This window comes from Myxine glutinosa, chromosome 14 (assembly GCF_964187855.1).
Source record: "Myxine glutinosa chromosome 14, kmMyxGlut1.1, whole genome shotgun sequence".
NCBI lineage: Eukaryota > Metazoa > Chordata > Myxini > Myxiniformes > Myxinidae > Myxine > Myxine glutinosa.
This window is the reverse complement of record NC_136274.1, coordinates 77,247,947-77,315,734: the sequence shown is the minus strand read 5'-3', so window position 1 is coordinate 77,315,734 and position 67,788 is coordinate 77,247,947. Positions and strand designations below refer to the sequence as shown.

The 67,788-nt window shown below is 45.3% G+C and overlaps 1 protein-coding gene across 5 annotated transcripts; it reads right to left on the bottom strand.

Moving 5' to 3' along the window:
- Positions 1–8,250: 8,250 nt before the first annotated feature.
- LOC137439930 (uncharacterized) lies at positions 8,251–65,397 on the bottom strand. Of its 5 annotated transcripts, none has more exons than XM_068136190.2 (7): positions 65,218–65,397; positions 62,767–62,865; positions 49,149–49,362; positions 40,058–40,117; positions 39,278–39,508; positions 18,185–18,364; positions 8,251–9,063 (listed from the first exon to the last, which is right to left on the bottom strand). In XM_068136190.2, exons 2-7 carry the CDS (start codon positions 62,846–62,848, stop codon positions 8,817–8,819), a joined length of 1,014 nt encoding a protein of 337 aa, XP_067992291.1. In that variant the 5' UTR covers positions 62,849–62,865; positions 65,218–65,397; the 3' UTR covers positions 8,251–8,816. The 5 variants fall into 5 exon arrangements, with proteins under 5 accessions (XP_067992291.1, XP_067992290.1, XP_067992292.1 ...); XM_068136189.2 differs by having other exon boundaries at positions 40,040–40,117; positions 65,218–65,360; XM_078768324.1 differs by lacking the exon at positions 8,251–9,063 and adding an exon at positions 12,494–12,710 and having other exon boundaries at positions 65,218–65,394.
- Between the last annotated feature and the right edge of the window lie 2,391 nt (positions 65,398–67,788).

Below are 67,788 nucleotides of genomic sequence, written 5' to 3'. Positions count from 1 at the left end.
GATATTAACCCACTTGCACCCCCTAGCCCCTCCTCCCAAACATTATTAATTGTCAATATCATCATTTTAAACTCACTCTGTGCATTCAAAAACCCCAGATATGACCTTCCCTTCAGTGGTAAGAAGCAACCAAACCATAAGTCTCCCTCTGGGAAGTCTTCCTGAATGATGGTAATGACGGCATCCTTTTTCCAATTGAAAAAAAAAGCAAAACAAAAAAAACACCTTTCGAGGCCATTTTTCCCCGCAAAGCGGGGTTGGCCTATTTTGGGCACCGTGGTTGTTGTTGTTTTTGTTGGTCCCCTTTTTGAACAATGTTTTGCGGCCGGATGCCCTTCCTGCCGCCAACCCTGTTTGTCGCCTTTTACGACAAACAGGGAATTACCAGTGAACTGTTACTCAATTTGCCGACCTCGGAAGGATGACAGGCTGAGTCAACCCCCCTGGCGTTAATTCAGCAATCGACCATGATTCGAACCCAGGATTCTAGGATCCTAAGCTGGCACCCTAGTCGCTAGCCCAACACCAAGCTTCCAACCAAGGCACCAAGTTTTTCCAATTGAAGATGTCCGTTAAATCAATGACCAAGCCTGCCGTGTTTTCACTAGGTAAACCTGCAAGGTTCAAAGTCCACTCACTGGCAGCATGGTCAAAGGTTTGGGGAGAACGCAACTGTCTCCGAACCTTTGGGTCTTGCACTGGTCTAGAGTTTGCAGTACGGGGAGCAGCAAGCTATCAGCCTTTTGGGCGAGTTCAGAAAGTTCAACAACTCTCTTGTTGTGCAGAGGCACACCACTTTCTTGCAGGTACGTTTCCAAGTATTTTCGGCTTCTTTTAGAAGTTTTGTGTGCCATTTCAGGTAACAATCCTCATCTGACACACACGATATATGCCTGTACTTTATATTGCCCTGAACACCACCGTTTCCTCGGGTTTCTGCGCATGCACACCACGCATTCTGGGGGCAGGTTACGTCATTTTGAAAGTCATGTATTACACCCAAGTTTGCATCGAAAAGTACAAACTGGTACATTTTGTTAAGAAGTTAATCCTTATCCCTATTGCCTTTTCGACTTCCTCACTTTAAACTCCATCCACCATTTCTATCCCACCAGGTATTCAAACTTTCGTGGATCTTTTCATCTTCTTCAAGACCATATACATTTAACCACAGCTCGACATCATCTGCAAAAGTAAAAGCTTATTTGGCACTCTTACATCACCTTGAAGCCCTGAAGGGAAAGGTGAGAATAGATTGAGAAAATAGGAACGAAAATTTGTTCATTCGTTCTTCGATCACGTGTTTCACCCCCATTTCCATTTTCCCCGATAGTTTTCACTGCTCAATTTAAAAATGTTTAAACTTTCCCCTGAAGAACTGTATTCTGTCGTATATTACAACACCTTTTTCTTCTTCTTCTATAAAAGGATGCTTTCGACTTGCTCACCAAATCTATTCATTCCAAAAAAAAATTCCATCTCTTACAGTTCCTCTTTTCTACATCCCCAAAACTCTCCTGCACTCCACCCCTCCTTCAGCATCCTCAAACGTATTTTTGACTCGAAGGTCACAAGAAACTCATTTTGCAATAAATGTTCGTTTCCCATTAATCGTACACTTTCTAAAATCCAATCTGACCCCTCCCCTCCAAATCTTCCCCATCACCCCTTCCCTCCAAAACTTGCCCATCACCCCTCCCCTCCAAAACGTCCCCATCACCCCTCCCCTCCAAATCTACCCCCTTGCCCCTCCCCTCCAAATCTTCCCCATCACCCATCTCTTTCAAATATTCCCCCTTGCCGCTCCCCTCCAAATCTTCCCCATCACCCATCCCTTTCAAATCTTCCCCCTCCCCTCCAAATCTTCCCCATCACCCCTTCCCTCCAAAACTTCCCCATCACACCTCCCCTCCAAAAATTACCCTCTTGCTCCCCCCTCCAAATCTTCCCCATCACCCATCTCTTTCAAATATTCCCCCTTGCCCCTCCCCTCCAAATCTTCCCCATCACCCATCCCTTTCAAATCTTCCCCCTTGCCCCTCCCCTCCAAATCTTCCCCATCACCCCTTCCCTCCAAAACTTCCCCATCACCCCTCCCCTCCAAAACTTCCCCATCACCCCTCCCCTCCAAATCTACCCCGTTCCCCCTCCAAATCTTCCCCATCACACATCTCTTTCAAATCTTCCCCCTTGCCCCTCCCCTCCAAATCTTCCCCATCACCCATCCCTTTCAAATCTCCCCACTTGCCCCTTCCCTCCTAAACTCCCCCCACACCCCTCCCCTCCGAGACTCTCCTTCGCTCCTCCCCTCTCACCCCTCCTCCTCAAAGCGTCCTCCCCGCTTCTTCCCCCGTCCAACTTTCACCTTCATCTCCCCCAACCTTCGGCCTCGCTCTTCCCCCTCCTGAAATAACACGTCACTGTGCCTCACCCAATCACCATCAAACCATTTGTCCGCCCCATTCTTCCCTTTCTCCAAGCTATTCTGAAATCTGACACACCTTCAACAGCTCTCCCAACCACTTCCCCCTCTTCCACATCTTACCATACCCCTCCCCCCCCCCCCCCCGTTCTCTTTCCGATGCTCCCCCTTCCTTTTCATTAACGGTATGGACCTCAAACATCCAAGGCCTTCGCTCAAACTTGACTGATCTCTCCATACAGGTTGCTTCTGACAAATCAGCCGTGATCTGCTTAACAGAAACTTTCCTCCTTCATGATGTCTCTGATTCCTTGGTATCTCTCCCAGGTTACTCCTTCCTCCTCCGGTATGATAGACCTGAGCCTCGTCCTGGAGGTGGGGTTGCTATCTTTATTTAAAAAACTATCTTCCTCACTCGCCCTGCACTGCCCTCTATTCACCTCACCCCCAGGAATACCTTTGGCTACGGCTTCCCCTTCGCCCCCACCTTTTGTTCATATGTGTGTTGTACCGTCCACCAAACAGTGATGACTCCATCTACATCTCACTGTCTGATAATATGGACCAACTCCTATCAACCCATCCCAACTCTCTCTTCCTCATATGTGGTGATTTCAATTGTCACCATGCCAGTTGGCTGGGTGTGGGTACCTTTCTCACCAGCCATGGCTCTTCAGCAAAGGACTTCTGCGACTCACTGGGACTGACACAATCTGTCAATTTCCCGACCCGGATCTGTCAACGGAGCATCTTCTCTTCTGGACTTGGTTATGACCAACTTCCATGAAAATGTCTGCTGCTCTTCTTCTGCTCCAATCGGCTCATCTGATCATGTGCTTGTTAAAGTGGACATCTCTGACCATTCTCAGAGAGCCTCCTCAGCGTTGACAAGTCTGGCATTTCACTCAAGCCAACTGGCACGGTCTTCAAGCAGCCATCAATCATCTGGACTGGTCTCCCATCTCTACTGCCTCTGACATCAACTCAGCCTCGGAATTCTTCCAAAGTAAATTGCTCTCTCTCATGCACAGATTTATCCCATTTCGTCTTAAGTTGTCATACCCTTCCTCCCGTCCATGGTACACGGATTCTTGTGGTGAGGCTGTTGCCCAGCAACAACTTGCTTTCGTCTCCTGGAAAGGAAATCCAACGGCAGGAAATCTCATTTCCTTTCACAAAGCCCGAAATAAGTATGTGTCCACCCTCAGGAGAGCCAGGAAACAATATCTCTCCGTTCTCAAGACCGAACTCTCTTATGTCTCCCTCTTCCAAATCCTGGTGGCATCTGGTCAAATCTGTTTCTGGTGTTTGTTCCACCTCCATCCCCTCCCTCACCTCAAATGGCTACACGGCTGACTCCGCACGTGAAAAAGATGAATGCCTCAACTCTGTGTTTGCCTCTAAATCTTGTGTCCCAAACCCATCCCTCTCTGTACCACCATACCCAGTTGCTCTTGGACTCTGTGTCCTTTCCTCCTGACAAGGTGGAAAGGTTTCTGTCAACCCTCGACTCTGATTCTGCAACTGGACCTGACGGCATCAGCCCACGCGTCCTAAAATCCTGTTCTTCCGCTCTTTCACTCCCTCTCTCTGTTCTCTTCACCCTCTCTTTTGCTCAAGGTCATCTGCCATCTGCTTGGAAATCAGCCAACATCACCGCTTTACACAAAAAGGTGCAAAAACAGATCCTAGCAACTACAGACCAATCAGCCTTCACCCAATTATCAGCAAAGTCATGGAATCCATCATTGCTTCGGATATGAAATCTTTCCTCTTCTCCAATGGCTTGATCTCTGATCATCAATTTGGTTTCAGACCTGGTCACCCGACTCTGGACATGCTGCTTCTGCTTTCTCAACAATGGGTGGAAGTCCTCAATGCCAAACAGGAAATTAGAGCTATCTCCCTTGACATATCACGTGCCTTCAATACGGTCTGGCACCCCGCTCTGCTCACCAAACTCTCCTCCTTTGGTATCCATGGAAATCTCCACGCATGGCTGGTGGACTTCCTCTCTAGTCGTAGTCAACGTGTGGCCCTGAATGGGTTTCTCTCATCTCCTCTTCCTGTTCGGGATGGAGTTCCCCAAGGCAGTGTTCTGGGCCCTGTGCTTTTTCTGGTCTTCATCAATGATCTCTCTGACTCTCTTGAAAATCCTCTCTATCTCTTTGCTGATGACTCTACTCTCTGTCGCTCCATTCCTCATCCCTCAGATCGGCAGTCTGCAGCCTCCTCACTCTCTGCAGACCTGGACAAAATCACACACTTGTCAAACAAGTGGGACATGTCTTTCAATCCTGACAAATCTCACACTCTTACTATGTCTCTCTGAAAAGACCGACTGGACAACCCTCCCATCCACTTTCTGAATAACCCTTTTCAAGAAGTTCTGTCACTCAAGCTTTTGGGTCTCACTATCTGCCATGATCTTTCCTGGGAAAACCACAGTTCAAATCTGGCCTCCAAAGCCAGTCGCCGACTGGGCATCCTCCGTCGTGCGGTCCTTCCTTGGCACACCTGAGCTCCTCACCACATACAAGGCTTTCATCCGCAGCTCAATGGAATACTGCTCTCCCCTCTGGGCTGGTGCTCCTTCCTCACACCTTGCTCGTCTTCACGCTGTTGAAACCAAAGCGTTCAGAATCATTGGAATCTCCCGCGATGAAGCTAACTCCAAGGGCCTTTCACTCACTCACCGCAGGCAGGTTGGTGGTCTTTCCGTCTTCTACCGACTCCTCTCTGGCCTTGCCCCCCCAGCTCTCTCTGGGCTCTGTCCCCCAAATATTCCTGCAGGTCGCACAAGATCTGCCTGCAACCCTCTTATGGTTAAACTGCCAAAATCAAGACTCTCTGGTCACCTTCACTCCTTCATCCCTCTTCCCCCACCTCTGGAACAAACTCCCTCACTCTCTTCAATCCCACTCCACCCTCCAGGTCTTTAAAACAGCTGTTCACCACCATCTCTTATCTTCCCCCATCCAAAAGCTTGATCTTTTCTACCCCCGCTAATTTAACCCCAAATCCACTTCGTTGAAATACCAACTTCTGTCCTGGAAGTCCTTGGTGTCCTTGTGTTTTATACTTCTCCCCCCCCCCCCCCCCTTCCCGCACCTCCTCCCCCCAAGCCCTCTCCCTCCCACACATCTCCCTGCTCTCAAATGTCGTGTTTGTGTGCTTCCCCTTCTCTCCCCATCTTGTCTTCCGCTCCCTCTTTTTATATATTTTGTTTGTCTGTTTGATTTGTTTGTGAAATAAATGTTAGCCCTTCCACGAGCCTCGATTCTGTATCCAAAAAAAAAAGAAAAAAAAAAGATGGGAGGTGAGTAATCGGCCTGCATTTTAAAAGATTAAGAAGGGGAACAGGTTAGTTTAATAATCTATGAATCATGGAGGGTCAGTCGCCTGAAGGAGCATGGTAGTGAGACACAGAAGTCAAATGGTTGCTGTAAAAGGTTTAATCTCATGAACTTCTGGCTTCACCATCAACCATGCCCTCTCCTGGGCTGGCCAGGTCACAAAGCTGGCTTCCAAAGCCAGCCACAGAATGAATATCTCCATCATTCTTGGAAACGTACCTGTGAGAAAAATCAAAAACTACTTACAGCCAATAAGGACTTTGCCCACACTTCAAGTGAGTACTACTCTCCCTTCTGGGCATGGGCTCCATGATCACGTATACATCTCCGAGAATCTAAAGTTGTCAACATTATTGACATCCGGTAATTAGGCCGAAGCACAAGGTCGGTGGCCTCTGGTTTTTTTTTTGGTTTTTTTAGTCTCTCCTACTCACTTTACTTCCACTCAGAGGGGAGCCCTCCAACCCCACCCATGAACACCATGATGCACATGTTCTTCTCATAACCCCCACCCAGTTGAAACTCGAACCAGCAATAAAACATCAATCTGATGCTTCACAGGCAGAGCGTTGATTTAAGGACGACACCATTCTTCCCATTAAGCTGGCTTGGCTGTCTTGTTCACATTCATTGCAGGACATTGAAAGGTTCCATTGAAGACCCTACCTTAAAGAGCAGGAGTGTGCCAGCATCTTGGCCAAACACAATATTCTTGCCCTTATCTCCAAATGCCACTGAATCTGCAGAATAGCCGCTCCTCCATATACATCGCCACCCATGTAATGCATGAAAGGATGAATATTTACAACTGCAGTATTTTCTGTCATTGAGGACAGTGGACGATTTAACTGTGATAAAATCCAATTGGTACCATCACATCTTAATCCGGTTTTCAATCACCATTCTTACTTCAATTATGTTTTTGTGTTCTCCATATTTCATGTCATGGGCTGGCAATATAGCCTAAGACGTAGAGGTATGCACACTTGCCTTTGAGCGTTCTCCCCTCAGTATGAATCTCTGCCCAGCTATAAACCGTCGTCCCAGTGTTTCAAGAGGAACTGACATATTTCTCATGTCGTCCATATTTCTACATTAACTTTGATTCTTTGTACCATTGCCAGATTGCAGTCTACATTCACAGCCTTGAATTCCTATATTTTTAAAAGCACAAGTTTTTCAGTAACTGTTTTCCGTCTTGCTGCTGAAAGCAGAAACACAATCGTTGTTTCAGAGTTCTTCTGATATAAAGTTGGGTGGTGGGTGAAAAAAATCCCTTCAGTCCATCTAAGCATGTACCTGCGCAACCTTTCATATCGTTTAAAGGTTGGTGCAGTGGCAAGCCACGAGCGCTCTCTATCGGCAGGGCTCAGTGAGCATGACGAGTCATCTCCCTGTCATGAGGAAGTTTTAGGATAAACAAAGTTGCTAAGAAAACCAGAATGAGCAATCGTAAAGATCTGCCATATTATTATGGCAAAGGAGCCACTGATTAATTTACAAGTATAAATGTAGTGGAATGTTTGAAGCCAGACCACCACCTCCCAAACCAATATGCTCCAAGGGGAGCGGTAGACAAGAGAAATATGAGAAAAGCTCTGTTCAAGCCACCCTTGATGTTTACTTTAAGAAAATTGACCAGCACCAGGTCCATCCTCTCCAGCACCAGGTCCATCCTCTCCAGCACCAGGTCCATCCTCTCCAGCACCAGGTCCATCCTCTCCAGCACCAGGTCCATCCTCTCCAGCACCAGGTCCATCCTCTCCAGCACCAGGTCCATCCTCTCCAGCACCAGGTCCATCCTCTCCTGCACCAGGTCCATCCTCTCCAACACCAGGCCCATCATCTCGGAGAGATATATCAAGGTATGATTGTTTCAAGATTTGCAAGACATCAATTGGAATAAGTGTTAACTTTTAATCATTATCTTTTCTTTTCTATCTAAACAGTTTAAGAAATGTTTCTTTAATGTTTTTTATACCTATAGATGTTTTAGGTAAAATATATACTATATACCAAGACAAACATTTGACTAATTGACACTATATGTGAACCGTACGTAACTGTTCCGACTTACATACAAATTCGACTTGCAGACAGACTTAAAAACGGAACTCGTTTGTAACCCGGGGACTGCCTGCAGTTCAACTCCTGTCCTGCGTCTCAGAAAACTCCTCTCCTGTCCTGGCAGACAATTGACTGCAAAGGTGTGCAGGGAAGGAATGCCCATTTATAACGAGGGTGAGATTCTCCCTTAAAAGGTAGAAGAGCAATAATGGGAGGATACAGAAGCGATAAGAATGTGATGCCAAAATGCCAAAAGCACGATAAGAATGTGAAAAAGAGGAAATTCTGTCATGGTGTTTGTAAAAATTAAAAAATTCCACCAATGCCGTTCAACAAGATTTGTCAATGCAACATTCTGCCAATCAGAACATGTGGCAAATACACAAACTGATATAATTCAACCCCTCAGGTGTAAATACATGCATCTTTATTATCGTCTTATCACAAAAACCTGGGAACACAAAACACTGACTGGTAAACACAGTTGGATTTGGTTTTGTAAACAACAAAAAGTGAAGTGAAAAAATGAACAAAAATGACAAAAAGCAAAACAGAGTAAAGAATGGCGAGTTTTTACCAATGTGTCCATGTGAAGGGCAGGCAGGTGGGACACTGAAAACTCAGCGTAACTGAGTTATCCTGACCATGAGAAACCGAGGAGCGATAATTATAGTTACGACTCTCGTCCTCCGGACAAGACCTCTAAATGTTCAGCAGACCACAAGATTCTCAAGGTCCACTGCACGAAGCAAGACACTTTCTGAATGCCTCCCGATTCAACACTCAAATCAGCAAGCAAAATCTACCACCAAAGCCTGTCAAAGGAGATGCGTGGACACGACCTTGGAAAAAGAAAGTCCAAACACAGAAAAATGAATGAATTCAATGCTGGGAAAGGAGGGGTAAAATAGGGAGTAACAAAGGCCATCTGTCTGGCTTAGTAGTCCAAGACTGGGCAAACAAATAAAACATCACGATAGTTCCATTTCTTCCTCCACGTAGGAAAGACAAGGACTGGGAGCAATAGACATGGGCGTGCCCAAATCCACTGGATTCTTCTCCTGTATTTCCAAAGCTGGTGGAGTTTCAGAAACGGCGGTGGGTATTTTTTGAGAATTACAATCTGTAGTTGAAGTAAATTTGTCTATGTTGTCTTTGCAATGCTTCAAAATGCTTTCAGGTGGCTGCCAGACAACCAGTTCCATACAAGGCCGGTTCCTTTCAAAGCAAGACGTGAGAGGAGCATGGGAAAGATCATGAGACAAAATCAAAAAAATAAGCAGTGAAAAGCAGATACAACATTGCAAAATCATTAACATTTCCACACTTATACAAAATATGCAAAATTATATTTAAAGCTTTAATTGCGTTACTGATTTTAGGGACTTCATAAAAGACACAAAGAACAGGCATGAATAAATAATGGTAAAGTGTTAAATAAGGTGGTGTAAAAGACGCTGCAACAACGGTGGTAAACCAGGATTTTTTTCTCGAGCCTTTAAATCTTAATTTGAAGAACACAAATCGCCTTTTTCGCTTTTTCAAAACCCTTCCATTTAGCAGTAACTGGACAAAATCTAACGGCATTTTACATGATCTCGACCAATCAAATTTTCCGCTCGTAGACCCCGCCCCACCCATGTCCTTTTTTTTCTCTCTCAAGACTGCATGGGGTAAAAGGTGTTCCATGAACTCTCTAATTAATATGTACAGTCGACTCTCATGAAAATTAACTGTACAACATGGTCTGCCTGGACGGCCCTTTGTTACTCGTACTTGTTCTTCATTCTTGTCTTCACTCTCCACTCCATCAAATACTGCACATTCATTTATTATTCCTGCTCGCATTACTGCATGGTAAAATCCCTTCACTGAATGCACAATAAATTATTACCTGATCACCGACCCACCCCTACTTTTCTCGAATGCTATCTTCGTCTTCCCACCCCACCCAAACTTCTGTCTACCCATCCATCCCTCTGTCCCCCCCCCCCCCCCCATATTCACCCAGGAGTGTTCCAATAGTAAAAAAAACAAAAAACTGTTCTTCTACCGTCTATTCTTCCCTACAAAGCACCTGCCTGCATCATGGAAAATTGCCAACATTTCTTCAATTTATAAGAGTTTTGTCAAAACGAACCCTCTCATCTTTTAGTCAGGTTCACTATGTTAACAAATATAATTTCGTTCAAAACTTTGGGAGATTAGCAAACCTGTACATTTTTGGAATCATCAGAGCATGGAGAATCCGAAAATCAATGTTGGCATTTGCACAGACAGATTTTGGATTTTCAAAATGGCCGCCATAAAATACATATTTTGCGCTATTGTACACCGCTCCTTTCCTATGCCATCTCCAGGCATTGCAAATCGTCATTGCCGGGCACCAAAGGGGGCTCGGCAGTGACGCACGCTGAAAGAGAGTACTCAGTTTTCACTCTGGTTTCTTGTTTTCTTTCTTGTTTTGTTGCTTTCTTGTTTGTTTGTCCGGACGATATCTCAGCCATCCTTTGAGCTAGGAAGCTGAAATTTCGGCAAAATAGTGAGCAAGTCCTTTGTCAAAAACGTTTTTTTTTTTTTTGATTAATCAATAAATTGAGGAGTTATTTAATTATTAGCGATTAATTAAATACTTATTTAATTAATCAAATTTCCTTTCTCTTCTGACCATTAACTCAGGCACCTTTTGAGTTAGGAAGCTGATATTTGGACATGCCAATGACCAGGTGATTTGGCTGCAAACGATATTTTTGATTTATTAATTAATCAATTAATCGATTAATTATTTAATTATTCGATTAATGACAAAAAAATTTTTTTTTTTAAGTTACACATTCTGATGAAATAGTGGTAGTTTATGTGTTCTCTGACCAAATTGATTAATAATTTAATTTTTTTATGATTATTATTTATTTATTTTCATTATTAATCATTTATTTATTTTCTTTCTCATTTGGCCAATATCTCAGGCACCTTTTGAGCTGGGAAGCTAATATTTGGACATGAGTGACCAAGTGATGTGGCTATCAAGGATATTTTTGATTTATTGATTAATCATTTCATCTATTAATTATTTATTGATTAATCGATTAATTATTTATTGAGTAATCAATTAATTATTTAATTTTTTATAAATGACTTATTTAATTAAATTTCTAAAAGATACATCTTCAGATGAAGCACTAGTGGTTTAGTTATGCGATTAGCCAATTGATTATGAAAATATTTTGTGATAATCTTTTATTGATTTTAATTATACAATTAATCAATCAATTAGTGTACACCTCTCCCTCCCAATGCAGCCTCAATGAGCTGCACTGCGGTATTGCCGGGCGCCGGAGGCGCCCCGGCAATGCCGCGCTGCAGCATATTTAATTATTTGGCATGGGGCGGTGTACTTTGAATGTATGTGTACTTGTCTCAGCTTCTAGTCAACCTCGAAACTTAATGAAATATGCTAATCCTATGTTTTCTGGGTCAAGGAATCCAATAAAGGCCTCAAAATAGTGCTCAGGATTATAGAAAAGCAACAAACAAAGGTAATTGAAAACCATTGTCTTTATATTTGTGATATAACTATTACATATTACATGATATTGGAAGTCCTTTGAAGTTATAGGTATGGGAAGCAAGAAAGCAGCCTTGTTAGTATCAGATTGAACTATAAGTCCTATACACAGGATCTACTAGGTCTATACCGTTCAGGAATATGCTTTTACAGATCTTCATCACTGTCCTGAGTGTCATTTTCACAAAGGTGTCTACGCAAATGCCAACAGTAATTTTTGGATTCCTCATGCTCTGAATATTCCAAAAATGTATAGTTTTGCTAATCTCCAAAAATTTTGAACGAAAAAACAGTGAACCTGACTATTTAGGCCAGCAGACCCAAGGACTCCTCCAAAATTTTTAATCTGAAATATCTTCCGAGAAATACTATTTCTCGGAAATAACCTAACAGAGTTGGTCCCGGTTTTCTGCCGTATGTACGTCTGTTAACATTTGACTAAAATATATTCTCACAAACTACCTGACCGATATGGGCCACATTTGGTTCTATGCATAAGGACAGCAAGGTCTCATGGGGTTATGCTCTCGATTTGGATCCGCCGCTTTGAAAAGGGGGAAGGAGGGGTCGTTGCCCCAAATGTTGGTATTTCATACAAAAATCTTTTCAAAAAACTGACAACCAGATCCAGACCAAACTGGCCATGCAGCATCGTGACCATGCCCTAACTTTAAGTTATGCTCCCCATAGCCGTATCTCCTCGACAAAGGCGGCCACGGACCCCCTCCTCCAATCCCTATTCACTAAAACATTTTCCTCACAAAATACATGACCGATATGGACCAAATTTGGTACAATACGTTAGAACATCGAGGTCTCATCCAGGGTTGTGATCCCCATCCGGATCCGCCCCCGGTAAGAGGCTGGAAAGGGGGGTTTCACCTCAAATTCAGATTTTTTCTTTTTTAAATCTTCTCAGAAACAGTGGGTAAATAACAGTTAGTCCCTCATGGAACTATTTCTTTTAGAAGTTATTTAGCAGCAATAAGCGTCACTGCGCTGGCAGGATTTGAACAACAGGACGTATATACAGCAATACACTTCAGTATTATGGACGAGACGATACATCAGATGTTTTTTCCAAGTTGCAAAATGCTTTAACTTTATTCCCATTTGTCATAACTTCAGAATTGTGATTGCAAACAAACAGAATACGGAGAAACAATGTTAAGAAAGCATCAGCGATTCTTCTTCTTCAAACACAAAAACCATTACGGAGCAACTCGGTGACTGGTAATCATTCATTTTTCCTTCGTTTCATTTATTATTTTGCAGGTACATCAAGACATACTTGCCCCTGCAAGATTGCAAAAAAAAATTAACTGAATCATTATTGACTCGGTCCCCTGAGAAGAGCTATTCTTCTTCAAACTCAGAAAGCATTACGGAGAAGAGATTGCCAAAACCTCAAAAGAAACGATCATTCGGTTATTTCTCCGAAATAACCTCAGAGTGGGCCCCGTGGCTGGCTGTCCGTACGTACGCACATCAACATTTGACCAAAACATCTTCCCTTCACAAACTACCTGACCGATATGGACCAAATTTGGTACGATGCACCAGGACAAACGTCTCATGGGACTGTTTTTTTGTTTGTTTTTTTGTATACTGAATCGAGGCTCGTGAAAGAGCTGACATTTACTTCACAAACAAATCAACCAGACAAACAAAATATATAAAAAGAGGGAGCGGAAGACAAGAGAAGGGGAAGCACACAAACACTTGAGGGCACACAACATTTAAGAGCAGGGAGATGTGTGGGAGGGAGAGGGCTTGGGGGGAGGGGGGTGGCAGAAGTATCAACCACAAGGACACCAAGGACTTCCAGGACAGAAGTTGGTATTTCAAAAAAGTGGAATTGGGGTGAAATTAGCGGGGATAGAAAAGATCAATGTTTTGGATGGGGGAAGATAAGAGATGGTGGTGAACAGCTGTTTTAAAGACCTGGAGGGTGGAGTGGGATTGAAGAGAGTGAGGGAGTTTGTTCCAGAGGCGGGAGAAAAGAGGAATGAAGGAGTGAAGGTGAGCAGAGAGTCTTGATTTTGGCAGTTTAACCATAAGAGGGTTGCAGGCAGATCTTGTGCGACCTGTAGGAATATTTGCTGGACAGAGCCCAAAGAGAGCTGGGGGGGCAAGGCCAGAGAGGAGTCGGTAGAAGATGGAAAGACCACCAACCTGCCTGCGGTGAGTGAGTGAGAGTACTCTCCATCTGGATGTGCCCTCCTATAATGGGTGTGAAAGGGGCATTTTGCCCCAAATATTGGTATTTTAGTAAAAAAATCTTCTTCTCAGAAATGCCAGACAGATCCAGACAAACTCGCCACAAGGCATCGGGACAATACCTTAACCTTATGTTGTGCTCCTCATGGCCGTATCTCCCCTAGAAAGGGGGGCCACGGCCCACTCCACAAATCTCCCATTTTTCACCAAAACATCTTAACTACCTGAGCGATATTGACCAAATTTGGTGCACTGCTTGAGGACAGTAAGTTCTCATGGGGTTGTGATCCTCATCTGGATCCACCCATTCTAAGGGGCTGAAAGGGGTTTTTATTTGCACAAAATATTGGAATTTCATTCAAAAATCTTCTTCTCAAAAACCGAAAACCGGATCCAAACCAAACAAACAAAACTCCCCTGTAAGGGGCACAACACTAAAATGTGTTGTGCTCCCAAACTACCCGGCCGATTCAAACAAAATCTGACAGGATGCATCTCGACAGGTAGGTCTTCTTGGGTTGTGCTCCTCATCTGGATCTGCCGCCTCAAAGAAGGTCCTAAATTCGGATAATAATTTTTTAATCTTATCCTCCGAAACTTACCACTGAGAATTGGGAGGAGTGCACGAGATACGAGGAACCAGAGAGCACATAGAGACAAGGGGACATCAGCGATCGTTTCCTGGCCAGGCACGTGCCTAATAGTAATTGGTACCCGAGAAATGTATTCAAAATAAAAAAGAGAAGGGAGGGGAAGGGTGAGACTTTTTTTTCATTTTGATCTTCCTCTTAGTGTGAATGAATGAATGAATAATCGTTTTAAGGCCATTTTTCCCTGCGAGAGCGGGGGTTAGCCTTGCGGGCCCCATGACAATCATGGTTCCCTGTTTGAGCTAATGTTTTAGTATATTATTTGCAATGCAGCATTTAACTAGAATGACTTCCACGTCACGACGTCGACCGACATGCCTCCGCCCACATTATTACATCATTATAATACTTGTATCAAGTTTGATTTAAATCCATTCAGCTGTGCCCAAGTTAGCACATTTTTACCTGACATAACCTCTCACCTTTGACCTATTGACCCCAAAATTTAATCAGTTAATGTCTACATAATTATACATACCTGTACCAAGTTTTAATTTAAATCCCTTCAGCTGTTCACAAGTTCTCACATTTTCTTTGGTTTATCACACAGGGTTTTTGTACGCTGTCGAGTAGGCGAAAGGATGGTAACTCAGTCTGTGACACCAACTGTCAAACATGGAGGAGGAAGCGTGATGGTCTGGGGATCTTTTGCTGGATCCAGAGTCGGCGACTTGCACAGAGTGACTGGCACCCTGAACCAAAAGAGCTACGACAGCATTTTGCAGTGCCATGCAATACCCTGGTATACGCCGAGTTGGTCAGGGGTTCATCCTACAGCAAGATAATGACCCTAAACACATCTCCAGGCTATGTCAAAACTACCTTCAAGGAAAAGAACAAGACGGAAGGCTTCAAATCATGGAATGGCCAGCACAGTCTCCAGACTTAAATCCCATCGAGCTGGTTTGGGATGAACTGGACAGAAGGGTGAAAGCAAAGCAACCTACAAGTGCAACACATTTGTGGGAACTTCTGCAACCGTGTTGGGAAGAACTTCCCGAACAATATTTGATTTCCATTGCAGAAAGAATGCCACGAGTGTGTTTGGCGGTTATATCTGCAAAAGGTGGCGACTTTGCCGAGTCAAAAATATAAATTTAATTTTGTTCAACAAAATGACTATGATTTCTTTTTTTATCTCCAATTGTTTATTTGTTCCATGCTTAATTTCAGAGTACATCGAGACATTACACTGCAAAAATTTCAATAAAAACTGGAAAAATTGAGGTGTTCTAAAACTTTTGACCGGTAGTGTATGATGATGTAAAGATTAACCGATTATATTTTGGGTTCAAGAGGTCAAAGGCCAAAGGTCAGAGGTCATGTCAGATAAAAATGTGACTTGTGAACAGCTGAAGGGATTTAAATTAAAACTTGGTACAGGTATGTACAGTCACGTGAAAAAGTAAGTACACCCCATGTAAAGTTTTGACTTTTTCAACATATTTCAACATACAGCTATTTGATCTTTATTTCAACAATATTGATAGATAAAGGTGATATAATATAACAAATATCATGAAACATTTACATTTTGTAGTCCATTGTATAATTTAAATAAACATAAATGCAAATTCCACATGTGGAAAAAGTAAGTACACTCCTACATTTATCACGACTTCAAATACCTAAAATTAGAATCAGGTGCACCAGCTCAGGTGCAAATGATTAGAACATTGTTAGAGAGGATCTTGGAGGAACCTGTCTTATTTAAACCTCAAACATTCAGTTTGGTTTGCTCTTTGTTGTTGAAGTGTGCGGCATCACCATGCCGAGATTAAAAGAGCTCTCTGAGGCCTTCAGAAAGAAGGTTATAGATGCCGACGAGTCTGGGAAGGGATTTAAAAAGATCTCCAAACAATTTGAAATCAATCATTCGACTGTCCGGAAGATCATCTTCAAGTGGAGAAGATTCCAAACAGCTGCCAGCTTGTTCAGGCCAGGCCGTCCCAGCAAGTTCAGCCCGAGAGCACACCGCAAGATGCTGAAAGAAGTCTCTAAGAACCCCAGAATGTCATCAGAGGACCGACAGGTAGCTCTTGCCACTGTTGATGTCAAAGTGCACGAGTCTACCATTAGAAAGAGGCTGCACAAATTTGATCTACATGGGAGGTGTGCCAGGAGGAAACCTTTGCTGTGCAGAAAGAACATCAGGGCAAGACTAAAGTTTGCCAATGAACACCGAGGCAAAGACCAGCACTTCTGGAGCAATGTGCTCTGGACAGATGAGTCGAAGGTAGAGCTATTTGGCCACAGTACCAGAAGACATGTTTGGTGAAAACCAAAGACAGCATTTGACCACAAGAACCTGATACCAACTGTAAAGCATGGTGGTGGAAATATTATGTTTTGGGGCAGCTTTGCTGCATCAGGGCCTGGGCAGCTCACCATCATAGCATCCACGATGAATTCTTCATTGTACCAGAGGATGCTTGAGGATAATGTGAGGCCATCTGTCGGGAAGTTGAAGCTCAACCGAAGGTGGACCTTGCAACATGACAATGACCCTAAACATACCAGTAAATCCACCAAGGAATGGCTGAAAATAAAGAAATGGAGGGTTCTGGAATGGCCAAGACAAAGCCCGGATCTAAATCCCATCGAGATGTGGGGGGATTTGAAACGAGCTGTGCATGCAAGAAACCCCTCAAACATCGCACAGCTGAAAGAATTCTGCATGGAGGAGTGGGCAAAAATTTCTCCCAGTCGATGTCAGAGACGGGTAGACAGTTATAAGAAACGCCTACTTGAGGTTGTTTCTGCCAAAGGGGGCAATACCACCTATTAGAGCCAAGGGTGTACTTACTTTTTCCACATGCTAAATTTGCATTTATGTTTATTTAAATTATACAATGGACTAGAAAATGTAAATGTTTCATGATATTTGTTAAATTATATCACCTTTATCTATCAATATTGTTGACATGAAGATCAAATAGCTGTATGTTGAAATATGTTGAAAAAGTCAAAACTTAAATGGGGTGTACTTACTTTTTCACGTGACTGTATAATGATGTAAACATGAACCGATTCAATTTTGGGGTCAATACACCAAAGGTCAGAGGTTATGTCAGCTAAAAATGTGCCAACTTGAGCACAGCTGAATAGATTTAAATCAAACTTGATAAAAGTATTATAATGACATAATAATGTGGGCGGAGGCATATCACTCGACGTCGTGACGTCGAAGAGTGCCGTTCTAATTCTGGTTTATAATAGTTTTTACTTCTGGTAGGGAGCGTTGCTGCCATGAAAACGGCCGATAAGCTATTTCTCCACATAAACACATTGTTGAAGGAGGAAAAACCCCTTGGGGAGGGGCAATATTATTATTATTATTATGTAGTTTTGTAATAGCATTAATATTATGCTATTATCATAAGTGTTATTACATTTGGTCTTCAAAGAGGTTTTGGGAAAACGCCACGATAAAGCTATCTTAACATGGATACACACCTCAACATGCAACTCCCTTGGCGATGAAAACCCTCAGAGTGGGTGGGGTGAAGAAAGGGGGGGGGGGGGGGAAGTTAAATCGCTACATCCTCCATCATGTGACCCCTAATCTTCATGTCAAATTTGGTTGCGATTGGATAAATATCGACCGAATGCATCATGTATCGCGGTCAAAAATCGTCAGACAGACAGACAGACAGAGACAGAGACAGACAGAGACACCAAATTGTGGATTTTAGTATGACGATACTCCCCCCCACCCATCCCCAAACCCACCACTTAGGAAGCAAAAAATTCTGAGGTTACAGGTATTGGCTCTTTGTCGGAACAAGAGGCTCTTATTCCAATGAAAGTTTAATAGCCGAAGCATCAGTGTTACTTTGCTTGCCAGAGCGGTTAGCATACATTTATCTCATTATGCATGATCAAGTATTTAAATACTTACATTGCATGGATAACCTTTTGAGTGATTTCATCAGAGGATATGTGGTGAAGCTGGTCCTTCAAGGCATTTGATAGCATCACCACTGGCACATCAGCCATGTCATACAATCCCTCATCTACCAGGTTCTCCTTTGCTATTATACTTCCACAATCCTCATCTTCTTCATCCTCCTCTTCCAACCTGAAAGATTCCACATCACACAAACAAGGGCAAACATGATGAGTGATTGAACAAAGTATAATATTGTTACAGTTCTGTGAAAAGCCCCCTCTCCCCCACCCCATTTCCCCCCTCTCTCCTTCCGCCCACTTCAGGAGAACACACATCCACACAAGTTGGTACCTCAATTTAGTTATCGCATCAGTATTTGTATTCAGATAGTCCTCCCTTTTATGTAGTGGGAGAACTGATGTGCATATACGAGGGCGAGTGAGAGGTCTTCTTCTTCCTCCTTCCATTCCTTGTCCGCCCTCCATAATCTTCTTGCACCTCCACCCCCTATTATGTATCTTTATATGTATGTACATGTATGTGTATATGTATATGTACGTACAGTGCCTTTATAAACTCTACATCCTCTTTCAAAATTTCCACCTTTTCTTGCCTTACAGCCTGGAATGAAATTGCATTATATCAGACTTTTTCCACCCTTATTTATACATCGTAACCCACAACTTCAAAATGAAAAACAAATTCTACAAATTTCAGAAAATTAATTAAAAATACAAAACCAGAATATCTTGGTTGGATAAGTGGCCAGCCCTCTGAGTTAATACTTGGTGGAAGCACCGTTGACAGCAATTATAGCTGTGTCTGTTGGGATAGATGTTTACCAACATTACACCCCTTGATTCAGCAATATTTTCCCATTTTTCTGTAAAAACTGTTCAAGCTCAGTCAAGTTTTATGGGGAGCATTGATGGACAGCGATCTTCAAGTCATGCCACAGATTTTCGATTGGATTTAGGTTGGGGCTCTGACTGGGCCACTCATGGACATTTATCTTTTAGTTCTTCAGCCACTCCAGTGTAGCTTTGGCTGTGTGCTTTGGGTCGTTGTTATGCTGAAAGATCAACTTCCGTCTCAATTTGAACTTTCTTGCAGAGGACAGCATGTTTTCCTCTTGGATTTTTCTGTATTTTGCTCCATTCATTTTCCCTTCCATCCTGACAAATGCCCCAGTCCCTGCTGATGAGAAACATCCCCATAACATGATGCTGCCACCACCGTGCTTCACAGTAGGGATGGTGTTCTTTGGGTGATGTGCTGCGTTGGGTTTGCACCAAACGTAACGTTTTGCATTTTTGGCCAAAAAGTTCCATCTTGGTTTCATCAGATCACAAAACGTTTTGTCACATGGCTTCAGAATTTCCAGTGGTTTTTTGCATACCTCAAACGGGACGAACGGTGGGATTTTTTGAGTAATGGCTTCCTTCTTGCCAACCGACCGTACAGGTCAGACATGTGGAGTGCTTGGGATATTGTTCACATGCATACAGTGACCAGTCTTTGCCAAAAAAGCCTGTAGCTCTTTCAAAGTTGTCATTGGCCTCTCTGATCAGTCTCCTCCTTGCTTGGTCATCCAGTTTGGTGGGACGGCCCGATCTGCAGTGCATTCAGAAAGTATTGAGACCCCTTCACTTTTTTCACATTTTGTTATGTTGCAGCCTAATGCTGAAATCGTTTAAATTCATTTTTTCCCTCATCAATCTGCACTCAATACCCCATACTGACAAAGAGAAAACAGGATTTTAGAAAGTTTTGCAAATTTATTGAAAAGAAAAAACTGAAATATCACATTTACATAAGTATCACATTTACTTTCACAATCGTGTTTTTGTCGAGACTGTATCTATCTTTCGGTGTGTGTACCTATAGCGTACCTTTTGGAAAATTTTCGGTGCTAATTTTTCGTACATGTATACACAATCGTCGGTTAATGGTATCGAGTATTCTGCGGCCTAGTACTCGGAGGCTTAGACTACCGTACCGTCTCCGACCTTGTGGTTTTGTTTTTCTCTCAGCGATTCGTCCAATGCGCTGAAATTATTTTCGTTCTCTGTTTCGTACCAGTCGTTCACCCCGTACCTCCTTGTTTAATATCTGTACTCACAAAAAAAAAAAAAACCCCCAAAAAATATTTCCTTCCCAGGTCTTATTCGTTTATTTGTTGTTCTTTTTGTTCGTTCGTGATCACGCGGTTAGAAATGTATAATCTCTCCCCTGAACAACTATTTTCTCTCATATATTATAACACCCTTTTCTTCTTTTCCTACAAAAGGATGCTTTCGTCTTGCTCACCAAATCTATTCATTCCAAAAAATATATATTATACCATCTCTTACAGTTCCTCCTTTCTACATTCCCTAAACTATCCAGAACTCCACCCCTCCTCCAGTGTCCTCAAACGTATTTTTGACTCGAAGGTCTCAAACTCATTTTGCAAAAAATGTTCGTTTCCCATGAATCGTACACTTTTCAAAATCCAATCTCACCCCTCCCCTCCAAATCCTCCCCATCACCCATCCCTTTCAAATCTCCCCCCTTGCCCCTTCCCTCCCTCCTAAACTCCCCCCACACCCCTCCCCTCCGAGACTCTCCCTCGCTCCTCCCCTCCTAGACTCCCCTCTCACCCCTCCTCCTCAAAGCATCCTCCCTGATTCTTCCCCCTTCCAACTTTCACCTTCATCTCCCCAAACATTCTGCCTCGCTCTTCCCCCTCCTCAAATAACACCTCACTGTGCCTCACCCAATCTCCATCAAACCTTTTGTCCGCCCCATTCTTCCCTTTCTCCAAGCTATTCTGAAATCTCTGAAATCTCTGACACACCTTCAACAGCTCTCCCTACCTCTTCCTCCTCTTCCACATCTTACCCTACCCCCCCCCCCCCCGTTCTGGACCCGATGCTCCCCCTTCCTCTTCATTAACGCTATGGACCTCAAACATCCGGGGCCTTCGCTCAAACTTGACTGACCTCTCCATACAGGTTGCTTCTGACAAACCAGATGTGATCTGCTTAACAGAAACTTTCCTCCTTCATGATGTCTCTGACGCCTTGGTATCTCTCCCAGTTTACTCCCTCCTCCGGTATGATAGACCTGAGCCTCGTCCTGGAGGTGGGGTTGCTATCTTTATAAAAAACTCTTCCTCACTCGCCCTCCACTGCCCTCTCTCCACCTCACCCCCAGGAATACCTTTGGCTACGGCTTCCCCTTCGCTCCCACCTTTTGTTCATATGTGTGTTGTACCATCCACCAAACAGCGATGACTCCATCTACATCTCACTGTCTGATAATATGGACCAACTTCTATCTACCCATCCCAACTCTCTCTTCCTCATATGTGGTGATTTCAATTGTCACCATGCCAGTTGGCTGGGTGTGGGTACCTCTCTCACCAGCCATGGCTCTTCAGCAAAGGACTTCTGCGACTCACTGGGACTGACACAATCTGTCAATTTCCCGACCCGGATCTCAGTCAACGGAGCATCTTCTCTTCTGGATTTGGTTATGACAAACTTCCCTGAAAATGTGTGCTGCTCTTCTTCTGCTCCAATCGGCTCATCTGATCATGTGCTTGTCAAAATGGACATCTCTGACCATTCTCAGAGAGCCTCCTCAGCGTCGACGAGTCTGGCATTTCACTCAGGCCAACTGGCACGGTCTTCAAGCAGCCATCAATCATCTGGACTGGTCTCCCATCTCTACCGCCTCTGACATCAACTCATCCTGGGAATTCTTTCAAAGTAAATTGCTCTCTCTCATGCACAGATTTATACCATCTCGTCTTCAGTTGTCATACCCTTCCTCCCGTCCATGGTACACGGAATCTTGTGGTGAGGCTGTTGCCCTGAAACAACTTGCTTTCGTCTCCTGGAAAACAAATCCAACGGAAGGAAATCTCATTTTCTTTCACAAAGCCCGAAACAAGTGTGTCCACCCTCAGGAGAGCCAGGAAACAATATCTCACCATTCTCAAGACCGAACTCTCTTATCTGTCTCCCTCTTCCAAATCCTGGTGGCGTCTGGTCAAATCTGTTTCTGGTGTTTGTTCCCCCTCCATCCCCTCCCTCACCTCAAATGGCTTAACGGCTGACTCCGCACGTGAAAAAGCTGAATGCCTCAACTCTGTGTTTGCCTCTAAATCTTGTGTCCCAAACCCATCCCTCTCTGTACCCACCGTACCCAGTCGTACCCATTTCAGAATCATTGAAAGGACTCTGTGTCCTTTCCTCCTGACAAGGTGGAAAAGTTTCTGTCAACCCTCGACTCAGATTCTGCAACTGGTCCTGACGGCATCAGCCCACGGGTCCTAAAATCATGTTCTTCTGCTCTTTCACTCCCTCTTTCTGTTCTCTTCACCCTCTCTTTTGCTCAAGGTCATCTGCCATCTGCTTGGAAATCAGCCAACATCACCGCTTTGCACAAAAAAGGTGCAAAAACAGATCCCAGCAACTACAGACCAATCAGCCTTCTCCCAATTATCAGCAAAGTCATGGAATCCATCATTGCTTCGGATATGAAATCTTTCCTCTTCGCCAATGGCTTGATCTCTGATCATCAATTTGGTTTCAGACCTGGTCACTCTACTCTGGACATGCTGCTTCTGCTTTCTCAACAATGGATGGAGGTCCTCAACACCAAACAGGAAATTAGAGCCGTCTCCCTTGACATTTCACGTGCCTTCGATACAGTCTGGCACCCTGCTCTGCTCACCAAACTCTCCTCCTTTGGTATCCATGGAAATCTCCACGCATGGCTGGCGGACTTCCTCTCTGGTCGTAGTCAACGTGTGGCCCTGAATGGGTTTCTCTCATCTCCTCTTCCTGTTCAGGCTGGAGTTCGCCAAGGTAGTGTTCTGGGCCCTGTGCTTTTTCTGGTCTTCATCAATGATCTCTCTGACTCTCTTGAAAATCCTCTCTATCTCTTTGCTGACGACTCTACTCTCTGTCGCTCCATTCCTCATCCCTCAGATCGGCAGTCTGCAGCCTCCTCACTCTCTGCAGACCTGAACAAAATCACAGACTGGTCAAACAAGTGGAACATGTCTTTCAATCCTGACAAATCTCACACTCTTACAATGTCTCTCCAAAAGGACCGACTGGACAACCCTCCCATCTACTTTCTCAACAATCCTCTCCAAGAAGTTCTGTCGCTCAAGCTTTTGGGTCTCACTATCTGCCATGATCTTTCTTGGGAAAACCACATTTCCAAGCTGGCCTCCAAAGCCAGTCGCCGACTGGGCATCCTCCGTCGTGCGAAGTCCTTCCTTGGCACACCTGAGCTCCTCACCACATACAAGGCTTTCATCCGCAGCTCAATGGAATACTGTTCCCCCCTCCGGGCTGGTGCTCCTGCCTCACACCTTGCTCGGCTTCACGCTGTTGAGGCCAAAGCTTTCAGAATCATTGGAATCTCCTGCGATGTAGTCAACACCGAGGGCCTTTCACTCACTCACTGCAGGCAGGTTGGTGGTCTTTCTGTCTTCTACCGACTCCTCTCCGGCCTTGCTCCCCCAGCTCTCTCTGTGCTCTGTCCCCCCAATATTCCTTCAGGTCGCACAAGATCTGCCTGCAACCCTCTTATGGTTAAACTGCCAAAGTCTAGGCTCTCTGCTCACCTTCACTCTTTCATTCCCCTTTTCTCCCGCCTCTGGAACAAACTCCCCCACTCCCTTCAATCCCACTCCTCCCTCCAGGTCTTTAAAACAGCTGTTCACCACCATCTCTTATCTTCCCCCATCGAAAACCTTGATCTTTTCTACCCCCGGTAATTCACCCCAGAGTCCTTGCAGTGTTCATATGTTTTAATCCTCTCCCACCTCCCCCCCAAGTCCTCCCGATGTCCCTGCTCTCAAATGTTGTGTTTGTGTCCTTCCCCCTCTTCCCCCTCTTTTGTGTCCTTCCCCCTCTCTCCCCATCTTGTCTGCCGCTCCCCTTGTTTTTTGTGTTTTGTGTGTCGGTTTGTCTTTTTTTGTGATTAATGTTAGCTCTTTCACGAGCCTCGATCTTGTATACAAAAAAAAAAAAGAAAAAAATATATATATATTCAGACCCTTTACTATGACACTTGAAATTTAGCTCAGGTGCCTCCCATTTCTCTTGATCATCTTTGAGATGTTTCTACACCTTGATTGGAGTCCACCTGTGGTAAATTCAATTGATTGGACATGATTTGGAAAGGCACACACCTGTCTATAGAAGGTCTCACAGCTGATAATGCATATCAGAGCAAAAACCAAGCCATGAGGGCGAAGGAACTGCCTGCAGAGCTCAGAGACAGGATTGTGTCGAGGCACAGATTTGGGGAAGCCTACAAAAAAAATTCTGCTGCATTGAAGGTTCCCAAGAGCACAGTGGCCTCCATAATTAATAATAATAATAATAATGCATTTATTTTATATAGCGCTTTTCAGGAAGCCCAAAGACGCTTTGACAGAGTGCAAAACATAATGCATAGCAAAACATAAAAACAATTGCAAAAAAAGAAGAATCAATAGGGAAATATTCAAAGCACAAAGGAGGGAGAAGGAGAGGAGATAGTCAGAGGTTAGATGCTGTGGGTTAAATGTTGAATGCAGTGTTGAACAGGTGGGTCTTGAGTGATGTTTTGAATGTGGTGAGTGAGGAGGAGTCTCTGATGGTGTGAGGTAGCGAGTTCCAGAGGGTGGGAGCAGCGATGGAGAAGGCCCTGTCCCCCCAGGATCTAAATTTGGTCCGGATGGGGGGGGGGGGGGGGGTCAGGAGGTTGGTACCAGCAGAGCGGAGGTTGCGGGTGGGAGTGTGTCTGGGGAGGAGGTCAGCCAGGTAGGATGGGGCCAGGTTATGGAGGGCTTTGTAGGTCAAGAGGAGGATTTTGTACTGGATTCTCTGGGAGATGGGGAGCCAGTGAAGCTTGTAAAGGACGGGGGTGATGTGGTCACGGGTCCGGGAATGGAGTCCGGGAATGGAGTAGACGGGCAGCGGAGTTGTGTTTTTTATTTTATTTTATTTTATTTATTTATTTATTTATTTTTTTGTATACAAGATCGAGGCTCGTGAAAGAGCGAACATTAATCACGCAGAAAGACAAACAGCCACACAAAACAAATAACATCGGCAGCGGTAGACAAGATGGGGAGAGAGGGGGAAGGACACAAACACAACATTTGAGAGCAGGGACCGAGAGACATGGAGACATCGAGAGAACTGTGGGAGGGAGAGGGCTTTGGGGCGGAGGCATGGGAAGGGGGGGGGGGGGGGGATGGGAGAGGTATAAAACATATGGACACTGCCAAGACTTCCAGGAAAGAAGTTGGAATTTCAAACAAGGTGGATCTGGGGTGAATTAGTGGGGGTAGAAAAGATCAAGGTTTTGGATGGGGGAAGATAAGAGATGGTGGTGAACAGCTGTTTTGAAGACCTGGAGGGAGGAGTGTGATTGAAGTGAGTGTGGGAGTTTGTTCCAGAGGCGGGAGAAAAGAGGAATGAAAGAGTGAAGGTGAGCAGAGAGCCGAGATTTCGGCAGTTTAACCATCAGAGGGTGGCTGGCAGATCTTGTGCGACCTGTAGGAATATTTGGGGGACAGAGCACAGAGAGAGCTGGGGGAGCAAGGCCGGAGAGGAGTCGGTAGAAGACAGAAAGACCACCTACCTGCCTGCGGTGAGTGAGTGAAAGGCCCTCAGAGATAGCTTCATCGCGGGAGATTCCAATGATTCTGAAAGCTTTGGATTCAACAGCGTGAAGCCGAGCCAGGTGTGAGGCAGGAGCACCAGCCCATAGGGGAGAACAGTATTCCATTGAGCTGCGGATGAAAGCCTTGTATGTGGTGAGGAGCTCAGGTGTGCCTAGGAAGGACTTCGCACGACGGAGGATGCCCAGTCGGCGACTGGCTTTGGAGGCCAGCTTGGAAATGTGGTTTTCCCAAGAAAGATCATGGCAGATGGTGAGACCCAAAAGCTTGAGCGACAGAACTTCTTGGAGAGGATTGTTGAGAAAGTAGATGGGAGGGTTGTCCAGTCGATCTTTTCGGAGAGACATAGTAAGAGTGTGAGATTTGTCAGGATTGAAATACATGTTCCACATGTTTGACCAGTCTGATTTTGTCCAGGTCTTCAGAGAGTGAGGAGGCTGCTGACTGCCGATCTGAGGGAAGAGGAATGGAGCGGCAGAGAGTGGAGTCATCAGCAAAGAGATACAGAGGATTTTCCAGAGAGTCGGAGAGATCATTGATAAAGACCAGAAAAAGCACAGGGCCCAGCACACTGCCTTGGGGAACTCCAGCCTGAACGGGAAGGGGGAGATGAGAGAAATCCATTCAGGGCCACACGTTGACTACGACCAGAGAGGAAGTCCGCAAGCCATGCATGGAGATTTCCATGGATACCATAGGAGGAGAGTTTGGTGAGCAGAGCTGGGTGCCAGACCGTATCGAAGGCACGTGATATGTCAAGGGAGACAGCTCTGATTTCCTGTTTGGCATTGAGGACCTACATCCATTGTTGAGACAGCAGAAGCAGCATGTCCAGAGTAGAGTGACCTGGTCTGAAACCAAATTGATGATCAGAGATCAAGCCATTGGAGAAGAGGAAAGATTTCATATCCGAAGCAATGATGGATTCCATGACTTTGCTGATAATTGGGAGCAGGCTGATTGGTCTGTAGTTGCAAGGATCTGTTTTTGCACCTTTTTTGTGTAAAGCGGTAATGTTTGCTGATTTCCAGGATGCTGGCAGATGACCTTGAGCAAAGGATAGGGTGAAAAGAACAGAGAGAGGGTGAGATAGAGCGGCAGAGCAGGATTTTAGGACCCGTGGGCTGATGCCATCTGGTCCAGTTGCAGAATCAGAGTCGAGGTTTGACAAAAACTCCTCCACCTTGTCAGGAGAGAAGGTCACAGAGTCCAGGAGCAGTTTGGTTCGACTGGGAAAGGTGGGAACAGAGAGAGATGGGTTTGGGACTAAGGATTTTGAGGCAAACACAGAGTTGAGGCATTCGGCTTTGTCACGTGCGATGTCAACTGTGTGGCCATTTGAGGTAAGGGAGGGGATGGAGGGGGAACAAACACCAGAAACGGATTTGACCAGACGCCACCAGGATTTGGAGGAAGGAGACAGGTTTGAGAGTTCATTCTTGAGTGAGGAGAGATAGTGCTTCCTGGCACTCCTGAGGGTAGACACACACTTGTTCCGAGCTTGGTGGAAGGAACTGAGATTTCCTTCAGTTGGATTAGCCTTCCAAGAGGCAAAGGCAAGTTGTTTCAGGGCAACTGCCTCACCACAAGATTCAGTGTACCATGGACGGGAGGAAGGGTAAGACAACTGAAGGCGAGATGGGATAAATCTGTGCATGAGAGAGATCAGTTTGCTTTGGAAGAATTCCCAGGAAGAATTGATGTCAGAGGCAGTGGAGATGGGAGACCAATCCAGACGATTGATGGCTGCTTGAAGACCGTCCCAGTCGGCCTGAGTGAAATGCCAGACTCGTCGACGCTGAGGAGGCTCTCTGAGAATGGCCAGAGAGATGTCCACTTTGACAAGCACATGATCAGAAGAACCGATTGGAGCAGAAGAAGAGCAGCAGACATTAGCAGGGAAGTTAGTCATAACCAAGTCTAGAAGAGAAGATACTCCATTGGCTGAGATCTGGGTCGGGAAATTGACAGATTGTGTCAATCCCAGTGAGTCACAGAAGTCCTTTGCTGAGGTGCCATGACTGGTGAGAGAGGAACCCACACCCAACCAGGTGGCATGATGACAATTGAAGTCACCACATATGAGGAAGAGAGAGTTGGGATGAGTGGATAGAAGTTGGTCCATGTTGTCAGACAGTGAAATGTAGATGGAGTCATCACTGTTTGGGGGACGGTACAGAACACATATGAACAAAAGGTGGGAGCGGAGAGGAAGCCGTAGCCAGAGGTACTCCTGGGGGTGAGGAGGAGAGAGGGCAGTGCAAGGAGAGTGAGGAAGAGAGTTTTTGATAAAGATAGCCACCCCACCACCAGGCCGAGGCTCAGGTCTATCATACCGGAGGAGGGAGTAACCAGGAAGAGATATTAAGGAATCAGACATCTTGAAGGAGGAAAGTCTCTGTTAAACAGATCAAGTCTGGATTGTCAGAAGCAACCTGTATGGAGAGATCAGTCAGGTTTGAGCGAAGGCCCCGGATGTTTGAGGTCCATACCGTTAATGAAGAGAGAGGGGGAGCATCGGGTACAGGACAGGGGAGGGGAGGAGTAGGGTAAGATGAAGGATGAGAGGGGGAGGTAGGGAGAGCAGTTGTTAGTGTGTCAGCGATTGCAGAAGAGTTCCAAGAAAGGGAAGGATGAGGAGGATGAAAGGTTTGAAGGTGAAGGGATGAGGCACAGAGAGGGGTTGTTTGAGGGGGGGCAGAGGAAAGAAGAAGGTTGGGGGGGGGGGGGTGGAGGTATGAGATAGAAGGGAGACGAAGTGGGGAGGAGGCAGCTTTGAGGAGGAGGGGGGAGGAGGGAGAATTGGAGAGGAATGGTATGGGGGGAGATTTGAATGGGAGGGGTTGGGGGGGAGTTTTGAAGGGGAGGAGTGAGGGGGGAGTTTAGGAGGGGAAGGGCAAAGGGGGAGTTCAGGAGTGGAAGGGCAAGGGGGGAGTTCAGGAGTGGAGGGGTAGGGGGGGAGTTTAAGAGTGGCGGGGCAAGGGGGGAGTTTAGGAGTGTAGGTGCAAGGGGAGGGATTTGGATGGGAGGGGCAAGAGGGGAGTTTAGAAAGTGGATGATTAATGAAAGACGAACATTGAAAACAAATTGGGTTTGTTGTGATTTTCAAGTTAGCAATCCGGTTCAGAATGATGGAGGAGGGATGGAATGAATGTGAATTTAGACCATGTAGTGAGGGAGACGTATAAGATATTGAATTTCTTTTTTTTGAGGTGGAATGAGTTGGAGAGGAAATTGAGAAAAGCCTTTTAAATAGGAAGAAAAACAGCGTGTTGTAAAATACCACTGAGTAAGACACTGAAGGGGAAAGGTTATACATATTTAAATAATATTTAAACAGAACCGTGAACAATCTTACGTGCACAAAAATACCAACGGGGGGAGAGCCGAGGGACCACCACGAGTCACGTGAAGGGCAAACGGTGGATGGCAAGGAGTTCAAATGCTGGATGTCATCAGCGAAGCAGTGGAATTGGAGAGTTCTGAATGTATTGGAGTTTATTGGTGATTGTTGAGGGTGAACCATAAAGGAGGCTATTGCAGTAGTCCAGACGGGAAGTGATGAAGGCGTGGATGAGGGTTTCTGCAGCCACGGAGGAGAGGGATGGACGGAGACGGGCGATGTTTTTCAGGTGAAAGAGGGCTGTCTTTGTGATCTGTTTAGTGTATTTGTCGAAGGAGAGGGTTTGGTCAAAGATGATGCCAAGATTCCGGATGTGAGGGGAGGTGGATACTGGGAAACCGTCGATGTTGAGGGCAAAGTTATGGGTGGACTTGGTGAGCGTTTTTGGGCCAATGATGATTATTTCAGATTTATCACAGTTAAGTTTGAGGAAGTTGATTTGAAGCCAGGATTTTATTTCAGTGATGCAGTTTGTCAGGATAGAGTGGGTGGCGGTGGAGATGGACTTGGTGGAGATGAAAAGCTGGATGTCATCAGCGAAGCAGTGGAATTGGAGACCATGACGGCGGATTAAGTGACCGAGGGGGGACAGGTAAAGGATGAAGAGGGGGCCAATAACTGAACCTTGGGGGACACCTTGGGGGAGGGGAGCAGTGGGGGATTTGCAGTTATTGATGAAGATGAACTGACGTCTGTCAGAGAGGTATGATTTAATCCAAGAGAGGGCAGTGCCGGTAATGTTAAAGGTGGTTTCAAGTCGGGTGAGGAGGATGGTGTGATCGATGGTGTCAAAGGCGGCGCTGAGGTCGAGGAGGATGAGAATGTTGAGGTTGCCAGCGTCAGAGGAGAGGAGAAGGTCGTTTAGTGGGGCGGCTTAGCCCAAATATTCAAAAGAATTGTGCATTTTGTGATACAAGCACCAAATTTGGCACACTAGTAGACTATCATATTATGAAAAGATCTGGATATTGGGCCATCTCAGATTCAGAGATTTGATTTTTGCAAGATTTGCAGATTTTGCAAGCTGAGATTGCAACGCCAGGGACGGCCGACTCCTTCCTACGAGCTGCCCACGTCACCCGCACAAGAAGAGCTCATCAAATCACTGCAGCGGCACTGCACATCCTGCAACACCGTGCGTATGAACGCCACTGTATGACATATGCTGATGATGCAGAAGACCTGCCTGAGTTCGAAGACTGGTGTCACCAGAGAGGAGAAGACATTCCCAACTTTCAGTACTGGGAAACTGTGCTGGAACTAGAGATGTTGGTACTGGTCTACGTGCGTTCTCTGCGGCAGGCTTCATTCACGACGTACCTCGATGCCCTGACGGAACTGGTCCCATGGTTCCATGCCTTAGACCACACACACTATGCCAGGTGGGTCCCTGTTCACCTGAGGGACACGGTTGCACTCCCAATGAAGCACCCAGATGTAGCCAGAGAATTCAGGGCTGGCAACTTCACTGTACAGAAGACGAAGAAGGTGTTCTCTTCGATCCCAATCGAATCGAAATCTTGCAAAAATCAAATCTCTGAATCTGAGATGGCCCAATATCCAGATCTTTTCATAATATGATAGTCTACTAGTGTACCAAATTTGGTGCTTGTATCACAAAATGCACAACAGGTTTGCTATGCTGCTACACTAGTTGGTGATTTTGAGGAGAGCAGTTTCAGTACTGTGGTTGGAGCGGAAACCGGATTGGAATGTTTCATACAGGTTATTGGCAGAGAGGTGATGTTTGAGTTGAGTGGCTACAGCACGTTCCAAAACCTTTGACAGAAAGGGTAGGTTGGAGATGGGTCTGAAGTTATTAAGGGTGTCAGGGTTTAGTCCAGGTTTTTTCAGAATGGGGGTAACAGCAGCAATTTTGAGGGATGGTGGGACGATGCCTGGAGACAGGGAGGAGTTTATTGTTGCAATGATAAGTGGAGAGAGAGCAGGAAGGGAGGCCTTGACAAAGCTGGAGGGGATGGGGTCAAGAGTGCAGGTGGCAGTTTTCATTCCGATGAGGAGTTCAGAGAGGTCAGTAGGGGAGACTGGGGAGAATTGAGACAGGGGATGGCAGGATAAGGGGGGGCAGGTGGTTTGAGGGGGAGCGGGTGCGGCGGTGGTCAAGCTGTTGTACATGTTTTCAATTTTGCGTTGGAAGAATGAAAGGAAGGAGATGCAGTTGTCTATTGTGAATGACTGGGTGGTGGTGTTCAGGGGGCTGAGGAGTTTGTTTATTGTAGAGAAGAGTGCTTTTGGGTTTCCGGAGCCAGAGTGGATAATTTGAGAGTAGTAGGCGGAGCGGGCGTGGGAGAGGGCATCTTTATAGTGTTGTATGTGGTCCTTGTAGGCCTGGGAGTGAACTGTGAGACCTGTTTTATTGCGGAGTCTTTCAAGTTGGCGAGCACGAGTTTTCATCAGGCGGAGTTCAGGGGTAAACCAGGGAGCAGAATGGGTGAAAGAAACTGTTTTGGTTTTTATAGGCGCAAGTTGGTCAAGGCAGGAGGAGAGAGTGTGGTTGTAGTAGTCAGTGAGGTCAGAAGGGGTGTGGAGGTCAACGAAGGGAGAAGTGGACATTTTTTCAGAGAGGGTCGATGAGAATGAGGTAGGTGAAAGAGCGTTTAGCTTACGGAAGTTGATAGTGCGATAATGCCTTGGTGCTGGGGGTGGGGATGTTGATGGTCAGAGTGATGGCTAGGTGGTCAGAGAGAGTGAGGTCGGAGCCAGAGAGATGGTGCAAAATTAGTCCAGTAGAGCAGACAAGGTCCAAAATGTGACCACGGTTATGGGTAGGAAAGTTGACATGTTGAGTGAGGTTAAAGCAGGTGAGTAAATCAGTGAAGTCAGTGGTTAGTGTGGAGTCAGTGGAGTCCATGTGGATATTGAAATCACCAAGGAGGAGGATTGAGGGGGAGAGGGAACATAGCTGGGTCAGAAAGTAGGAGAAGTCAGACAGGAATGATGGGTGTGGTTTGGGAGGGCGGTAGACAACAGCCATGACTGACTGTGTGTGACCAGAGAGTTTAAAAGCCAGGTGTTCAAATGATGGAGCAGATGAGATGGAGATGAGGTTGGTCTTGATGTCTTGTCGGTGAATAACGGCAATTCCACCACCTCGGCCCTCCGAGCGTGGTTTATTGATGTAAGAATATCCATTGGGTGTGGTGAGGTTGAGCATGTAGTAGTCCAGTGGTTGTTGCCAGGTCTCAGTGAGACAGAGAAAGTCCAGTTTATTTTCCAGGATGTAGTCGTTCAGGATGAGGCATTTGTTGTTGAGGGACCGGGTATTGAACAGGGTGAGCTTGATGTTGTTTTGTACGGCGGGTATGAATCCAGGTGATTTGGCCAGGGTTCGCAGACAGGAGGTGCGATTTTGTGCGTTGTTGTGACCAGGTGTGTTGGGACGATGAGTGGGAGTGCGCTGAGCCGACCAGAGGATGGGGATGGAGTGACCTGATTGTAAATAAACAAACTTACGACCGGAGCCACGGTGAATGTACCTGGGTCGACGCAGGAGTCCATTCGATTTGATTGCAGAGATGCATGATGGGGTGGAGCGGGTTTTAAGCAGGAGAAGCCTTGCGGCGGAGTACCGCAGAGCCATGCCAGCAGGAGCGAAGGGACGAGCACGAGGCCAAGGGTGAGGAGGCGAAACAATCGTCACAACCCACGGGAGTGGGCCCGAGGAAACAGCGAAGGAGCCGAGCAGGTGAAGCCAGGAGCAGAGCCGGGACCATGCAGAGGGCAGACAGGAGCGAAGAGACGAGCACGAGGCCAAGGTTGAGGAGGCAAAGCGGCAAATGCAGCGGCAAACGACCGCCGCCGCTAATCAAGATCACGGCGGCAAACTGCCACCACCGCCGCTGCAAACAATGGGCACAACCCACGAGAGTGAGCCCGAGGAAACAGCGAAGGAGCCGAGCAGGTGAAGCCAGGAGCAGCAGAGCAGAGCCGGGACCGTGCAGAGGGCAGACTCAATGGCCAAAAATCCGCCACGACCACCAGGAAAGCAAGATACGGACAATGGTCCAGTCAGAGAAGCGGCGAGCAAGTGACGCCAGCGTCCTCTCACGACCGGACCGGAAACGGAATCCAATTTAATTAATTTAATTAAAACATTTAATTCTTAAATGGAAGAAGTTTGGAACAACCAGGACTCTTCCTAGAGCTGGCCGCCTGGCCAAACTGAGCAATCGGGGGAGAAGGGCCTTGGTAAGAGAGGTGACCAAGAACCCGATGGCCACTCTGGCTAAGGTCCAGAGATCCTGTGTGGAGATGGGAGAAACTTCCAGAAGGACAACCATCACTGCAACACTCCACCGATCTGGGCTTTATGGTAGAGTGGCCAGACGGAAGCCTCTCCTCAGTGAAAGACACGAAAGCCCACAGAATCTTGTGTCTCACAGTCTGAGAGTCCTTTAGGTGCGTTTTTGCAAACTCCAAGTGGGCTTTCATGTGCCTTTCACTGAGGAAAGGCTTCCGTCTGGCCACTCTGCCATAAAGCCCAGATCGGTGGAGTGTTGCAGTGATGGTTGTCCTTCTGGAAGTTTCTCCCATCTCCACACAGGATCTCTGGAGCTCAGGCAGAGTGACCATCGGGTTCTTGTTTACCTCTCTTACCAAGGCCCTTCTCCACCGATTGCTCAGTTTGGCCGGGCGGCTAGCTCTTGGAAGAGTCCTGGTTGTTCCAAACTTCTTCCATTTAAGAATCATGGAGGCCACTGTGCTCTTGGGAACCTTTCTGAATGCACTGTAAATATGCAAAAAGATATCTTCTACGAGCCACAAACTTGACCTGCTTCTGCAGCCTCTGCTGTGTGTTTCAGGTTTTCATGGCTTTCACGGCCGCAAATTTTAGCCGCACTATAATCGAGAGCTTTGCATGATGTTCTACTAGCTGCGTAAACAAGTCAACCCTGAAAATTATAAAATGTCTATGCTTCATTAAATCTGTTATTGAAATTAGCAGATCGGCTCAATACGGCATCATCCGATAACATCCCCCACAAAAATGTGCAGAGTATTCACCCCTCCCGCAGCTACCCACAATGCTCGCATTCCCACATATACAGACTGTGTCTTGTGTCTCGATAATTCTTCTCCTCCCATTGCTTTGACCTGCATTTTTGACTCTCGCTCTGCTCATCATTCAATCATGGCTCCCAAGTGCAAGATCAGTGCCGGAGATGCATCAACTACCAAGAGGCAGAAGAAGGTGATGGGCTTGAGCCAGAAAGTGGAGCTGCTCAACCAGATTTCCAGAGGAGAGAGTGTGGCCTCTGTGGGCAAGCATTACAGCGTCAATGAATCCACCTTTCGCTACATATGGAAGGAGAAGGCGATTCATGAGAGTTTCAGCGAGCGTTGCATTGAGTACGAAGGTGGTCACCCATGTCTGGAATGTCCACATGGAAACAATGTAGAAGACTCTCAGCATATGGATCGAGGACAACACGCAGATGAGGGATTTCATGCTGAAACCCATGGTGCTGAAACGTTCCCTAAACCCGCTCACCAAGGACGAGTTGGAGGCCATTCCAAAGGTTTCCGAGGAGGAGGAGGTGGGCAGTGATGAAGAAGAGGTGCCGAGGTCCAACCTCAGTCCAGTTCCTGGGCGAGGTGCTGCAGGACATGCGGGCGATTGCCGACAGGGTGCAAGACGCTGACCCAGTCGTGGAGGGACCTCAAGTTCAAGAGGGGCTTACATGATGTACTGCTCTCGTACAAAGAGCTACATCAAAATGTTGGGCAATCTGTCAGGCAACTCCCCATTACTCATTTCTTCAGCCCTGCTCCCTCCACCTCAAAACCATCAACACCCTCTCCTGCCATCCTCTCAGCATCCTCACCAGAGTCTCCACCAGCATCCTCACCTTCTCCTCCCTCTCCCTTAGTGCACGATTTTGCAGCACCGTCATCGGGTTGCCCTCAAAGTCGAGGAATTCATGGGATTTTAATTCATCATCACCATCACCATCACCATTTGAAAGTCACGTGCGTTTGTAAAATAAAAAATTTAAACGGTACATGATGGTGTTGTGTTTTTTTTTAGTTTCACGGTGCGGGTATGGTTAAGCTTGTTAAGCACTTTTATTAAACTGTGAGCGCATTCCTTCAATAAATTGGAAATTATACCTGGTGCTGTCGTTTTTTTTTTTATATACGCATCTTATGTGAAACTGTAATCATGTGCATTTGCGGTAGCAAACATTTTACACTTTAAAGAAAAATTTCCTCTCTGAATCAAGAACCACCGGGAACCCAAACCCCACCCCCCCCCCCCCCCCCCACCCCACCTTCTAACTATAATGCGGTAAGAAGCCCACTTGCACTCTCAGGTCAAGGCTGAGTATGGCTTTTGGATGCGTTTTTGCAGAAACACCTTATGCCCCCTTTACTGTAACCAGGCTAAACTGATCTGACCCAACAACCTTGGCTGAAAAAGACATATTTGCTAATGCTGTTGAAGTACAAAAGTGTTACAGATAGATAGTTTTATTGCCATATGTATTATCCATGAATATCACAGAACGACATTGGAATTCATTGAATACAAGTAGAAAAGTTCCCAGACAGTTGAGAGAAGGTCAAAAGCATGAATTTTTGAATTTTGTATTGCATCAATACAGAAGTTGTATTGCTTAAATCAAATTACATGAAGCAACAGCACAAACACAATGACCCAACAGATAAGTATACCAGGTCAACTGATCTGCTTGAACTTTGGTGAGGCATCCTCAGGATCAGATTAGATCTGATATTTTCCTGCAAGCAAAAGACATGCCCCAATGGCATCTGCCTTGTGGAATTCAAAATAAAGATAATGGTCCTCTTTGATTTTTACCTTTTCTCCAGTTCAGTTCAGTTGAGCTCCCTCTGCCCTCAGAATGCACGTATTCTTCGAGTAACCCCTTTCTGGTTTGACTCCAAAATCCAACTTACTGCACACTTTTCATTCCTCTTTGTGAAATCGCTGTCATGAGGCTGTTCAATATCAATCTTCCCTCCAGAATTTCAAGCTATCAATGCACAACAATCTCGTCATTCCCCCATCCCTTCCAAACATCTTTTCCACCCCTATGTACCTGACCAAACCCAACTCTTTTGACTTGCAAGTTACTGTGTTCCCTCCCTCTTTCCTGTTCGGTCATTCCCTTGCTTGTATTCAAATATGATCCCACTGCCACGTTGTCTGTCCATTGCCTTTTTACACTGTAATCATGCTCTCCCATGAGCCTCGACCTTGCATATGAAAAGGCCCTCATGAGTCTTTGAACTCAATGCCAATTAGGTCTCATACCCATGATAGTACCTGAAAGCCAGAACTAAACCAGCATGGTCAGTGCAGACTAATAATGACGATATCCAAAGAGGGTGAAACCAGGTCAATTGGCCCAATTATTGGTCACTATCAAATGTTGTGGTTTTTGCATGCAGTCTGTGGCCGCTGGTTGCATCACCTTCTGGAAGCGCGGGTGTGTCGCTGATGCCAGTATTACCAGTAAGCTTGTCCTCTTTTTGCCGACCTTCGAAGGATAATAGGTCGAGTCAAATGACCTGGTGCTATTTCAACGGCATGACGGGGGCTCAAACTCAACACCCTAAGACAGTGAGTGGTTCCCAAACTTTTTTCTCCATGACCCAAAATTTCAAATCACATTTGCCTCGAGATCGAAATGGTACTGGTACCTATAATAAAATTTTTGGAGAAACGCTTTCGATGTGAAAAAAAACCCCTCAAGAAACTAGGGTTTTGAAGGGGGTTCTTCAAGTTTGGGTTAAGACCGGGAATTTGGGAACTTAAAATCTTAAACCAGCCACCCACCTGAACCGTTAAGCAAACACCAGGGTTATACTGTCAAATGAAAGACCAAATACTGCATTGGAGTCATCAGACGGAACCTGAATAAGCAAAGAGTAAAGATAGAGTCAACAAGGAGGAAACCGGATATAATTCAGGTTTCAGCTGCTATTTCTCCATCCTAAAACCCACCAGGCATGACACAAGTGAGCCATACAAAAAAATATATTTTGTAAGAATTTACCTTTCCCCAGATAGATAGATACAACAAACAACAACAGGCATTTTTAAGGCCATTTTCCCTGCTAGAGTGGGGGTTAGCCTTGCCGGCCCCATGACAATCTTCTCCATTTTGCCCTATTTTCTGCATCTCCCCTTGTTAACCCCCTTGCCCGCATTTCTTCTTCGACCATCTGTAGCCAAGTCTTTCTCGGTCTTCCCCGTCCTCTACTTCTTCTACATTCATTTCCATCACTCTTCTCAACCACTTTCATCCTTCCTCAACACATGACCAAACCATCTCAACCTGTTTCTCTTCACAGCATCCATCACAGGCTCTATTCCCGTCATCTTTTGCAATTCATCATTTGTCTTCCTCTCTCTCAACGATACTCCGCACATCCACCAAACCATTCGCATTTCCACCCTTTCCAGCCTTCGTTGCTGCTCTACGTTCATTACCCATGTCTCGCTCCCATAAATCATAATGCTTCTCACACATGCAGCATACACCTTTCCCTTCAGCTTCAACGACACTCCCCTCCTCATCAGCACGCCACTCAGTTCCCGAAACTTCTTCCATGCACATCTCACTCTAGCAACCGTTGCTGAGTTTGATCCACCTTCTCCATTCAGCATGTCTCTTAGCCCAGATCGATAGATAAAGAGAAATAAAGAGTTAAAAAGTATAAAAGATGTTTGTGCTGATGCTTTGTAGAATGTATCTTAAGCTATTTGTTCTGAAATGGCAGAGGACCTTTGTGTCAGAATGAATCTTTGAATAACAGCACTGCTCATTCATTCATTTCCTGTGCAGCCTGTGGCTTCCGCTTTGCATCATTGCTGAGGGCACAGCTGTGCTGCTGATGCAGTGTCCCCTGAAGATCATGGCAGGAATTTGGAATTTGGCCAGGTGCCAGTGATAGCATGGATATTCTTAGCGGACACATTGGGATCATAAACGTCCACCAACAAATTAATACCAGCAGATGGGACACCTAGTTTAACGACAATCCGAGGGGCGGCACCCACTGATGAATCACCCTGCCTGTGAAATACCAGGATGACAGTTCATAGCTGGGCCAAGAGTCCAACCCAAGCTAGACAGCTAGGAGGAAAGGGTGTGCTTCTCAAGACCATCCTGCCAACCCAACAGCAGAACACCTTCCCTACAATTAAACATGGAGGAGGTTCAGTGATGTTTTGGGGTTGCTGTGCTGCCTCTGTCACTGGGTACCTTGAATGTGTGCACGGCATTATGAAATCAGGAGATTACCAAGACATTTTGGAGCGCAATGTTCAACCCAGTGTCAGAAAGCTGGGTCTCCGTCGAAGGTCATGGGTCTTGCAGCAGGACAATGACCCCAAACACACTTCAAAAAGCACCCAGGAATGATTCAAGACAAAACGCTGGACTGTTCTGAAGTGGTCAGCAATGAGTCCACTTCTAAATCCCATTGGACACCTGTGGGGAGATTTGAAAACAGAAGTTGGGAGAAGGCATCCTTTAAATGTGGGAGAACTGGAGTAGTTTGCACAAGAAGAGTGGGACGAACTACCAGTAGAGAGGTGTCGGAAGCTTATTCATGACTATAGGAAGCGCTTGACTGCAGTTATTTTGTCCAAAGACTGTGCTACCAAATATTAAGTCGAGGGTGTCAATAATTTTGTCAATGCCATTTCTTTTTATTTTCTGATTTAAAATGATATATCAAGTTCTGAATCAAAAACAACGTTTCTGTAATATTAATAGTGAAATAAAGAATTGGAGACAAAACACTTTTGTCAATTTCAACTTATTTTTCGAGAAAATTTTGAGTTATTTGAAAAAGGTGCAAGGGTGCCAATATTTTTGGCCACGACTGTACATACATACATGTAGAGAATTGTGTTATTTAATATAGTTGGTGTAAGATAGGATGCGACACAAATAAGGCAAATACTGTATGTCAAAGTAGTTCACATGAATACATTTCTTTTTATTCGCCGAGAGATGTTCACCTGCCCTCGAGTTCTCGGAAGCGACGGTATGCTTCTTCCCACTGACGATACTTGCAGATGCCTTCTCGAGAAAGGTGGCGTGGGGGACTTCCTACAGGAGGTGTAGTAGTTGGTGGTGGTGTGCAGTCAGGGAAACCGGTTGACCCATATGCATGGTCGTTGTCCAGGCTCAAACTATGGAGCTTGCATGCCATGGCGTCCTCTGACAAGAACTGTTTGCTGTGCGGAGCACTGGTGGGGTGTGTGTGAGGTGGAAGGGAAGGGCAGGGAGGGGAGGGGAGGGGAGAGGGGGGGTTAATACACACACACACACACACACACACACACACACACACACACACACACACACACACACACACACACACACACACACACACACACACACACACACACACACACACAGAGTTTGCATGTAAAGTTGTTTATAGAAACTTTGATAAAAGCAAAATGGCATCACTTGGGTTGGCTCGTTTCGGCTTTCCATTCGAACAGATGGCACGAGGCATAATATTTGGAATTTAGGTTAAATTCCCCATATCTTATATGCATTTGTCAATTACCTACCAAGTCCTTACAATTTACATTAAAGTGTACCAATGTGTACTACATGTCTTTATCTTGCACTCAATTTACATACCAGATCAACCCCGAAGACACTTAGATAAATGCGTTTATATATATATATATATATATATATATATATATATATATATATATATATATATATATATATATATATATATATATATATTTGTAACATACTCCATATACTCCACATACTCCTCTTCAGATGGTTTTCTCCTCTTCCGCCGAAGAATGCTGGACCCTTTGCAAGACAGCCTGAAAAAAATAAAAGAATAAAGTCAAGGAGAATTGTAGAAATTATGGTGGAGGAAAGCAGCTCATAAACCCCATCCCACACCCCCCACCCCCAAAAACAAACAATTACCAGGCTGTTTCAGGACTTACATTGTTCAAATATCTGGCCCATTCATTATGAGTAGAGAAATGTTGTCAAAAAGACAAATGATGTCTGAGCACTTTCCAGACACAGTGAGGACAATCAGAGATTCAAATCTCATGCAACTGGTCCGTTGTTTACCGTTTCCTTTGTAATTGGTGTAACCACCTTTAGAGGCCATTTTTTGTAATTGGTGTAAAAGTATCCAAATGTCTCCCAATGCACTTGTCCTTCAAGTGATAAGTGTACAAGCTACTCCAAAAGCCTTCGACCACTGTCAAAATGAAAAACCCTGAATGCAGACACAAGCATCAATTAAGACATGGCTTGATTTTTGTGTGCTGTATTTAAAAAATGCGACTCATTTTACTCGCCCTGGTAATCTGAACAGCTTACATCATACAAATGGTCAAACTGGATGTACAGGCCGGCGCACAAAACAATATTTTCTTTTCTTTGCAGGTTGTTAAGCAGAAATTGTTCATGCCACACATTGCATCGTATATCAAGAGTATTTTGTGGGGGAAGGGAGGGGAAATACCATTTAGTACATTTTGGACATGGTGACTAAAGATCATTTATCAACAGGAATAAAGAGTCGGATGGTGTTACTATTCACCAGGACGAAGGGTGGTTGATGGATGTTAAATCCATTCATTTATTTAGTATGCAGCCAGTGGCTGCTGGTTGCATCATTACTGACAGCACCGCTGTGCTGCTGATGAAGTACCCTGGGGGTTAGGGCAGTAATTTGGCCAGGGTTCCGGTGATAGCTCGCCTCCTCTTTGTGAAGGACGCCGTGGTATCTTTAATGTCCACCAACTAATGCTGGCGGCAGAAAGGAATGGCACACACATTGATGAATCATTCTGCCTGTGAAACACCGGGATGACAGTTTATAGTCAGGCTGAGATTCAAATCCAGCTTGAAGGTGAATGTGTGCATCTCTCGGCCATCCTACGAGTGGATGCTAAATATCCCAGGGTCTTGAGTGGCGAGTACACAAGTTATCACCGGCAACCTGACTACTTATCCTCTCCGTTCCGATGTGACACAAGGCTGCTATGACCTTTTGCTATTTATCTCTATCCTTAGCTACATTCTGTGCCTCGCACCATGATATACCCATCTCACCCAACTCAGCTACCACAGTAATACGCCAAGTTGTTTTTGGCCTGCCTGGTTTACTCTTTCCTGATGGTGTCCATCTCAAAGAAACCTTGGGGATTCGGTCAGCGGACATTCCAAGCAAATGGCCAAGCTATAGGAGACGGCGACACTTGATTTCAAGGGCAATGATGTGGCATCCAGTTCTTTCATACTAGTCTTGGTTGGATACCTTATTGGGCCAGAAGATGCAGCAGATTTTGCAACGCATCCATTGTGGAAGGACTCCACCTTTCTCATTTCTGACTTGATTACTCGCCAAAAACTCAGAGCCATATGGAAGAACAGACTCTACCTTGCTGTTATAAAGTCTTGCCTCTGTCTTCAGGTTGTACTGCTTACACTTCCAGATATAATGAAGTCGAGTGAATGCATTATAAGCTTGGCAGAGTCTTGCCTTGATATCATCCTTGGCTCCATTGACTTTGCAAATGAGACGGCCTAGGTATTGTTTTGTTGGTGGGGTAGTGATATGTAGAGTCAGGTAGATTTGTGTAGGTATCATGCTCCAACTGTCGTCAAGAAGAAGAACCACCACCATGTAATAAGTAAAGGACCTGTTTGGCCCGGATGTCGAATTAAGGCGCATCTTCGTTCCCATTACAAGGAATGGGGCATGTTAACTGGTTATAGGGATTATGTTAATTCCCTTGTTCATCAAACCTCAGTAATTTACATCCTTTGTCTCTTATGGCAGCGCACCATAGACAGTAGTGCAGGAAATGACCATCTATCTATAATTCCAGTAATCTCTGTGTGTATGTTTGTATGTTTGTATGTTTGTATGTATGTATGTATGTTTGTCTGTGACCGCTGTTTCTCGACAACTACCGGTCCGATATACTTGAAACTTGCCAGGTATATTGCTGGGGACCCGAGGATGTGCCTTTTCAAGGTTTGAAATTAATCGGACAAGTAGTTACCGAGCTATGGCGATTTAGCCGTTCGCCGTTCGCTTTGGCGTTGCGAATGGACCAAACCATTTCATGTAAATAGAGGGGGGGGGGGGGGGGTTCTGTGGTCGTTGCGAATGGACCAAACCATTTCATGTAAATAGAGGGGGGGGGATTGTCACCGTACTCGCAAGCCGTTCGCCGTTCGCTTTGGCGTTGCGAATGGACCAAACCATTTCATGTAAATAGAGGGGGGGGATATAATTTTAGATATATATATAGTACGGGCATATATATAGTACGGGCATGCCCTAGTCTATCTATAATGCCAGTAATCTCTGTGTGTTTGTTTGTCTGTTACTGCTGTTTCTCGACAACCACGGGTCCGATATACTTTAAACTTGCCAGGTATATTGCTGGGGACCCGAGGATGTGCCTTTTCAAGGTTTCATATTAATCGGACAAGTAGTTACCGAGCTATGTCCAAAAAACGATTCAACCAATCAGAGAGCAGCGAGCTATCACGTGTGCCGAACGTGGCGAACAGACTCTGCCTCGGACGGCACATTTGAGAGCGTATTCATTTATTTCACGTTGGCAAACTATGTTGGCGTTAAACTATGTTTTAAAACTAATTAAAACTAATTTGCGATTCTTTCGCTTTCCTGCGCGTTTGTGCACGCTATGGCGATTTCTTTACCAAACTCCGCAAGCCGTTCGCTTTGGACCAAACCATTTCATGTAAATAGAGGGGGGGGATTGTCACCGTACTCGCAAGCCGTTCGCTTTGGACCAAACCATTTCATGTAAATAGAGGGGGGGGGGGGGATATAATTTTAGATATATATATAGTACGGGCATGCCCTAGTTAATTAAACCACACTAAGTAATAAAACTAACCGGAACCAAGATGACACACTTGGGCTGATTACCCTGACTGGAAAGGACGCATAGGACGAAAGATCCGTGAAGACACGCCCCGAGGAGCCCTGATTGGCCAGGGCTCCTGATTGGCAGAGAGAAGAGCGGAGCAAGAAGGCACTGACTGATTGGCAGAGAGAAGGGCGAGCAAGAAGCAGCGCGCTGATTGGTGGAGAGCTGGACGAGGTGGTGGTGGCCTGCGGGCATTGGTGGGGAAGCGCCGATGACGTCACGCCCGACGTTAAAAACTCTGATGGACATTTTCTCTCTCTTGTTTTTTGCCCTCGACGATCTCTGGCTCCCTTGTTCTTCTCCCATCGGCTCCCATCGGATGCCGATGGCGTCCCATACTCCCTCGCTTTTGTGCCTGTTCTCGTTCTGGACCTTGGGAACGATTGTGCTTGGACCAGCTGTGTTCAGGGACGCCATCGGAGACGTGCGAAGGCTGCAGGAGGAGCCGCTGCCCAGGAACTGCGGTTCTCCGTGCGTGGACGAGTGTGCGAGCACTGCAGCGCGAAAGGGCGCAACGAGGCCTGGTTCCCGCCAACGCGCGTGCAACGTAGCCAGCACACCCAGGACCCGTTCACAAGCCCTGATGGGGTCCCACAAGTGATCGGGGCTAAGTGCACACACACATAATTTATTTTCCAGTTCTTCCATCCCTTTTGTCTGTGTTTGGTTCTGTGTGCGGGAGCGCTCCATAAAGGAAAATTAGTTTATCGTCGTGCTTTTCTTTGTCCCCTCATCCGTTTTAATAAACCTTTTTGTTATTTTCCCTGTACATTTCTAAACCCGGTTTTTGTTTGAATTTTCTGCAGGTTGAAGACTGCCCAGCAGGATCGCTCAGGTAAGCCCTTCAGCTTCCTCCCCTTTCCCTTTCTTTCCCCACATGTATCAAGTCCGCAATTGAACTGAATGCTTCAGAGTAAAAGCTCGTTTGGCCTTCCATGACTCTCCCGGTGTTAACTGAGAGCAGTCACACGGTAGTATGTAAACTCCTCCAGTCTTTAGAGCCACTCCATTCACAGTAATGGGAGCAGAAGGCATTGATGTTCTTCACTTGGGTCTTGGTGGTACTAATGTTGAGACCTGTCCTTCTGGCAAAGCTAGCTGGCCTGTCAGTTGTTTTCTTGCCATCTTGTCAGTCATCAGCAAAGTCTATATCTTCAAGTTGGGTGAAAAGGGTCCACTGGATGCCTCTAGGTCGATCTGATATGGTGTTCCTCATGATACAGTCGATGGTAATCAAAGAGGATAGGTGATTGGAGTACAACCTTGGCGAATTCCAGATTCCAAAGGGAACCACTGTGATAGGGAGATGTTCATGATGATACTATATTCAAAGTGTTCATATAATTTGCTTATTGGAGTAACCATCTTCTGTGGAATTCCATATATCTCAGTATCTTACACAGACTTGCTCTATGTACACCATTGAATGCCTTAATTAAGTCAATGAAGTTGATATAAAGAGGTATATTCCACTCTAAGGATTATTCGAAAATGTTATGTAGTGCAAAGATTTGGTCGATGCATCCTCTTCCTGCTCTGAATCCCGCATGCTCCTGTCTCTGCTTTCGATCAATAACATTGTCAACCCTGTCGAAGAGTATCCTGCAGAAGACCTTCCTGGGAATTGACTAAGATTCCTTCAGCTGTTCTCAAGTTATCACGGTAGCGAAAACCTATCACGGACGGATGGACAGCTGGACAACAACAACAACATGCATTTTAAGGCCATTTTCCCTGCTAGAGCGGCGGTTAGCCTTGCGGTCCCCAAGACAATCTTCTCCATTTTGCCCTATTTTCTGCATCTCTCCTTGTTAACCCCCTTGCCCGCATTTCTTCTTCCACCATCTTTAGCCAAGTCTTTCTCGGTCTTCCCCGTCCTCTACTTCCTTCTACATTAACTTCCATCACTCTTTTCAACCAGTCACTTTCATCCTTCCTCAACACATGACCAAACCATCTCAACCTGTTCCTCTTCACAGCATCAATCACAGGCAATATTCCCATCATCTTTCGCAATTCATCATTTGTCTTCCTCTCTCTCAACGATACTCCGCACATCCGTCGAACCATTCGCATTTCCACCCTTTCCAGCCTTCGTTGCTGCTCTACGTTCATTACCCATGTCTCGCTCCCATAAATCATAACACTTCTCACACATGCAGCATACACCTTTCCCTTCAGCTTCAGCGACACTCTCCTCCTCATCATCAGCACGCCACTCAGTTCCCGAAACTTCTTCCATGCACATCTCACTCGAGCAACCGTTGCAGAGTCTGATCCACCTTCTCCATTCAGCATGTCTCCGAGGTAGCAAAATGTTTTCACACCTTCCAGCTTCACACCGTCTCCAAGATCCAACTCAACATTTCCTCCATCTGCAGCTCCCTCTGTGCACACCTTACATTTGAATGTAGCTGCCACACTGGTAAATGACCCTCTCAGACCACCACATTTTTGATGAACCCACTCAGCGCACATTGTACATTGAATGGAGTTCACTCCGACACCCTTCCTGCACACAGCACATGGCCACTTCCCAGTTCTTTCCACCTCACCACATGCTTTACCACTTGCCATCACCTTCGTCTTTCCGATATTCACCTTCAGACCTTTTGTCTCCATACATTCCTTCCACTTGTTCATCTTTTCCTTCAGTCCATCCATACTTACCGCAATCAACACCAGATCATCTGCATACAACAACTCCCACGGTAAACCCCCCTTTACGTTCTGAGCCAGCACCTCCATCACAGCTACAAATAGTAGTGGACTTAGTACCGACCCCTGATGCACTCCCACCTTCACCTCAAACTCACCACTGTTCCCGTCCTTCGTCCTTACAGCTGTGCGCGCTCTTTTGTACATTGCCATCACTACTCTGATCAACCATTCCTCCACTCCTAACTTCCTCAATGCCCATGTCAATACTTTGCGTGGAACCCTATCGAATGCTTTCTCCAGATCAACAAACCCAAAAAACAACTTCTTCCTCTTATCCATGTACTTCTCCTGCAACTGCCTCACAATGAAAAGCGCATCTGTCGTTCCTCTTCCTGGCATAAATCCAAACTGCATTTCGTCGATCTTCACTTTCTTCCTTATCCTCCTCTCCAACACCCTTTCCAATACCTTCATTCCATGCTCCAATAACTTTATCGCTCGGTACGAGCCACACTCCGGAGCCACACTCCAACCACCTTTCCCCTTGTATAGAGGGACGAGGGTACTCAGTTCCCAATCCACTGGAATGCGGCTTTCTTTCACCACCAGATTACAGATCTCTGTCATTCTCTTCACACCCCAACTTCCTGCTGCCTTCAACATATCTCCCACAACTCCCGTCAGCCCTCCCGCTTTTCCACTCTTCATTGCTTTTATCGCTTCCTCAACTTCCTTCTCAGTTATCTTCTCTGCCGGTCCTAAAACTGGGTTACTCTCTATGTTGCCATCCCATTCATTCTCTGTATTCAACAGCATTTCCATATATCTTTTCCATCTTCCTTTCATTCCATCTGGGTCCACAACGATTTGTCCCACTTCATCCTTCAAGCAACTCACCCCCATCACATCACACCTCTCTTTCGCTATGTGCTTTGCAATCCTGAATACTGCTTTCTGAGCCTCTTCCGAATCCAAGCGTTCTCCGAACATTTTCCTACATGCCTCCTGCGCCTTTGCTACCTCTTTCTTTGCAGCCTTCCTGGCTGCCTTATAACTTTCATGCTGTGCTGTTTCTGCTCCCGTACCCTTCGCCTTCTGCCACTCCTTGAACTTCTTCCTCTTCTCGTCAATCCTCTTTCCAACTTCAACATCCCACCACCATATTTCCGAGTGCCTCGGTGGTCCTTTTGTCCATCCACATACCTCACCAACGGCTCCCAACAGACTAGCTTTCATTGACATCCAACCACTTTCAAGCTCAACCACATCATCCTCTACCCTACTCAGCCTCTCTTTTAATGCCTCCCTTACTGTCACCTCTTTCAACCTCCACACCTTCATTCTCGGTTGGTACTTCACCCGCCGAGCTCTCCTCGCACCTTTCACCCTTATGTCGCAGACAACCAAGTGGTGCTGTGAAACAGCCTCCTCCCCCAGGATCACCTTTGTGTCCCGGAGGTGGCCCCTATCTCGCCTACGCACCATCAGGTAGTCAACGGTTGTCGTCGACCCACCTGACGTGTATGTAACAAGCTTATTATCCTCTTTCTGGAACTGAGTATTACAAATCAACAAATCAGCTCCATCAGCAAACTCCAGAATCCTTTCACCTTCTCCATTTCTCACACCATATCCGTAACCCCCATGAACTCCCTCAAAACCATCCATACTTCTTCCCACATGTCCATTCAGGTCTCCTCCCACCACAACAACTTCCTCATCTTTCATGTTTTCCATCAGCTTCTCTATCGCACACCAGAACTTGTCCTTCTCTTCATCGCTTCGACCAACCTGCGGAGCATATCCCGAGATGACGTTCACCAAGAGCTTTCCAATCATCATTTTCACCATCATCAACCTATCAGTCACTCTAGTCACACTCGCCACATTGTCTACAAACTCCTCAGAAAACAGGACACCAACACCATTCACGCCCTCCAGGCACCCTTGCCACACAAACTTGTATTTCTGTCCCTGCCTACCCTTCACCATTCTCACACCACTTCCCTTCCATCTCGTCTCTTGCACACAACATATGTCCACTCTTCTTCTGACCAATACTTCCACCACTTCTCCTGATCTCCCTGTCATTGTCCCTACATTCCATGTCCCAAACCTCAGAAACCGATCTCCACTTCGGGCTGCACCCTGCCCATATGTACTTGTAATTGTCATGGTTCTCTTTTTGAGGCAACGTTTTTATGGCCGGATGCCCTTCCTGACGCCAACCCTCTTAGTCGTCTCTTCCGACACGCAGGGATACGGTGTACCTATTCTGACCAGGGTATACACTGGGAAACGTTTAAAACATGGAAATTCTGGAGGGGGGGGAGGGGGGGTGGGCGTCAGCATCACGGCTGCGGTTTAAACATATTCCAACAATATCCAAACAGAACCATGAAAACCATGAAAAACAATCCGGGAAAAGTCTCCAAGCGAGAACGTGGATTTGAGAAAGAAGGGGCAGAGGCGGAGGAAAAACGAGATACAGGGGGCGGGGCACAAGCCGAGACGAGGAGGAGAGCGAACAAGCACGTGTCCGGGAGGAGAGAAAGAATCAATATAGAATTATTTGTCTCGGGAGGTGAGGTGAGGGGGAGAAAACAAAATAAAAGAAACAAGCAATACAGCGAAGGAAATAACCCAAACCGACAAAACACCGACGGGGGGAGGGAAGCCCCAAGTCACCAGGCCGCGCACGAGGTACGACCCAGAAAACGATTAATTACACACAAGTTTGCACGAACCACAAACCAACACCAACTAGAAACACACAATAACACGTACACAGCAAAATAACCAGCTGGAAATTTGACAAAGACAAGAATGGGAAAACACTGAAACTTCGATGCCGTGGAGAGCTCGAAGCACGCCTCACTCGCCCACAGCTGGACGAACAACCTAAAACGTAATGCCTCCACATAAAATGTAAAAATGTCTATAATTGGGTCATGACCTTAAAGATCAAGTCAAACTCAAAATATTATGTCAACCCTGCATACTTTTTATTTCCATTATTGATGAAAAATTTCATTCCGAAAGTCCAAGCTGGATCTGAGGTACAACTCGGAAAGTGGCAGAAAAATGGAGAAAACCCTAAATGGTGGTTTAGTACTCCTGGAGGGGTATGAAACTCTGAGGTATGATTAAAATTGGGGGGCAGTAATTGTAGAAGCAAACCCTACAACAGCGTAAAAGCCTTCCCCTATGCCACAAGGGGTGGCATAATAAACAATGAAAAGCTTGAAAGCCTTACTGGAATGCTGGAGGTATTTGTGTTCCAGTGAAGGCCAGTGGTTCAGCTGGAAGCAGACGCCCCCAAGGCATGTTCTGTGGAACTTGATTTTGCCAGAAGTTGCCTGAAGCAGCCCCAGGAAGTCCCCATGTCGAGAGTGATGGTGAAATTGGAGCAGCGACACCCCAGAAGCGTGGTAAACTCTGTGAGGGCACACCCTGTGGAGTCTGCGTCCCTGTTTCGAGTCGAAAATATGAATTTCCAACCAGCAAATAAGCCAGCATTACATGTGCATTTAAATTTAAGCATTTGCTCAACATAATTTTAAGAGAGTTTAAATGCTGCCACATGCAAATGATAAAGAAGATTAAGCATCACAAAACAACTTACAAATTGATTCCGAAAAGTTAATACCTTCCATTCAGCTTATCAAAAGTTTAAATTGCAAAGTCCTTATAAATTTAAGACACACTAAATATAAAAAACATAAAATGTTTCTTTCGCTGTTAAGATGAGAAAGGAAGATTTGGTGGAAACTATAATAAATTGAAAAGACTACAACACTATAATCCTTCTCTTTGACACCCAATGGTTCTCACTCCACACAAGACCACGGCAGCATTGTTGTTAAGAGTATCCGTTCTTTCTTGCAAGTCAGCGGTTCCATTCCAACCCTGGTAAAGTCATCCCAAAGATCTCAAAAATGTTAAGTGCTACTTCCTCGCTTTACGTTCGGTATTCAGAGATGAGTGCAGACAAACCCTGTGGGTTGGCATTCTATGGCTGGAGAGTGAAGAGAAGGGGGATGGGGGATGTTTCTCCTTAAAAGTAAACTTCGTGCTGAATGCAGATGGGGGTTTGTCTGCACTCCATTCATTAAATGACGAATGCCAAGTGAGGAAGCAGAGAGAAAAGCAATGCCACTACTAAATGATGCCATCGGCATGTGGAGGGAGAACTCAAGGGTCTTACTTCTAAAGACCACCTGCTCAAAGTTTATCGAATCGTTTTATTAAAATACTAGCAGAAGTACCCGGCTTCGCTCGGGAGGTTTCATGGGAATTTGGGTTATGAGTGGGTTCCCAACAGCCACTCGGATTTTTTATTCCAGGTTTACTCCTGTAGGCATTTGGCACCTTTATGGCGAGGTGCACCCGCCTTGACACGATACAGTCATTGAGTACTGTGACCTTTTTTTCGAACTAAGCTTGCCAGACTCGCAGTCCAGCCACACTCTAATAGCACCACCACTGATGGTCCGCAACTGCTTATTAGTCATAGCTTATTTCGCAGTTGACCTATATATCTATAGGACATTTTGGATAATTTAGCCCCACTTATGACGGGCAATTTCACTTCAGCACTTCAGTATAGACGATGTTGTGAGTCGTTGCAGTTGGAGTGTACATAAAAAGATTGCAGGGACTTCCATCTCTGGAACAGCGCCTACATATAGCTGACCATGAGAAAAGCAAGACTCTTCCAGATGCAATCCTGCCACTGTTAATGTTTGCCCTTGTGATTTGTTGATAGACATGGCGAAACTGACCCTGACAGGAAACTGAAGTCTCTTGAACTGAAAGGGTAGGTCAGATGGTATTAGAGGAATGCGAGGAATGAAGACGTCCTCACCTTTGCCACTACCAGTGAGAATAGTGGCCTCAATAACATGGGGCATTAATTTCTTGACCACAGATTAGAATGTGTGCATGAGGCAATCCTCTTTTTGCCATTCGATGGTGTAATGTGGCAACGTACTGATCCAAAAATATGTGATTTGGTGATAAGGTCCATTAATTTCACCACTTTGAGACGGAATACTCTGGCAGTGAGGTCATGTCTGTGAAAATGTGTTTGTCCAGGAAGTAGCTCATCCTGGATTTCTTTCCATGTTGGATTGCAAGTAAATGTGATAAAGAGATCAGGTCGCCCATAAATGCAGACATATGTCATTGCATCTTGAGTTCTTTCATGCATGTATCTGGGGCTGCCTGGGAAGCTTGATGGCAGGATGCAGAGTTGGCCAAGCTCTCCTCCAGCCACATCATTGTTCATTCCATCTCGCAAGTGTATGTAGGAGTCAGATCTTAATTCTTTTTGGTGGATCCTGATGTAACGCAACCTCTCTGCTTCAATCTTTGCATACATGTCCACAGCAAATTAATGGAAGAGGTTCTGACTTCGATGAAGTTGGTTAAAGGAATTGCCACAAACCATAAAGCGATGAGCATAGAAGTCCATGCAAGAGACAGTTTTTGTTGAGTTTGTCCCAGCCTGTGGAATATTAAAGTGGTAGCCATCTTCTCCATTCACGAAGAGCAAAGGATACTGGAGGGCATCGTAAGACCTATGGGTTTCACTGATGAAGTTACGGTTGTTGTCACGACATTTGAGGACAATGTCTCTTCTGCCATATTCTTGGTCAATCATAATGACAGCCACCTCATTACGTTCTGGAGCATTGAATCGGCGTGCATGCTCACCGGATGGTCTTATGTCAGCATCAATGATGATCTGAAATTCCAGGGTAGGAGCATTCTCAAGGGCATATTTAAAACTTTCGACATAGCTGTTACTTGAATGAAGCATTTCTTGCAGCTTCAAAATTACATCAAATCTTGTACCCTGGTTACTGTTGTATCTACACTGGGCCTGTTGAAGATCTCCAACAAAGTATATCTGCAAATACCGTGGCTGTTCATTTGGTAGAGGCTGGAGGGATCCTATCCTGTGGTAAATCTGTCCGTGAACTTTGAATGTTGGCATGAATCCTCCCTCTGTGATGACATTGGCGCCGAATGACGTCATTTGAAAGGCACAATTGTATTTCCGAATATTCTGAAGGAAATGTTTGGACTCTGGAGTGGTGCCAAGAAGAAGATCCTTAAGTGGTTCAGGTGGTTCAGGAAGCATAGTCAGCTGAACTTTGCCATTAGTGCAACACATGCCCGGTGTTTCTTTATCCCACTTTTTGGCGCTACACTTGTCACAAATCTTAGACATGGAACCAATGGTCACCAATTCGTGTGATGCATAATCATGGCTTGGATCATAGTTGAAAGCACCTTGGTACCACTGTTGCGTAGTGGATGGTCGAGATCTTACCTCAGCATGACTTGTCCTATCTCTTTGACGCCTTGTTTCATGTTCATCTGGAGTTTCCTCCTGCCGTCGAGTTGACTGTCAGAAGACCTGTTCTTGGAGGCGAGACTGCCTCTGTTCTAGTGCTTCCTGCTGCCTTGCAGCTCTTCATCTGGCAGCGTTTTCTTGGAGTCGTGACTGTCTTTCCTCGGGTGCCTCTTGGTCTATAAGAGCTGATCACCTGCGTGCCAGGGTTTTAAGTTCCTGCTGATGTTCCGCATCTGTCCGTGCTTCTCTTCGTCTCTGCATATGGAGGGCTGCAGGCGACTTTCCGAAATTTGGCCGCTTTTTGGGTGGCATCGTAGTAGGGAAAACTGACGCTTTTCGTTTGATAATGGGAAGAGGTGGGGAAAACGCTCGTTTTTTATGGAAAACGTTCGCTTTACTTATAAAATAGGAATAAATCGGAATAAATCGGAGAAATAGGAATAATAATAATAATAATAATGAAGAAACGTGGCGAAAACGTTCGCTATTAAAATGAATGTTGAAGTAACGCCACGGCTTATTTAGGATTATTAGGAGGGACGGAGACCTTAGGGAGGCGAAGACTATTTAAATTGTCCAATAGAAAAAGGGTAAAAAAAATTTGACCCTTCTAGAAAGGTCAAATATTTAGTGGTCCCACCTTTTTGGGTTTTTTTGTTTGCGTTTGAGCTCGGGGGGGGGGGGGGGGGGGTGCGATTTCAGTAATTTTAAAGACTGCCATTGGATTCCCCATATAAAACTACCCCTAGATGTGCACCATTAAGACCTCGAAGTAGTTTGTATACGGATTTGAAATACGGATTTGTATACCTAACGACACCACAAACAGACATTGCCTTTTATTATATAGATTCATTCAAAAATAAAACATGGTGCCAAAATTACTATGTACATAGGAGAGACGAACATGTCTGCCCAACATCATAGCTCGCTCTAACTGACAGTCTCAAGAAGCAGTCTTTATATTCCTTCATGATCCAAACAGGGGGCAGGTGTACAAGCCTTTGCAAATCGTTGTTATTGTCTGAAATGCAGATTAGATCAACAGGACATGTAGATTACCAGATACCATTCGTAATGTCAGACATTCTAGCGCCAATGTATTTTTCTTACTCAAGTAAAACATTTATATTTACACATGCTAAACATGTCAAGATTTCCTAAATTATAATTAGTCATGTACGTAGCATCATCTTACTATACACAAAGAATTAAGTTAAGCACCCCCCCCGTTTTTTTACAACCTCGCACATTACAAGTTTTTTGTCGTCAAAACAGTGTAATATACCCATGATATTGCTATATTTTCTGGAGAAGTGATATTATGGTCACATAAAAACATAACAATCATGCCGTTTTCAATATTTTATTCTGAATAATTTAAGGTGAAATTTTTTGGGAATTTTAGGCATATTTTCACCTCAATTTAAGTATGGAGCTATAGGTCCATCACGGACAGTGTGGATGACGTTTATGTTTGCTAACGTACAGTCATTGTTCTGAGAAGACCTCTAGCGATCTTTGCGTCAATAACGTGTGTAGGACCCACGTGATCGGATCACTGACTCAGCCCTACGTCTCATAGACCCTGTAAGCCGTCGTATGCGTTGCTGTGGCAGGTTGAACCCCCTCGAGCACGTTTGGGACATGTTGGGACGACAAATTGCGAAGATGGTCCCTCCAATAGCCAATCTGGATGAATTGGAACGTGCATTACATCAGGAATGGAACAACCTGCCACAGCAACGCATACGACGGCTTACAGGGTCTATGAGGCGTAGGGCTGAGTCAGTGATCCGATCACGTGGGTCCTACACACGTTATTGACGCAAAGATCGCTAGAGGTCTTCTCAGAACAATGACTGTACGTTAGAAAACATAAACGTCATCCACACTGTCCGTGATGGACCTATAGCTCCATACTTAAATTGAGGTGAAAATATGCCTAAAATTCCCAAAAAATTTCACCTTAAATTATTCAGAATAAAATATTGAAAACGGCATGATTGTTATGTTTTTATGTGACCATAATATCACTTCTCCAGAAAATATAGCAATATCATGGGTATATTACACTGTTTTGACGACAACAAACTTGTAATGTGCGAGGTTGTAAAAAAACGGGGGGGGTGCTTAACTTAATTCTTTGTGTATATAATTCACCAAATGTCTGTCCATCCGTTCCAAAGTACCGCAAAAACGGCTGAACCGATCGCACCGAAATTTTGGGTGGGTAATCCTGGGGACCCACTGGAGTAAAATAGGCAATATTGTTTTTCCAATTTCAGCTTTGGTCTCCAGCATTTTAAGGTTTGGACTCGCGCCTAATGTTATTGTCCCGAGTACCGCAAAAATGGCTGCACCGATCGCAACGATACACCTCCATGCCCGTGGGATTCCCACGGGTGACCCCACTAGTAGAGATGAATTCAACATGGGAAAGACAACATTTCAATACAATGTCCCAAAGCACAATATAATTACATGGTACAAATGAATGATAGTATGTAACATTGTACAGATTAATTCACCATTTAGAAGAGAATTGAAATGTTAAAACAATTTTAAAAAATAAAAATAATAATAATAATAATAAATATATATATATATATATATATATATATATATATATATATATATATATATATATATATATATATATATATATATATATATATATATCTCTCTCGAACGAGATCGCTTTATTCATTAAAAAAAAAAAAACTGCACCAATCAATCACTGGCCTGGCTTGTAAGCAGGAGATAGTTTGACATTGCTTCTTCAAGCCCAACAGTGCACTATTTTCTATTGTGATAAAATAATTTCGGTCAGAATGCAGGTGATAATTCACCTACTCTCTCTCCTAATCAGAAAAGACTGTAGAATAATTATTTTGCTTATAATTTCTCCAACAGGCACACCGGGAAGTTACTTTCCACAAGGGCAATGGAGGTGTTTGTCTGATGTCAAGTCTTGTTACCTCCGCAACCAAAGGTGGATGGAGGTTATGTTTTCATCCATGTCTGTCTGTCTGTTTGTTTGTTTGTGAACAAGATATCTCAAAAGTTGTGGACCGATTCAGACGAAATTTGGCAGAGAGGTAGTATATGTTTACACTAAGATCCAGGTTCGGCTCTGGCTACTATAATTTTTAAAGTGATTCTTCACCACTGGGAGATAGGGCCAAAAATGATACATAGCAGGATATCTCAAAAAGTTATGGACGGATTTGTACGAAACTTTGTGGACAGGTTGTGTGTTGTGACAAGGAAGAATAGATTCGATTTTGGTGAAGATGTGAATATGGATTCGGATACGAGAGGTATTTAATTTTTTAAGTGATTCTTCACCATTGAGTGATCGGGCTAAAACCAACATGTAGCAGGATTTTGGTGTACGTTTGTGAGGGACATATATATACAAACACACATACGAACAGGCAAACACTGTTCCAGACAGCTTTGCCCTACGGGCTACGCCGTAAAAAAGAGAACAGCCTTTGCAGCAAATGTTACGCCAAGCTGACTTGTTTGTGCGCTGATGTTCCCAGGTGACAACTGTAATGGCACAAGACTTGTGTGTAGACTCAAGTACGTCCTTATAGTGCTTTATTTGTCGACCACATTTTGCTCAAGCGGCTGTACCATCCGTCAAAAACTGTTCCAACCCGTCATTGACGGCTTTATACTAGTGGCATATGTTACGTGCTCCTCCCCAAACCTTGGTCACGGTGTACCTCCGAGCCCCGAGAGGAGTCACGGCAGAAAGATGTTATTCTGTGTGTCAAAGATCAATGGTGAAACCACACCAATTGTTACCAACAAACAAGAATTGTATGAAGGTCACACAAGAATAACAGCACAATAATAATATGAATCAATTGTACAGCCAATATATCATTCCTATGATGGTACCATCAGTTTCGTACAATATAACTCACTGTGCTCCAAGTGAGCGAAAATAACATTCCCAATGTCTCTGTCCCGGCTTCAAGCCAAAGTCGATCCACGCTCCAGTGATCGTCAGAACGATGTTGTATCGAGACCAGAATCCCGCTCGGTTGACAGTCACACTGCCAAAGATGGGCAAAGGTGTCCTCAAGAGGCGACTGGGAAATCACACCTTCGGGTATGGATGTTCAACGGCTCCCCACACGGCGAACCGCAATTTCCAACTCGAAATCCACGTTACACATGCAAACCAAGCTAACTGCTGGATGCGTTGAAATGGTTGGAGCAAGGTGAAAAACCTGGAGTGATGCAAAATCAGGCGCGAGGCAAAATGGCCAACGGTCCGTTCGAGACGTAACGGCACTCCAATGATTCTCTTCGGAATCAACCGCAAAACCTGTCACGCAGGTTTATCTGTCACAGCAATAGCAACTCTGTCGCAGGAATCCCTTTCCCATGAAACCCAAAGTTCACTTGTGACCCCCGTTTGCCAGCGTTTGCTCAAAACCTCACCGCAGCTCGGCTCCTTCTCCGACCTCACTCGCTCCGCCTCCTTTTTCCTCCTCTTCTTCTTAGTCCGGTTCCCGGTCCGGTTTCCGGTTTCTTTTAAAACACTAACTATTTTTACCTTTCGAAAACAGTTATCTCTATTTCACCTAAACGATAACAATAATAGTACATGCAACCAAAAATGTTTACAGTGGATGAGAACCTCAACAACGGAATTGACGAATCCGTAACACATAATAATAATATTAATGTTATTACAAAATAATAATGAATGAAATGAATGAATGAATGATCGTTTTAAGGCCATTTTCCCCGCTAGAGCGGGGGTTAGCCTTGTGGGTCCCATGACAATCATGGTTCCCTGTTTGAGGCAATGTTTTCATGGCCGGATGCCCTTCCTGGTGCCCATTACAAAATAATAATAATAGTGGTATTAACAATAACACAAGTAATAATAATAACGAGTTCATAGAACACGATATCCCACCCCGTATTACTTATATTTTACTTAAACAACTCACTAAAACATTAAAACGTATTACTTATACGATTTTAATAAATCGGTTAAAAAAAAAAAATTCCGAAAGTTTAGTGCGATGGAAAGTAGTGCAGAAACAGTCCTGAAAACCACCCTTATACACCACCCCATTAAACCTTCATTTAAATTGAACAATATGAAAAAACTGGAGGTTCTTGAAAGTATGCCAGGCAATTTGTTTTACAGTCTTGAAGTACATAATTCAATTTAAATAAAATACAGATTGTAAAAGTCGTCGAAATAAATTAATTTCAGGGATAACATTAACAATAACAACTAGAACGACACTCAGTAGAGAGCATACCTCCGCCTGGTTGGCCATATCACTCAATGGTGAAGAATCACTTTAAAATTATACTAGCTTGGTCAAACTGAACTAACCCCTACACACCCCCTGAGAGCCCCGCTGATCCAGAATAAAAAAAATATCTAATATCGGCGGACAATCGAGTAGAAGGGCTGTATCGAGTTTCAGAGCAATCGGTTGTTAAATAAGTGACAAGTATGAATCCAGAGTTTCAGAGGGTAACCACCCCACCCTCTCCATCCCCACTCCCCCCCCCCCCCCCACCCCACTGTGAACCCCATGATCCAAAATCAAAGCCCTAGTGATTTCGCAGATACCAGACGGACAGATACCACATTTCCCCACATGAGGTTTTGGACAACTGCTGGGCTCTTTTTTTTTTTTTTTTTTTTTTTCTCTATACTGAATCGAGGCTCGTGAAAGAGCTGACAACCGCGAGGGAAAGACAAAAGACAGCACATGGGGACCACGAGGGAAAGACAAAGACAGCACATGGGGACCACGAGGGAAAGACAAAGACAGCACATGGGGACCACGAGGGAAAGACAAAGACAGCACATGGGGACCACGAGGGAAAGACAAAGACAGCACTGGGGGACCACGAGGGAAAGACAAAGACAGTACAGTGGGACCACGAGGGAAAGACAAAGACAGCACATGGGGACCACGAGGGAAAGACAAAGACAGCACATGGGGACCACGAGGGAAAGACAAAGACAGCACATGGGGACCGCGAGGGAAAGACAAAGACAGTACAGGGGGACCGCGAGGGAAAGACAAAGACAGTACATGGGGACCGCGAGGGAAAGACAAAATCAGCACATGGGGACCGTGAGGGAAAGACAAAGACAGTACAGGGGGACCGCGAGGGAAAGACAAAAACAGCACATGGGGACCGCGAGGGAAAGACAAAGACAGTACAGTGGGACCACGAGGGAAAGACAAAAACAGCACATGGGGACCGCGAGGGAAAGACAAAGACAGTACAGTGGGACCACGAGGGAAAGACAAAAACAGCACATGGGGACCGCGAGGGAAAGACAAAGACAGTACAGGGGGACCGCGAGGGAAAGACAAAGACAGCACATGGGGACCGCGAGGGAAAGACAAAGACAGTACATGGGGACCGTGAGGGAAAGACAAAATCAGCACATGGGGACCACGAGGGAAAGACGATTCTTGGAAGCTGAAGGCCGCATTGGACTTGACGGTAGAGAATCGAAAGGAGGCCGTCTAATCTGCTCGCCTCACGCTTGTTGTGTTTTCGACGCGCGGTGTTCTACACCGCCATTTTGGACCACTTCCCGCATGAGTGGCTACCCCAGTTTCAACAGCCGCCAAGCGCCTGAAAGTACTCTTTGGGACGCCAAGCTAAGTGCCGGCTGAAGGGGTTTATTTTCATTTTATCTTTCCCTTGACGCCGCCCCCCCCCCCCCCACCCCCCAGAATTTCCATGTTTTAAACGTTTCCCGGTGTGTACCCTGGATAAGAATAGGTACACAGTATCCCTGCGTGTCGTAAAAGACGACTAAGAGGGTTGGCGTCAGGAAGGGCATCAGGCCATAAAAAACATTGCCTCAAAAAGGGAACCATGACAATTACAACTACATATGGGCAGGGTACAGCCCGAAGTGGAGATCGGTTTCTGAGGTTTGGGACATGGAATGTAGGGACAATGACAGGGAGATCAGGAGAAGTGGTGGAAGTATTGGTCAGAAGAAGAGTGGACATATGTTGTGTGCAAGAGACGAGATGGAAGGGAAGTGGTGTGAGAATGGTGAAGGGGAGGCAGGGACAGAAATACAAGTTTGTGTGGCAAGGGTGCCTGGAGGGCGTGAATGGTGTTGGTGTCCTGTTTTCTGAGGAGTTTGTAGACAGTGTGGTGAGTGTGACGAGAGTGAGTGATAGGTTGATGATGGTGAAAATGATGATTGGAAAGCTGTTGGTGAACATCATCTCGGGATATGCTCCGCAGGTTGGTCGAAGCGATGAAGAAAAGGACAAGTTCTGGTGTGCGATAGAGAAGCTGATGGAAAATGTGAAAGATGAGGAAGTTGTTGTGGTAGGAGGAGACCTAAATGGACATGTGGGAAGGAGTATGGATGGTTTTGACGGAGTTCATGGGGGTTACGGATATGGTGTGAGAAATGGAGAAGGTGAAAGGATTTTGGAGTTTGCTGATGGAGCTGATTTGTTGATTTGTAATACTCAGTTCCAGAAAGAGGATAATAAGCTTGTTACATACACGTCAGGTGGGTCGACGACAACCGTTGACTTCCTGATGGTGCGTAGGCGAGATAGGGGGCACCTCCGGGACACAAAGGTGATCCCGGGGGAGGAGGCTGTTTCACAGCACCAATTGGTTGTCTGCGACGTAAGGGTGAAAGGTGCGAGGAGAGCTCGGCGGGTGAAGTACCAACCGAGAATGAAGGTGTGGAAGTTGAAAGAGGTGACAGTAAGGGAGGCATTAAAAGAGAGGCTGAGTAGGGTCGAGGATGATGTGGTTGAGCTTGAAAGTGGTTGGATGTCGATGAAAGCTAGTCTGTTGGGAGCCGTTGGTGAGGTATGTGGATGGACAAAAGGACCACTGAGGCACTCGGAAACATGGTGGTGGGATGATGAAGTTGGAAAGAGGATTGACGAGAAGAGGAAGAAGTTCAAGGAGTGGCAGAAGGCGAAGGGTACGGGAGCAGAAACAGCAGAGCATGAAAGTTATAAGGCAGCCAGGAAGGCTGCAAAGAAAGAGGTAGCAAAGGCGCAGGAGGCATGTAGGAAAATGTTCGGAGAACGCTTGGATTCGGAAGAGGGTCAGAAAGCAGTATTCAGGATTGCAAAGCAGATAGCGAAAGAGAGGTGTGATGTGATGGGGGTGAGTTGCTTGAAGGATGAAGTGGGACAAATCGTTGTCGACCCAGATGGAATTAAAGGAAGATGGAAAAGATATATGGAAATGTTGTTGAATACAGAGAATGAATGGGATGGCAACATAGAGAGTAACCCTGTTTTAGGACCGGCAGAGAAGATAACTGAGAAGGAAGTTGAGGAAGCGATAAAAGCAATGAAGGGTAGAAAAGCGGGAGGGCTGACGGGAGTTGTGGGAGATATGTTGAAGGCAGCAGGAAGTTGGGGTGTGAAGAGAATGACAGAGATCTGTAATCTGGTGGTGAAAGAAGGCCGCATTCCAGTGGATTGGGAACCGAGTACCGTCGTCCCTCTATATAAGGGGAAAGGTGACCCTCTGGAGTGTGGCTCGTACCGAGCGATAAAGTTATTGGAGCATGGAATGAAGGTATTGGAAAGGGTGTTGGAGAGGAGGATAAGGAAGAAAGTGAAGATCGACGAAATGCAGTTTGGATTCATATGCCAGGAAGAGGAACGATAGACGCGCTTTTCATTGTGAGGCAGTTGCAGGAGAAGTACATGGAGAAGAGGAAGAAGTTGTTTCTTGGGTTTGTTGATCTGGAGAAAGCATTCGATAGGATACCATGCAAAGTATTGACATGGGCATTGAGGAAGTTAGGAGTGGAGGAATGGTTGATCAGAGTAGTGATGGCAATGTACAAAAGAGCGCGCACAGCTGTAAGGACGAAGGACGGGAACAGTGGTGAGTTTGAGGTGAAGGTGGGAGTGCATCAGGGGTCGGTACTAAGTCCACTACTATTTGTAGCTGTGATGGAGGTGCTGGCTCAGAACGTAAAGGAGGGTTTACCGTGGGAGTTGTTGTATGCAGATGATCTGGTGTTGATTGCGGAAAGTATGGATGGACTGAAGGAAAAGATGAACACGTGGAAGGAATGTATGGAGACAAAAGGTCTGAAGATGAATATCGGAAAGACGAAGGTGATGGCAAGTGGTAAAGCATGTGGTGAGGTGGAAAGAACTGGGAAGTGGCCCTGTGCTGTGTGTAGGAAGGGTGTCGGAGTGGACTCCTTTCAATGTACAATGTGCGCTGAGTGGGTTCATCAAAAATGTAGTGGTCTGAGAGGGTCATTAACCAGTGTGGCAGCTACATTCAAATGTAAGGTGTGCACAGAGGGAGCTGCAGATGGAGGAAATGTTGAGTTGGATCTTGGAGACGGCGTGAAGCTGGAAGGTGTGAAAACATTTTGCTACCTCGGAGACATGCTGTATGGAGAAGGTGGATCAGACTCGGCAACGGTTGCTCGAGTGAGATGTGCATGGAAGAAGTTTTGGGAACTGAGTGGCGTGCTGATGATGAGGGGAGTGTCGTTGAAGCTGAAGGGAAAGGTGTATGCTGCATGTGTGAGAAGTGTTATGATTTATGGGAGCGAGACATGGGTAATGAACGTAGAGCAGCAACGAAGGTTGGAAAGGGTGGAAATGCGAATGGTTCGGTGGATGTGTGGAGTATCGTTGAGAGAGAGGAAGACAAATGATGAATTGCGAAAGATGATGGGAATAGAGCCTGTGATGGATGCTGTGAAGAGAAACAGGTTGAGATGGTTTGGTCATGTGTTGAGGAAGGATGAAAGTGACTGGTTGAGAAGAGTGATGGAAATGAATGTAGAAGGAAGTAGAGGACGGGGAAGACCGAGAAAGACTTGGCTAACGATGGTGGAAGAAGAAATGCGGGCAAAGGGGTCAACAAGGAGAGATGCAGAAAATAGGGCAAAATGGAGAAGATTGTCATGGGGACCGCAAGGCTAACCGCCGCTCTAGCAGGGAAAATGGCCTTTAAAATGCATGTTGTTTGTTGTTGTTGTCAAGTTTCAGAACAATCAGCCGAGTGACAAGGGAGGAGTAGGAAAAATATCAAAAGGTTAAGACGACTGGACGGACTGATGGACATCATCTTTACAAGTTAATCTCTTGGAGATTGAGAGATGACCGAATAAAAATGATGATAATAATAATAATAATAATAATAATAATAATAATAATAATAATAAGGATAATAACATGGCTGATTCTAAAGCATCATCGGCTAAGTCAGTGTGAAAATGTATAATAAAGGTTAAAAGGACTTTAAAAACAAATGTAACAACTACATAGACATGCACAACACCTGACCACTCCACTCCACTCCACTCCACTCCACTCCACTCCCATAGGGAGCAGCTCTTTCTGTTGAGGCCGAAATTCGCCTTTTTAAATTTTATTTGAAACTGGGTAATGAAATGACAGGACAAAAAAAGTAATTAGACGGCGTTTAAAATTTCGCACAATAAGGTAATTTAACAAACCTGGCAAAGACAATGGGCTCGGCAGAACTTTCTGTGAAGAAGCATCTGAAGCAAATGGTCTCACTCTAGAAAATCCCTGCATGTTGATTGCCAGCGAGCCTGGGAAGAATGAAGATGAGGGAGGTTGGGATTCAAGAGGCCGGAGACACACAAATGACAGAGTAACGATGGAAGTCTAACCAGTAGGCTACAATTAAACTGGCAAAATAAATCCCACTATTCTATTTCTGCATTAAAAAGTATATTTCATTTTAAAATAATTGCGTGCTCGAAACCTGACATTTTACTCGCTCTGAAATTGCCTATATTTTCATATTGTTACGTTTGTGGGGGGTAGGGATACCTTAGTTCAGGTAGATTGCACAGATTAGTGTGCTCCGACTATCATGAAGAAGAAGAAACCTCGATGTATCACAAGTAGGAAATTTGTGTCGACCGGATGTTGGGTAAACTTGCATCTTCGTCCCCATCAGAGGGGTGGGGCTTGTTAATTAGCGAGGGATTATGGGTAAATTATGATTATGGGTGTAGTTGCCTCTGTAATCTATTCCTTTGTTCCTTTTGACACAGCAACCACACATAGAGACAGAATCACGTATTTAATGGCACTAAATATAAAAACTAACCGGAAACCGGGCATCAAGCACAACCGCTGGCGTTACAGCTGCTACATCACCACAGGGACAGGCAGGCCAAAAGCCACGCCCCGCAGAGCACGAGATTGGTTAGGTTCGTCGAGCAGAGATGGACTACTAAGAGGTGGCACACACTGGTTGGATCAGGCAAGGATGACGTGTTGAGATGACGTCAGAACCTGGACGATAAAAGAACGCTCTGGCCGACATTTTCTCTCTTGCGCCTTCTCGTTTTGGACTTTGTTGGTGAACGGTCGCATTTTGGGCTCTCTCCTGGTCTGGCTGCTCGTTCTTGGATTCGGTCGACGATCGTTGCTCTTGGTGGTGAACGCGTGGACAATCGTGGATTCATTCCTCTCTCGGCAACACCGAGCGGTCAGAGTTCGTAGCGCTCCTGCGCAGGTTGGACGATCGGGAAGACAAGCAGACATCGAGGGAACGAAGGCGCGCGAGGCCTAGCTCGCACCAACTAGTCTGCGGTTTCCCACGCAGGGACGCAGGCCTGAGAAAATTCCTGACAAGATTCGGGAGCTGCTCACAGATAAGTGCCAACCACACCTTTTACTTTTGCTATCATTATTTTCTCCTTTGTCTGTTTACCGAGTCTGTGTGGGGGCGCTCCAATTGAGAAATTTACTGTTATTTGACCGAGTTGTATTTTGTTACCGGCATTTTTAAATAAAGCCTGCATTCTCTTGTACATTTTAAACTCGTCTCGGTGAGAATTTATTTATTGCAGGTTTGAGGACTGCCGGTGGGATCCGTGAAGGTAAGCGCTCCGGCTGCCGCCCCCCCCCCCCCTCCCACTTGCTCCCCACGCGTATAACGAAAGTCACCATTGAATTGAACGCCTCGGAGTGTTAAGCTCGTTTGGTCCTCCGTGTCACCCTGCGGTGTTCACCACACAGGGTAGTCGCACGATAATATGTACAAGCTGTATTGCTTAGAAAACATCCTGTAGCAATCCTGGGTTTTCTTTAACAGAAACATTTCGGAAATCATTCAAAATAAAAAGAAAAATAAAATCTATATTAGTTTCGGAAATCTCTTCACAATAACTATTTCTAAAGGTACAGGTGAGAGCGCATGAACACGTCAAAGCATGATGCTCTGTGATGCAAGACAAAGGATCAATACCTGGGTGGCGGCTTGGGATCCTAAGGTCCTGAGTTCGAATCCTGTTCAGCTGTTGGATTAATACCAGGTGGGGTTGACTCAGCCTGTCACCCCCCCTGAGGTCGGCGGTGTGTGTGTGTGTGTGTGTGTGTGTGTGTGTGTGTGTGTGTGTGTGTGTGTGTGTGTGTGTGTGTGTGTGTGTGTGTGTGTGTGTGTGTGTGTGTGTGTGTGTGTGTGTGTGTGTGTGTGTGTAAAAAAAAATCAAGGAAAATATATATATATAAACACGACTGGGCCGATCTCCACCAAATTTTGCATACGTTGGTGGTGCTGGTGCTGGGTTCCCACAGGGAACGGGTGTTGGTAGAATGATGCCAGGCTGAATCTAACCAGGCAGGTAGTCTCATTGCTAAATAGTCTTTAATTAGCAAAAAAAAAACCGGGTGTCGAAATCTCAAAAGAATGGAGAACTCGCGGATTCCGTACAATATCTAAAAATCAAACAATTAATTACGCACTATACAAGGTTACACTAATGAAACAAAGATCAAAGACAGAGATAGTAAGTGTTACATGTCCTATATAACTACATAGTACATAGTACATTGTTATTGTAGTTATAATAAACACAATCCGAACAGACCAATGGGCATAGGCCACAAACAAAGGACCACGAAGGATTCTTTAAACTGGAATTCACCTCTTGGCTGAATTAAGAAGAGTCAAGGCGGCTCAAAAGACAAAGCACTGCGAAAGGTGCATCAAAAGAACGCCAAACCAGGTCGGCACATCATATTTGACCCCAAACAAGGCCGAAGGCTTTACCTACGCCCCCTAGGCCCTAAGGTGGAGCCGCGCTTATACCCGCCCAGACAGCGCCAGCGCGTGACGTCATCACGCATGACCATGAAACAATGCCTACCATCAAGTGGATGTTAAAATTATCAGGATGAAACAACGCCTGTGTGTTTTAGTGAACATATACGGAACGTGACAAGCATTTCACGCGTTTGGCTCGTTTTGTTTGTGAAAACCCGCAGCCCCGTTTTAGTCAAAACATGGATGAAAAGTACAAATGGATGGAAAATACAAATGTTTCGCTTGATAACCCACGCAGTTACTTAAACTTCAATAAAGTAGTGATTTTAACGATTGTTTAAAAAAATCCGAACGTTTAATGCTATTGAAGTAGTCCAGAAACATTCCCGACCATCGTCCTTATACACCACCCCATTGAACCTTTAATTAAACGGTCCCCTCTGCACCAGGAGACGGTTTATTGCATTCAGTTCTGACTGTCTGTCTGTGCCGTAACTTTTTTACCATTTGGGTTTTGTCATAAAATTTTCACACAAGCTTTATTATGATAATACAGAGAAGGCAAAATAATAATTTTATGAAAAGGTCAAAAGGTCACAGTTCAGCATCACATAAAAATCAATTTTCATCCAATTGACCTGAAATTTCAATTTACCATTTGAGTTTTGTCATCAAATTTTCAACAAATATTTATTATGGGAATATGGAGAATGCAAATGAATAATTTGGTCAAAATGTCAAAGGTCAGTGTCACAAAATCGTTAATTTTCATCTGATCGACCTGAAATTTTAAGATTTTGCATTTTGGATCACTGAGTTGGTTCACCAATCAAAATCAACAAGCCGATTGTTTTTTTGTTTTTACATCAAAAGGTCAAAGGTCAAGGTTGCATAAAATCACCAATTTTCACCCGATTGACCTGAAATGCCAGGACTTTGCATATCGGGTCACTGAATTGGCTCACCAATGAAAAGGTAGGAGACGATTGTTTTTGGTTTTTTTAGATGAAAAGGCCAAAGGTCAAGGTTGCATAAAATGGTCAATTTTTATCCAGTTGCTCTGAAATTTTAAGAATTTGCATATTGGGTCACATAATTGGTTCACCAATGAAAAAGTAGAAGTTAATTTTTTTTTAGATCGAAAGCTCAAAGGTCAAGGCTGCATAAAATCATAAAATTTCATTTTGTATTTAAAAAAAAAACTGTTTTCATTATTTTGAGAATATACAAGAAGAAGAAGAAGAAGAAGTTGAAAAGAGGAAGAAGACGACTGAATGCAAACGGATGCGGATGGGCTTTGTTTGCTTTTTCAGGTGCTTTCTAATTATTTTTTAAATTAAAGTCCTGTAAAACTGGAGGTTCCTGGAAGTATTATGAAGGCGATTTGTGTTATAAAGTGTTCAAATACATAATTCAATTCAAGTAAAGGATTAAAAGTGTATAAATTTTAATAAACCAGGTTTTACCGCCATTGACGCAGTATCTATTACATCACCCTATCTAACACGTTACTGTGGTGCTGTGCACACACGACTCGATTGCCAGAGAGGTAGGCCACAACGCGTTGGTACAATAAAAGAGTCTCTATTAAGAGCTCGCACTTCAGCACTGGGCGGGCTCGAGCTTAGAGCCCGCATATATGTCCCGAGGCCACACCTTGTCCACGGGCGTGGCCGATCGGTCGAAAGGCGGGGCATGCGCTTTTGTTCCCCGCCTGGACGCTCGCGCCACCCACTGGTGCACGGAATTATTGTCCCTTGTGCCCGCCACACGCGCCCCCCCAGAATTCCCGCGCACCTGAAGGGTGAGTTTGCGGGGAAGCCGGATGACCCGGCCGAAACGCCCCCTGGTGATGGGTGCAGGGCTGGGGGTAGCGGGACGGCGGGGCTGAGGGGTGCCGGGGGTCCGACCTCGACGCGGAGGCAGAGCTGCTTGCGGGGGGTGGTCCAGATCGAGGTGGGCCGGCTTGAGGCGGTCCAGGGAGATGCGATCCGGGGCACCGCCGATGTCGATGGTGAAATATTTGTCCCCGGTCTCCAGCACGTGGAAGGGCCCGTCGTACGGGGGCCGTAGCGGTGCCCGGTGGGCGTCGTGCCGGACGAAGACATACTCCGCCGTGCGAAGCTCCGGGGCGACGTGGGAAGACGGGCAACCATGGTATGCCGTCGGAACCGGGGTGAACCTCCGGGCGGTCTCCTGAAGGGCGGAGCGATGTTGCGCCGCGGACCAAGGAGCCGTGGAGTCGGGGATAAATTCGCCCGGTACCCGCAGTGGTTGCCCGAAGACCAGCTCCGCCGAGGACGCGCGCAGGTCGTCCTTGGGCACCGTCCTGAGGCCCAGCAGGACCCAGGGGAGCCTGTCGGCCCAGCTGCCGTCGCGGAGGCTGGCCCGGAGCGCGGCCTTCATCGAGCGATGAAAGCACTCGCACAGGTGAACTGGGGTCCGCGGTCGG

Excerpts from the sequence above, each read along its gene's own strand:
- LOC137439930 (XM_068136189.2), bottom strand. The coding sequence starts at position 62,848 with ATGCAGGGATTTTCTAGAGTGAGACCATTTGCTTCAGATGCTTCTTCA. Across the intron at positions 49,363-62,766 it reads GAGCCCATTGTCTTTGCCAG|GGACGCAGACTCCACAGGGT; the intron begins GTTTGTTAAATT and ends GACTCGAAACAG. Across the intron at positions 18,365-39,277 it reads TTCCGAGAACTCGAGGGCAG|GTTGGAAGAGGAGGATGAAG; the intron begins GTGAACATCTCT and ends GGAATCTTTCAG.